The sequence below is a fragment of the Melozone crissalis genome, unplaced genomic scaffold, assembly GCF_028551555.1.
Source record: "Melozone crissalis strain CALT ecotype California unplaced genomic scaffold, PUWL_Pcris_2 ptg000034l_1, whole genome shotgun sequence".
Classification (NCBI taxonomy): domain Eukaryota; kingdom Metazoa; phylum Chordata; class Aves; order Passeriformes; family Passerellidae; genus Melozone; species Melozone crissalis.
Genome location: NW_026535812.1, coordinates 24075173 through 24147261, shown reverse-complemented (window position 1 = coordinate 24147261; position 72089 = coordinate 24075173).

Here is a 72089-nt window from a genome sequence, read left to right as displayed (position 1 = left end):
TAATTTATTCTTTTTTCTGGCCAAGGTGTCCTGTCCTTGCTGATTATCCAGGGAATGGCTGAGCCAGGTGGGATCCTGAATCTGCCACATTTCCAAATTCCCTGTTCTTTCATTGTGGAGTGCTCAGCTCCTGAAGGGGAGAACTTGGAGCAGAAAGCCAGGAATGAAATTTCCATTATTTCCTCTGGGTTTTCATTTGCCTTTCAATGATTCTCTTGATAAAAATGAACTCCCAGCAATAACTGGCATTTTTTGAGTTTTCCATTAGGTTTGACATCCACACTTGCCCATTTTTGCCAGGATATTTCCCTAATTAAAAGTACTCTCCAGAGGCTGGCAGATCCCTACCTGAGCCCTTTAATATATCTAAAAATTCGGAATTTTTGCATGTCGGGGAGGCTGTCTCAGCCTCTGTGTTGTTTATCGTGGAGTGGAAGTGCTTTTATTTCCTCTCCTGGTTTATTTCCTTTCCTGTTTTCCTTGCAGGAACCAGGGAATCCCAGGTGAAAGCAGCTGAAGTGAAGGAGCAGCTCTGACTGATTTGAATTGCTCAGGACAGGGTAGGAGACAGCATCTTCCCAACTGGGGTTATTTACCAGCTCCACTCCAGGATTTCTTTAGAAATATGAACATTTAGCAGGGCCTTGGCAATGACAAACAGGACTGAAGCTCATCCAGGCTTTTGCATCCCAATATTCCCAAACGGTGAGTATTGTTTATATTTCTACATGTTTCTGTCTCCCTGGTGTTCCTCCCCAGAAGAAGGGGCTGATCTGGGGTGTTTCAGAACAATTCTCTGCTGTGTTTTCAGCTGTTCAAGTTTGGTTTTCCTCAGGGGTCTGGCAGGTGTGGGGATGAGCACTGACCTCATTGCAATCTCTGCCTTTACCAAGAGCCAAATTAATGCTGTTGGTTTTTATAACCCTGCCTTTGTCTACATGTTGGTAATTACCCTGATTATCTTGTCTTGTGCTGTTTAATTGTTGGTAGCTGAAAGGCCATTTTATCCTGTCTCAGGCTTTCCTAACTCATCTTCGGTGGCTGCAGAGAAGTTTTGAATTATTTTGGGGCAATCTGGGCAATTTTTTAGTCTGAGTTTCACATTGGAGTAGTTCAGAATTCCTCGGATCTGAAGGAAACTCTGTGGAAGATGGAGAGGAACTGGAGAGACAGGACAAGAGGGAAAGGCTTCAAACGGGCAGAAAGGAAATTTAGGTTAAATATGGAAGAAATTCCTCCCTGTGAGAGTGGGGAGGGGCTGGGATGGAATTCCAGAGCAGCTGTGGCTGCCCCTGAATCCATGGAAGTGCCCAAGGCCAGGCTGGACAAGGATTGGATCAGCCTGGGACAGTGGAAAGTGTCTCTGCCCATGGCAGGGGTGGAATAAAATAATTTTTAAGATCCCTTCCAACCCAAATAATTCTGTGATTCCATCATCCTTTTAACAAGCAAAAAACCCACCCAAAAAAATCCTCAAATCCCTCTAGTCTTTATTGTTGAATGTCCATTTAGAAAGCACTCTGTGATCTGGAAATGCAGGTCTTTAAAAAAGGCCCTAAATCCAAGAATAATTTATAATAAACTTTCTTCTGGCAGAACATTCCTACAATAATTTTCCTTAATCCCATATTGGAAGGGCTTCCTGCCTTTGGGATTTCTCCTTTGGGACAACACTCTTCCTCTTGAAAAAGCTGATTTTGTTGAATTTTATTTTTTTTTTTCCCCGATCAAAACAACTTTTCGATGTTTTCTTGCTGCATTAACAGGCTGAAATTGCTACTAAAAGTATCAGCCAATTAGCAACTCTTTAATCTCCTGCATTGTTTGTCACCACGGTGTGACAAAGTGACAGCCTGCCACGCTAATTAGCTGCCTTCTGCCAGGGGAAAATTGCTCCTGTTTGACAAATAATTCAAGTTAGAGAAGGACGAGGAAGTCTGAAAACAAAGTTATTCATGCAAAGACACGTCAGAGAGCACCCAGGGCTCAGGTAATTGGTGAGGGCAGGGAGGACCTCTCACCTTTCTGTAATAAATCAGAAAATTATTGAATGGAAGGGATGAGGTGATTTTTAACAGCCTGAAATGGGCGCAGGGTTCAGAGTGTTGTTTCAGGAGCTTCACTGGTGCTGGGGAAAGTTGGGTTTCTGGAGGTTGTTGGTGTTTATTCAGCTTGAAAAGCATCTTAGCTGCTCCTGACCTTCCTTGTGAGCCTTTTAAAGGTGGCTTTTCACCTCAGAATTCAGCGTTCCCATGGAAAACCCCAGGCCTGGAAAGAATAAAGATTCAGGAGAATCAGAAAGACAGAAGGGAGCTCCAGAGCTCCCCTCCAAAAATGCTTTTGAAACTTCAGATGAGCCTAAATCAGTTTGTGTCCATGAGAAAACTGCTTTGGATCTGGTCACAGCCTGGATGAGGAGTCCTTGGAGCATTTGTTTGGATCAAATGAGAAGTTCAAGGACCTTAGCAAAAATATTCAACAGGAATCAGAAAGCAAATCATGATTTTTGTTGCTTGTATGGCAATCAAATTGCTTTTGTCATCTTTTTTTTTTTTGAGATAAAACGCAGCCAATTCAATGAAGTTTGGTGTTTCCAGCTTTTTTCAAACCTGAACACCCTAAAAAAATAAAATAAAAAAAATTGGAAATTAATTGAAAGGAAAATAATCCTTAAATATCTGCAAAGCTGATTCAGCTTTCAGATTTTAGGTGCTGGAATTTGAGCTAAAAAAGTGGCAAATAAAACAATTCTGCTTTTGGATACTTGGTAAAAGAGGAGGAGTTGGTTTTTGTGGATTGAGCTCCAGTGGGAGGGCAGGTGAAACGCTGCATTCTCAGCTGAGCACTCCAGGCTGGAAAATTTGGGAAAAGCAGGAAGGCATTCCCAGCAGAGCAACAAAAATGATGGAAGGACCGAAGAGATTGATGGCTTGATGGGTGAAGAATTATCAAGGGAGCTTAAATCTGAATTTCTTGCCCATGTAAATGAAGGATCCCAGACATTCCAGGAGCTCTCCCGAGTCAGTGATGGATTGGGAGGAGTGAAGGAAGAGGATGAGAAGAGTGATGATGTGCTGGGGCAGCAGGAGCAGTGATTCTGGTGAGATCAGCAGGATGGGAGCTGCATCTCCTCTCTGGCAGCTGATGCTCACAAAAAAACCAAGGCAAAGAAATCTCTGTTGGATAATTATGGGTTTATCTGTCTGAGGAGAGGAGTTTACGGCTTTACGTCTGTGGATGGGAAGGTGGAAAGTAATTAGGACAAAAGGAACTTTCAGAAAAGGTTTGCTAATTTGTATGGCTGCAGAATCCTTGGTTAATTCACCACATCTAACTGGGAATTTTTTGGTGCCCAGCTCTGACAGATTTGGGATAGAGCTGCTGAAAATTTGCTGTAAAACATTCCAGTACACAGTGAAACCACAGCCTGGTTGGGATTTGCACCAAAATGGATTTTGGGCGCCAAAATTTCAGTTTCTCTCTCTGAATTGTGACATTTGGATCCTTAGAAGTCAACATCAAAACTCCCAGAGACACCCCTGAGGGCTGTATTCCCTGAAAAATAAAATGGGAATTTGCCCAAGTGGAAAGTGAGCAGAAACCCAAGAAGGAACGTGGGAAATTGATTTTTTTCCAGCTAATAACCTGAGAAACATTTATAAAGTATTATAACCAAGAAATAAGTTAACTTCTGATGAAACAGCATTAAGTTTTACATCTCTTGTGTCTCACTATTCATCGAGACTGATAATAAAATAAAATCTTTTAAAACACCTCTCAGATACTCTGTCTCTATAAAAACTAAGAAAACCATCAAAGGAGCTCCAGGATTTTTCCCTGCCAGCTGTGAGAATCTGACAGAAGGTGTTGGGCACAAGTGTCCTTGAGCTCAGAGACAAAAACCTCTGATGTATTTATGACTTTTTAATTATTTAATGAGTTCTGCTGCAGTCCTCACCCTCTTTCCTGATGAGCCCTGTAGGGTCAAGGCCTCCTGGAGAAATACCTGGGGATGCTGGAATTTCATCCAGTGCCAAACCCACACCGTGTAAATTGGATTAATTACTGGAAGAACCCACAACCATCTCCAGTTTTAGCTGGAGCCACGCTCAAGCTAAATTGTTTTCTTTCCTATTTCCCTTTCCCTGCGGGCAATCTGCGAGTGCATAATGTGAAATATCAGCGGGAACCGCTCCTCAGAGTGATTCAGGATTCTTTTCCAGCTCCTGCTCCCAATTTTCAGTCAATCACAGACCATAATAGGCTATTTGTCACCACGGATATCTGTATACATAAAAGATAAGTAGGTGCTGAATATCTGCTTTTACCAATGTTCCGAGCACTGCCAGTGATATATTATTTTCTTTTATCTCCTCTGTGTATCTCTGTAGCAGGGGAGTGTCGCTGGGTGTATCCCAGTGCAACGGGATGGATTTTAATCAACTGCTGGGAAAATGAGATATTACAGGAGGATGAGAATGGCTGCGTGATAAAAACACCTCTTTAAAAGTAAAATTCTGCAGCGTTCTGGGGTTTGGCACCGGTGTCAAGGGCTGAATAAAAATGACATTAAAAAAATAATCGAGCTTGAGGTATTTTTCTCAGGGTAGAAAAAGCAGGAGCTATTCCAGCCAAAAAGAGGCTTCTTGGGACATCCAAGGTGAAAATAGGAATGAATTCTCTAAAAGTGCTGTAAGTTAAAAAGGTGCAAAATGACTGTGAGAAAAACTTGTGTGCTGATGCTTAAGAAAATGATGTTTTACCAAGAAAAAAAGCTCTTTATATAAAAGCTCTGTTTGAGAGAAATGTTTTTGCTTCCATTCTCCTTAAGGAATCTGCTCTGGAGCTGGAAGACTTCCAGTGATTTCTAGAAAAAACTACCCACAAATCTAAATAATGATGATTTGTTATTAGTATTTGGGGTTCAGAAAAAATGAGTGAATTCAGGAATGGAGCAGTTTCCAAGGTCTCTTTCCCGAATCCATGAAAATCTCTTTCCTTTAGGCTTTTGGAGAAATCCCTGATGAAACGAAGCTGTCGCTACCAAAGGTAAAAAGCAGATTTTCTTCTGTGTTTTTTGAGCATTCATGAAGAGTAATGAATGTACTCCAAGCTTAATTGGTGTTCTGAATTCCCCCCAACACAAAGAGAACTTCCCCAGCTCCAGAGAAAACAAGTGTTTATTCCTTCAGCTGGCTCCCAGCTGGAGCTGAGCTCTGTATTTCCCATTTGGGCGAGGAGAAGAGGTCCCTGTCTGACAAAGGAGCAGGGGAGAGGCTCAGGGAGGGCTCTCCCCCTGGAATTTGGCTCGGGACATTTCTCTGGAATTCTCCAGCAGAGCTGTCAACTCCATTTTCCCTCTGGTGCAGTGAGAAGGACAAAAGCTCTGGGATATAATGCTGGATTTTGTTTACCTTTGTGAGAGGCTCCAGGTGGTTCTGTTTGCTCCTGATAAGTCTGGGGAGTTTGAGCTGGGTGAGCCCAAAATCCTGGCTTTGGATCCACAAGGATGGGCTGCTTCTCCTAAGAATAATGCACATTTTGCACACAGGGATGCCAAAAATGCTGGTTTGGAGGTGGGGATTGCAGCCTCTGCAGCCCAGGTTAAATTCAAGGAAATGACTTTCTGGTTTGGGCCTAGTTTAAAATTCAGCATTTGGTCCACACAACTTGTTAAATTTTGAAGATTTTTCCATACCCAGATGTTTTTAACAATATCCCTGAGCTGTTTTGCTCTTCTTTCCAACTGCCCAATACTTCCAGGTGCCTGCTGGCTGTAGGAGGGAGCTTTTCCTTTTTAATTAAATCACTGAGATGGTAACTGAGGGCTACGAGCTCAGAAAGGATTTGTTTTCCTGGCAGTCGAGATCATGGCGAGCCTGACAAAAGCTTAAGCAGGGTTTTAGGGATGCCAACCTTATTTTTCTCATTCCCAGGAAATGGAGTGAGTTATTTTTGGGAGGTGGATGCTTTCTGTGCTGTGGTTTTGGTGATTTTTCGTCCATGCCATGTGTGTTGAGGACTCAGGTTGTTACTGGAAAACTGATGGACAAATCCATGGGTGGGCTGGGCAGATGTGCTAAACTCAGTTAATGGGGCCTGAGGGTTCATAACTTAGCTCAAGAAAAAAAAAATTATTGATAAAGGGTGGGGAATTAATTGTGAGGGGAAGCTGATGCCTAAAGAGGCTGCCTGGAACAGAGGCTGGGCAGTGGTAAAGGAATAAAGCAGGGATTTATTAAAAGGCCTTTACAGGATACACCTTGGGCAGCACGCAGGCCTCACTGAGGCTCTGCCCAAGATGGACCCAAGATGGACTCCAGGTCACGAATTTTCACACTTTTATAAGTTTTGGTCCCTTTCCATCCCTCTCATTGTTCAGTTCCATCTCCAGGGTGTGCAGTCCCACCCTCCCAGTTTCCCCCCTCCATCCCGTGCTGTTTGCACTGTTTGGGCTGAAGCTGCAGCCTCGGTGTCCTTGGTTCTGGGCTGGACAGGGATTGTTCTGTGTGCCTGAGCTGTGAGGGGAGCTGCTGGCACTTTATATGGAGTTCAGGGTTATAAACTGTGAGAATGCAGTGCAGAATTTGGAAATACAAATCTAAACTTAATGCATCACAGCAATGTGCTGGACACCCCACATTGAAGGCCTCACCCCCAGCAGCAGCTCCTCGCCCTGGTCCCCCCCAGCCAGGCGACACCAGAAAACACCACTTTGAACAAAACCCGAATGATTGCAGCCAGAAAGGTCCTGCCAGGTCCGTGGGAGCCCAAACTCTCCAGCACTGAGGATAGGAAACAGCAGCAGCCCTCATTTCACCCTTGACAGAGTTCATCATTCCAGTGCAGCACTCCCTCAGCAGGACACAGCAGCAGCCAAAAAGAAAATAATTGTTTCTCCTTGTACAGGAAGGCTCTGAGAAAAGGCCCCTGGGACTACTCTGAGCAAGTCCAATTTTCCCAACCCTATCTAGAAAGAGTTTTACCATCTGCTTTTAGCACATCATTTATCCGACATTTAGGCAGAGACACAGGAATAAAAACCTGCTGCCCCCTCCTGGGGAAAGGCGCCTCTTAAAGAGGATTGGTGACCCCACTGCTCCCATTTGGTCTGGAATTATTGCCTGGATATTGGAAATTCTCCATGCAGGAAGCAAAGTAGAGTTGGCAACAAGAGATGAAGTTGTTTTTCCTTCAGTTCTTGTTTTTCCCCTTTATTTAAAAGATTTTTTATTGAAAAAATTTGTTATTTAATGGAGAGTATAAATGACATATGTGAGTAAATTAAATTGAAGCTGGGTTTTGGAAAGAGAGGGAATTTTTTCAGTATAAAGATCACAAATCAAAATTATATTTTAACAGCTTTGTCAGTCCTTTGTTGAGCTTTTCCTTAGCAAAACTGCCTCTAGGTAGAGGAAGGAAAGAAGCAGGGCAGTGAAATTCCAGCACAGTTTGATCCTTGAATTAGGAAGGGTTTGTCCCATCCCTGTCACCTCTGGCACTCGAGGGAAAGGGGATATGGAGAGGGAGAACGTGGTGGTCATGAGAGGTAAAAAATAATTCCAGATGATGAGGTTGCATTTCCAGAATTCCCTGGCCTCTTTCCTCCCCTTCCCATAACCAACACAAGCCTGAGTTCAGCATATTAAAAAGTGTCCACTCAGATAATTACCCTTAATTATTAATTCTTTCCCATGATCAGCGCGGGTGGCAATGGTGCAGAAAAAGCCAAGCTTTGGGTATTTGCAATCTGCTGCAGTTTGGCACCTTCTGTGTTTACCCAAGACTGAAAAAAATGACAAAACAGCTGTTTTTTAAAAATTGTTTATTTTCTTCCAACTTTTCCAGTCACTTCTTTTAATGCACGCTCAGGCTTGAGATGCCCTGGAGTTGCCAGGCTCCAACAACCCACATGGGCTGATGCAGCTGAATTTTACTGAATTTTTATTTTTATTTGAAGGTTTACCAGCCCAACAACTTAGGAACTTTCAGAAAGAAACTGCAGATTAGTTTTAAACAAATGAGTCTTTGCTGCCTGGTGTGGAACAGCTCAGCAGCAGTGAATTTGCATTGAGATTATCATTAAGGTAATTTAAATGTTTGGGAGCAGATCTTTCCCTCAGATACAGGTGGGACCTGGTGCCTTCTCTTTGCCAAAGATCTGATTTTTAATTTTGTTTATTTACATTTATAAATATATTTATAGATAATAATATATATAATATATTAGACATCTAATGTAATATATATAATATACAAGATAGCACATATATAATATATATGATATACAAGATATATATAAAAATATATACTAGAATATATACTATATAGAAAATATGTTTTTATATATTTTTATTTCTATTTTTTATTTTATTTTATTTTATTACTTTTGGGATTTTTATCTTTGGAGCTGCTCCTTGCTTGGCTTTGACACCAGAACCAGCTCAGGGTTGGCTGTTTGGGGCTTTTTTTCCTTTTAAATCCCTGCAGGACCTGGAATGTGCTACAGGAATTGTTGCTCTTAGGTGAAATAGGAATTTAAGGAAAGGTTTAGGAGGCTCCAGGCTTGGGGAGGAATAAACTATGAACTAGAAAGAGCTGAGAATTTTCTCTGCGTGGCTGCAAATTTGAGCCTGTCAGTGCTGAGCAGCCTGGTAATTTCTGTGTGTTATCAAAGATGCTCATCCCAGCTTTTTGAAGTCACTTAAACTGATAAACTCTGCTTCTCACTCAGAGCACAAAACTGCCAACATCAATTTTGGACACCAGGGGAAGGAGGCAGTCGGACTTTCGCTGGGGAAAAAATCTTCTCTGCTGAAGATATCTCACATGCCAGGTTCTGGCTCGAAGCAAAGGCTCAGGCCGCTTGTGACCCTGTGGAAAATGTCCCTTAAAATGCTCCTTGAAGCACCAGTGTTTACCAAGTGACTTTGGGAAGGACTCAGAAGAAGCCCTGGGAGTTTGACCACTGAAGGATTTAGGTCAGAGCCCATCTGGAGCCCAGTGGTTCCTGCATGGATGGAAAAAGTGGCTGCAGTGGGGCTGCTTCTATAAGATCTTCAGAAATATTGCAAATATTTCATATAAAACAAGCTCTAATTGAGAGGGCTTTAAAAAAAAGAATGCTGTGGTTAATAAGCTATTACTTAAAAAATCAAGAGGTTTAAAATTATTCAAAGCAATTTTGCTTGAGAGATTTCCGTGTGAATTGATGTTATAAGATAAATTATATGAAATCTGTGGCAGATAAACTGTGCTAACTTAGGGCACAGAATTTTTTGAATTCTTTAAGTACCATAAAAGCATCAGAAGCCTAAATAAGAATATAATTTTCCTGGATCATTCCTGATATTTGGATAATCTAACTGGGCCTTTCTCTTTCCAAAGGGAGCAGCACACCCAGGGCACTGAGGAATTTCTGCTTTTCATGGCTTTTCCAGGTTGTTTTGCTGTCTGAATAATTAAGTTTGGTGTTGTAAACACAGGTTACTCCTGTGTTTTCTGGCAGCTGGAATCTGCACTGATCCCAGAGTGTCCCAGTGTGGAACAAGGACTGAAATATCCCTGATGGGAAGATGCTCAGCAGAGAAAAACGTCTGTTAACACAATTTTGCACTTCTCTCACAGAGGCAGCAAAATCCTCTACTGAAGGGACCTCCAAATCCATGGCAAAAATAAGGAATTGAAGCTTAGTCTCCACATTTTGGAGGTGTTTATTTTCCCCCAAAGCCATGTTAAGAGCAGGAGAGTGATAACACAATGTTCCAGGCAGAATTGCCACAGAACATTTGGAATGCTAATTACTGCAAAACTTATTTATATCCAGGTTTAACTTCCAAGCTTGGTCCTTAACTCTGGAAAAGTATCTGGGTTTGCTGCTTGGACACATCTGAGTGCAGCAGTTAGAATTTCAGCAGGTTTTTCTGGATTTAATAAATCAGGACTTCCCCAGATGAAGGAATTTTGGCTGGGATCTTATGGAACTCAGGCACCTGAAGCTGCTCCTTAATTCTCTGTATCCCACCAGCTGCAGTGATGGTCAGCTTAATGAAAGGAAAATAAAGAAAATTAATCCATATTTTTTATTAATGAAATTTGTCAATATTAATACTTTCCCCAACAGTTCTAAAAGAGATTTGGCCCAAACAGAACTCCAGAATGTTGTTTCACATTTCTAAATGGCGCCAGATGAGTTTGTCAGTGTCCCAAACCTCAAGAGAGGATCTGTGGGATGTGTGGGATAGCAGGAATCAGGAATATCATTGGGGCCAAATAAATAAATCAAACCAGAGCTGGAATGAGTCTCCACAGGAGCTGGGAGGGGAGGTGCAATGTCAGGGACAAGAAGGAAGCAAACACCATTTTCCAGCTTCAAAGCCACTGGAACTAATGCTGCAGGGACATTAATTACATGGAAAAAAAAATTTAAAAGGCTCAAAATGCACTTGACAGAATCCCTTTAAACTAATATAGAGTTAGAGCCTGCTAATGGCTTCTGGCTCCAAGAAGTTTCCACGATTTTCTCTTTATTTAAGTCTTAAACTCCCCAAATTAAATGCAATTGGAAAATCAGTTATCGTGCTTTGCTTTATGCTCCTGCTAACTCAGCATCGTTCCATGATCTTGTTTTCCAGCCTCCAAGTTCTCCCTCTCTGTCACTGCCACAAAGTTTTGTTAGGGCAGAGCTGGGAGAATGATCCCTGTATTAAAGTGGGGTTTTAATTTCAGAATAATCTCACTTTAAATGGCTGGGGCTGTTTTATCCTCAGCTCTCAATCCATATCAGGATATGAATAAAGAGAGATCCTAATAAACATTTATAGATAGGTGGATAGGTTGGAAAAATCTGTTTATTCTGGAATTTTTATGGAACAAATTATTATGGAATAAATAAAATATTAATTATTCCATAATTACTATCATGGAATAAATAAAATAAACATTTGTTTTATTTTATTTATTCCAGGTGGAATTCCCAAGGATGGGAGACCCTCAGACCACATGGCTGCCAGAGGCAATAAAAAACCAAACCAAGCTAAAGTGAAATTAAATTTTATATTTGTAGCAGCAACATCATGGAATGTGTAGGCCAGCCTCAGAAAACATCAGAGATACAGCCTAAAAAAAGGGCTTTGCACAGCAGCCTCTGGAAAACATGGATTAAAATAAGAGTATCACCATTCCCAATATTCTTTTTTACATCAGGCTGGAGAGTATTTAAGGCTGTTTCTTGTGTATTCACTCTAATGGGGCTACTAAGGAGGATGGAGCAGAATAATTAGAGATAAGGCACTTTTCAATTAGCTGCTACCTGCTGCTGCCCAACAGTGGACATCAATTCCTGGCAGATAATTTCATCCTCGTGTTCCTTGAGAACCTTTGGACATCGAGTGCTTGACCTAAATCTTTAATGACATTATGAAGCCCTAGTTAAATATAAAAATAATGGTTTTGGAGCACAGCTCTTTATTAAAGTTCCTTGGGCTGTGTTTTTCCTGCGTGCAGCTCAGCATGGGAATGGTTTTGTGTCCTGCTTTGGCTACAGAAATTCACTTTTAAACTCAGGCATGCACTGGCTGATGTAACCTGTTGGAAGCTGCTTTGGAGGATGGGATATAACCCAATTTTCTGTGATTTGGACTAAAAACAAGGAGGATAACAGATCCAGAGGGATAAATTCTGCAGGGTGATGGAGGACAGGGCTGGTTTGAAGCAGAATCCTTGGGAAACATCCACCACAGCCTCTCCAAACCCACCTTCCCACCACTGCAAACTAAGGATTCTGACCAGATGGATGGAGGAGCAGGGAAAAATGGAAACTATGGAGAACAGGCCCAAACTTTTCAGTTTGTCCTCCTTTTCTTGAAGTTTTGAGACTCTTTATGCGACATTTTTTGCTGTGTGAGGTAAAGCAGGCCCCAGGCAAGTCTGAGCTGCAAGAGCAGCACTTGCTGACCTTGGCAGGAACACAAAGGTCAAGATTAACTTTTCATCCAGGAGAGACTGAACAAGGACTGCAATGTAGGAGGAATAACAAGGATTTTCTTTGCCATCTCTTGTGAGGATTTCTCCTTTTCATCCATTTTCCCCCTCAGAGAATATGCTGATTTCCCAGGGAACAGGCTCCCTTCACGAGGCTGCTGATCCCTTCTCACCCCTCAGGGAGAAGCAGCTGATGGCTGGAGTTGAAATGTGAATTTTATGGAAAAATAGAAAAGACACAAAAAGCGACAGATAAGGGGAAAATGTGCTGGTAAATGTTTGTGCCACGATGTCCTGAACCTCTGCCTGCATGGCTGAGCTCCAGGCATGGGAATCTCTGCTGGACATTGGCACTTTTGGGCTGTCCCTGCTGGGGTGTGGAATGGCTGGGGCTTCATTAGTCCTGAGAGGATTAGGACTGTGCAGGAACAATTGTAATTCAGTTTTCTCTTATTTTCAAGTAGGAGATTTTGTTATCTGCTGCTTTTCTATTTTATTTACAGTGCAAACAGCATTGCTTATGGCTTTTGATAATAACTGAGCTGATAAACTGATCTGCTTGGTTCAGCAGCCTGGGATTAAGGCCTGCAGGGAGGAAAGCTGGATAATATTCAAGGATTAGCTCCTCCAAGCTCAGGAGCAGTGAATCCCAGCAGGATTCAGCCAGGGAGGGTCCCAGCATTGATGTTTCACAGCTTGGCTGACACAGAGGGACTCTGGACGAGGGATGGAGTGACAGGACAAGGAGAATGGCTTCAAACTGGTACAGGACAGGGCTGGAAGAGAAAAAGGGAGGATTTTTTCCCTGTGAGGGTGGGGAGGGACTGGAGTGGGATTCCCAGAGCAGCTGTGGCTGTCCTTGGATCCCTGGCAGCGCCCAAGGCCAGGCTGGACAGGGCTTGGAGCAGCCTGGGACAGTGGGAGGTGTCCCTGCCATGGCGGGGTGGCACTGGATGGGCTGTGGGGTCCCTCCCAGTCCAACCCCACAATGTTTCCCTGAGCTTGTGGAAGGAGTTATTACCTTTTAATCAGCATTTTCTGCATGCAAACAAACACTTAAACAAAATGGCAGTAGATGCTAAGGCACAGCTTTGTGCCAAAGTGGCTGAATTATTTTTTTACCACATTCTAACCTGCAGGAGGTTGTAGGGTTCAGATTGCTGAGCACAATAAACCACGAACTCACAATAAACTCCAAACCTCACAACAAACCACAAACCCACAACAAACCACAAACTCACAATGAACTCCAAACCTCACAATAAACCACAAACTCACAACAAACCACAAACTCACAATAAACTCCAAACCTCACAACAAACCACAAACTCACAACAAACCACAAACTCACAACAGACTCCAAACCTCACAACAAACCACAAACTCACAATAAACCACAAACTCACAATAAACTCCAAACCTCACAAAACCCCACAAACTCACAATAAACCGCAAACTCACAATAAACCACAAACTCACAATAAACTCCAAACCTCACAACAAACCACAAACTCAAAATAAACCACATCTCACAATAAACCACATCTCACAATAAACCACAAACTCACAATAAACCCCAAACCTCACATGAAGCACAAGGTGAAGGTTTGGTAGCACCGATTTCCCAAGCAGTGAGAATATCTGTGACAGCAAATTACAACCAACTCTTTGGACAAATCTCTTTATTTCCCAGTCAAACATTCTGGAGTTGTGCATTTTCAAGGCTGCTTTGCCAAAGGCCTCCTGGAGCTGCACGTGCTGCTGCTCTGCCTTGCTTTTGTGCCTTCCTGACTTCCATGAAAAGCCAAACCTGTCCTGCTGTCTCTGGCCCCTCGCTGCCAGCACCTGTCAGTGCAGCTCAGGGCAGGGAATGTGGAGCTGCATTTTGGCAGCAAAAGGGGATGGAACAAACCTGGGTGTTTGGGTTTGAAAACCAGGTGCCTGCTAAGGAAGGAAGGAGCCTCTCTTGAAATGCAAAATGTAAATCCCCTCCCTCTGAATTATTATAATTTTGAAATTAAGGGGCTCTTAGGTAAAGATATGGGAATAGGAATAACAGTTCTTTACTAGGAAAATTAAAAATACAGAAGTACAAAAAAGAAAACAAACCACTGCCAGAGTGAGAGCAGTCCCTGCCCCCTGTGTGTCAGGGTGGTGGCACAGCCCCATCCCATGGGGGCTCAGCTGTGGTTCTGCTGGAGCAGTTGCTCAATTTGAGCATCTCCTATCCCCTTGGAATTCATCCTGTTGGGAGAGGGATGATGGCACAGCCAGACCTGCACCCCACTGGAGGACCTGGAAGTGATTTTACAGTAAACCCCAATGTCACTGTCATATTTTCTAGAGAAATCCCTTTGCCAGGATTTCTTCTCCTGGGAAGCTGAGAAGCCTCAGAGAAAAAGAAAAGAATATTATCTCATTGCTTCTCCTGTGTTTTGCTGCTTTGGAATGTGGTTGGAAATTATTTATCCAACATGTGAATTGTTTTGACTTAATGACCAATCACAGCCAGCTGTGTCAGGACTCTGCAGAGTCACGAGTTTTTAATCAGTATCTTGTTAAGCCTTCTGTAAGTGTCCTTTCTCTATTCTGTAGTGTAGTTTTAGTATAATTATAATATAATATAATATAATATAATATAATATAATATAATATAATATAATATAATATACCATATCATTTCATATCATCATATCATATAATATATTATCATATAATAAAATAATAAATTAGCTTTCTAAGAACATGGAGTCAGATTCTCAATTCCTCCTTTGTCCTGGGGACCCCGAAAATACCACACCCCAAGAATTCATTGTGTGAGCAGCTCGTATTTATAAATCTCCAGCTTTATTTATTATGAAATGGCTTTGCTGCTGTTTCAATTTGCCAATAATTCAGTGTTGAGCTGTACAAACACCTCTCCAAGCATTTCCATGGTGAGCAGGAGCTGAGGTTTTGAGGAATTTGAGGGGAAGAATTCCTGAAATGCAGTGTGTGAACACAAGATGGCACTTGGACCCCAAGGACCGACAGCCCGGGACATTCCCGACCCTACAGCAGCATTTTATTTGTATTTATTTTTAAAAAAGCAGGAGAAACCATCCTGAAACAAGGGCCCATCTTGTCTGAGCTGAAGGATTTGATATAAAACTACGGAACTTGTGTGAGCTGGGAACTGAAACTGCTTGGAAGGGGAAATGCAGCTCCAGAATATTTTTTTAAAGGTAAATTTAGAATCTCTCTACTTGAAAATAAACAAGGCAAAACTCTGGGAAGTTAACACAGAAAACTCCAAATATCCAGCAAAGTGTAGGACAAGAAAAGGCAAATATCCACCTCTTCCCATTTAAAGTGGCAGGATTTGAATAATAAAGTAGTAATTTGATCTCAAACAAAATTTTAATTCCCAATAAAAGGAAAGTGAATAGTGGTGCTTTCACATCAGCATTGAGTTATGCCACACTCACCCATTACAATAAAAAGACAGGAAATGATGGGAAATGGAAAAAAAAAGGAAATTCCAGTTCCAAAATTGCTGGGACTGTGCTGGAAGTTTAATTGGGCTCTAACTTCCCAAAAATTATGAAAAGAGTTCTGCATTTTTATTGGGCCTTGTCAGTGATGGAAGGATTTACTGCTGAGTTAGGAGGGAGAAGGAAGCCTGGTAAAGATCCTGAAACTTCTCACCATAGGGGAAAACAGTGATTATCCTTATCCTAATTAATGTCCTGGACAAAAGGGAAAGAAAAGAGGAAAAACTGAGGAGAAAGGGAGAAAAAGAGGAAAAAAGGGGGAAAAATTAAAAAATGAATTCTGTGTACTACAAAAGCTCTTCTTGTCAGGGTAAAAATCCAATGTGAAATTATGATTATATATAATTATATTATGCAATATACTCTATATATGTATACTTATATATAGCTAATGTAATATATTATTATATTATGCAATGTATTCCAATGTATTCTATATATTTAAAACTATTTAAATAATATTATATCTATATAAAAATATATATTCAATCATCAGCACCCCCACAAAAATTCAAATCCCAAGTCTATTAATTCCTTCCCAAAATTGTCACAATCTCAGCACCCATTTTATAATTCCAGAATGGCAAAATTAAAATGAATGAGAAGTAAAAAATAGGAAAAGAATTGGGAATTTTTCCTGAAGGCAGAAAGTTAACCATAAATCCCATTAATTCTGCATTAAATCCTACCTTGATATTTCTTATAAGACCTAAGCATTCATTTACAGTGATAAAATTTTGGGAATTGGGGAAAAGGGGAAGAAAATTTCCTTTTCCTTTTCCTTTTCCTTTTCCTTTTCCTTTTCCTTTTCCTTTTCCTTCTCCTTCTCCTTCTCACTTTTTCCTTCTCCTTTTTTCCATCTCCTTTTCCTTTTCCTTTTCTCTTTCTCTCTTTCCTATTTAAAAAGAATAAAAACTCTCATTTTTTAAATGGGCCCTTGAATTGAAACCAGAACATTTGGCTTTAATAAAAATGATATTTTGAAAGAGAATTACTCAAAACAATAAGATAAAGACTCATAGACTGACTTTTTATAGAATATGGATTTTTAAAAGTCTTAGAATGGCTTAAAGAAAAGAAAGACAAATCCTGGGGAAATCAGGGAGTTATTTTTTAATAGTTTTTCTTGTTTCCTCCATTCCCAGGGGATAACTGAATCCTGTTCTCATCTGCACCTTCCAAGGGAACCCCACCCCAGTTTGGAAGCAGACACTAAAAGCCCCTCTGTTTGTGTGCACGTGGGTAAGAATGATAAATCCTCACTGGGATTTTCCCTGGGAGAGCTGGAGCAGCAGGGATGACCCAGCCCCGTTTGGGGATGATTTCCATAAAGAGAGGGAGCTCTGGCTGCTTGATGAAACACAACATTTGTATGGATTGTTCTCAGCTCCGAGATGTTTCCAGATTATGATCTCATTGCTAGCAATTTTCCTTTTCATTTTTTAAAAAATTCCCTTGGGATTTGTACACACTGCAGCTGCTGACACAGGGAAAGGCAAACCCTGCCATCATTTCCCTCTCCAGCTTTTCATCTTCTCCTCACCAGCTTTATTCTCATTGGAATGTGTCATTGTTATATGGAAACATGGAATAGTTTGGGTTGGAAAATATGGGAATAAATCACACAGACTCCATTTTCTTCAGGGTGGAAAAAAAAACCCCAAACCCATTATTTATTCGCATAACTCCTTTTTATCCAGTTTTACAGCCCTGTGTGTGACTCCCATTGCTCAGGAGCTCTCTTGCCAATCACTTTGTTGGTCAGTAACAAGTTGTTATTCTGTATTCATTGGTCACTCAAATCCTGGTATGTACGTGCTGGAAAGTTGTCTGTGAGAGATAGTTTTCATTTTTCTCAGGGTGTACAAACAGTTTATCCAGGTGCTGGTTGTTTTTCCCCAGGAATGGATTGTTGTGTTAATGAACTGCTCACACCAGGATTGCTTCCACATGGGAATTGCAGAGGGCTGCCTTGGCTTAGCAGAAATGACAGGCCAGCCAGAGCAGGCCTGATTTTATGAAGCCTTTTAAAATAATTTTTCCACCTTACTGCAACACGAGAGGGCCTTAAAAAATTCCAGTTCCATGGGCAGGAGCTTTTCACTATCCCAGCTTGCTCCAAGCCCTTCTAACCTGGCCTCGGACACTTCAATAATAATATTATATTAAATAACAATAATTCCAGCCCAAACTGAGGTCTCAGATTGTTCCCCTTGGGTGTTCCCATGGAGCTGGAGGTGATGGGGATTGGGAAACCTGGGATGCAGGTGGGATATCTGCAGGAATTCCCGGGAACAGGGCAGAGGGGAATGATGGAGAGCCTGGGATTGTGCTGGGTTATTTCTGTCCCTATTCAGAATTCCCTTTGTTTGAGGCAGGCAGAGCTCCTGCTGGAGACAATGGGGATTTCTGGCAGCAGGGAATGCTGAGCAGGGCCCTCCCCGGGCAAACCGCAGCTCTTTTATTCCAGCCCCGAGCTGGGTGCCACCGGTATTATCAGGAATATAAAGAGCTGCTCTTTCAATTACAGCCTCCATTTAAAAACCCCAAATTTAGCTGGAATATCAGCACGTTTCCCTCTCTCTGGCCACAGGTATCCCTGGCAGATTGGGAGTCCCAGGGGTGCTGAGTCCCCATCCCTTCTCCCCAGGCCTGCTGAAGTCATTGCTGGGAGCAGCCTCGTGGAGATTTGCTGCCAAACCTTTCCGGTCTAATCCTCGATGATCCAAGCCTGGTCAAGAGCCCTCTTCACATGAAATATTTGCTGCTCCAGATGGCGAAGCCTGAGCCTGAGCCAACAGCAGGGTAAAAATACATTTATTTCCATGGGCAGCCCTCAGCCAGCCCAGCTCCCTGCGTTTGTCATGGACAAGAGCTTTCCTCCACAATGCTCCAAATTCATGGAGGGAGCACATGGATAAAAATGTCCTGATTTATTCCAGTGTCCCAATCAGGCAGCACAATCCATGCTGGGGGTCAGGGAATGGGCACCAAGCTGGGGCTGGGCTCTCAGTTTGTTTTATTTGTTGCTCTCCAGCCTCAGATGCTCTGGTAATTCAGTATCTTTTACAACTTCCCTTCCTCTCACTGGAAAATTCCAGATTTGGATTTGTTTATCCCCCCTTTTCAAGTCTGATTTAGAAAATGATCATTCCCTTTGTGCTGCTGCTCCTCCCCAGGAAGATGCAGGAGAGTGAGGGTGTGGGGACCAAGGGCAGAGCTCCTCCCCACTGCCACCTTCCCTGACTGCAGAACAGCCGGGAATTTCCTCTGCATGTCACAGACATATTTTATGAAAAATCCTTTCTCTAGGATCTTTTCTCCTGAGAAGCTGGGAACTTTCAGCTTCTCCATGTTTTGCTGCTTTGGAATGGGATTTGGAGAATTGTTTACCCAGCATGTGAAATTGTTTTTACTTGATGACCAATGAGGCTGTGAGCAGTAACAAGATTTCATTACCATTCCTTTCTATTCCTTTCAAGCCTTCTGATGAAATCCTTTCTTCTATTCTTTTAGTATAGTTTTAATATATAATTTTATTTTAATATAATATATATAATAAAATAATAAATCAGCCTTCTGAAACATGGAGTCAACATTTTCATCTCTTCCCTCGTTCTGGGACCCTCAAACACCACCACAATTGTGAGGAACATTCCCACACCCTGCAGACAGCGGGATCTGAGCTGGGATGCACGGAGGGAGCAGCATCCCCACCTCTGGGGAGCCCAAAGGAACAATTAGAGCTGCAAACTGACTTTTAACAGAGTTCACACAGTGATGAGGAAGCATTTTTGCATAATTAGGAGGACACCAGCACATTTTCTTCCTGACACCACATTTTGCATCACTCCAGTTGTTGCGATAAGCAGGAGCTTTTTCTGCTTAGCCAATGCCTTCAGCCTTGTGTGGAATAAACATTTTCTGTGTGAGAGGAGGGAAAATGGATTCTCCTCACAGAGAGAAACTTTGCAGGATTTTTCTTGTGCTTCCTACCTTATCCCTCCTGCTGGAATTATGGATGAGGAGTAAGGAGCTCATACTGGTAACAGGAAAATACAGCCTTGGAATCAGTCCAGGCTTCTCCTAAATTTACCATTCTACACTCAAATCCACAATGAAAATAAAATGAATATTTAACTCCACAGTTGTCGATTGCAGGGATGTCCCTTGAAAATACCAAATTTAGGTGGGAGAGGGATGTTGTGCTAGGATATCTGATGTTACAATTGAAATGGGATCAGGCATGGGAAAGGATTATGGGATCAGGCATGGGAAATGATTATGGAATCATGGAAGAACCACGGAATCATGGAAAAACCATGGAATCATGGAAAGAACCATGGAATCATGGAAAGAACCATGGAATCATGGAAGCCGGAAGGGTTTGGGGTGGGAGGGACCTCAGAGCTCCTCCAATTCCACGGGCAGAGACACCTTCCACTATTCCAGATTGCTCCAAACCTTCCAACCTGGCCTCGGGCACTTCAGGGGTGTTGGAGCCCTTGAGTTTCCCTGAAGCTGGAGGGTGGTGTGGATGGAATTCCTCCTTCAATGGTTCCATTCAGACTCTTGTGGCAGTTTGGGCATATTTTTGCTGACTGTGACATCTTCTTTGGCACACGATGTGCCTGGGAAGCTGCAAAGCTCCCAGTCCCTAATTTTAGGTCATTCTCAGTATCTTGCAGAACTGGAGCTTTTGAATTTGACATTTTTCCCAACCCTCCTGCCCATACAATGATTGAATTTCCCATGGTGTTGCCCTCACAATTCCCCTGTGCTGCTTTGTCAAAACCCCTTTCACTTCCAGAGGTAAAATACCTGATAACCACGGTTATCAAAATATTCTCCAGGTTTGGAGTTTTTTTCCCCTAAAAATGTTATTTCCACTGTCTGTCCCTTTTTAATGAAAAGTAGCAAGCAGCTGTTGGAATGTAATAACATCCCAAACCACTGCTTTCATGCATCAGTGTGTGCAGGCATAGGGAGAGCTTTAATGGAATAAAAAATATTCCTAGGAAATGGACTCTCAGGCTTCAGTTATGAGAGAATGTAAAATTACATCCGCATTTTAACAAGAAAATAAAACTTTTTCTCTACTTATCTTTGTGATGGTTGTTCTTAATGCCATGGGAAGCTGTATTTTATCTTGTTCCAAGAAGTAATTTGGGTCAGGAGCCATCCATGTGCTCAGATAAATCAAAATAATAATAAGATTTAATATTATCTTGGTTTCTACAAGGGCAGGTTCATACTTTCTCTGATATTTCTACATTTTATGGAATTGTTTGGGTTGGAAGGGATCTGAAAGCTCATCCAGGGCCACCCCTGCCATGGCAGGGACACCTCCCACTGTCCCAGGTGCTCCAGCCCCAATGCCCAACTGGCCTTGGGCACTGCCAGGGATCCAGGGGCAGCCCCAGCTGCTCCGGGAATTCCATCCCAGCCCCTCCTCAATTCCTTCCCAAGATCAAATTTGATTCCAGTTTTGAAGATCTCCCATTGGAAAGATTTCTCCCCCTTGAAGCTGCAATAATTTTCTTTGGAAGTGTAACAATTGCAAAGGAGCAACCATAAAAATCAGCTTTTCAAACAATCAGGACAAATTCTCTGATTAAGCTCACCATGCTTATCCCCCCTGCATATTTAAGTAACAATTTTTCTGAGATTGGCTGAAATTCATTATCAGAAATGAGACTATTTCCCTGAAACAGGAAAACCACTCAGATTTCTAAGGAAGTTTGAGCCCCTTTAACTTGCTCTGTGTTTCAGTGGTGGCATCCTGGAATAACGGCAAGATTCCCAGAGAAATGCAGGGAAACTGTGCTGCTCTCTTGCAGTCACCACCCTGTCATGGGAAGCAGCATTTTCCCCCAAATTAGCTGAAATTAATCTGGTGCAATGTCCCCGGCCTGATTTAGCCAATAAACGCGACTCAGTGATCACTCACCATTAATGCAACAGAACTGGGATTTAATGCAGGTGAGAAAGGCTCTGCATTTTCAGCTGCCTGCAATTGTGGCCTAATTAAATTCTTTAATGCAGCCAGAAATTAAAGGGAAGTCTCATTAGTGGCTTTTGGGATGAGGTGGACTTTGAGGTAAAGACAGGAAGAGCTTTGTGCGTTTAGGCCCAGCTCTCAGCTGGTGTTTTGGGGTTAAAAGGTGGCAGAGATGTGAAAAGTGAATTATTTCACTTAGAGAAATACCAGCTTTTGCTTTTGGCCTGGTTCAGGAGGGTAAGTTGTGATAATTTTCCAGCAATTTTACTTTTGGAGTAATTTTCAAGTAATTTTACTTTTGGGGTATTCCATGATAAACTTGGTTAATGTGTATATTTATTATAGTGTGTGTATATTTATTATTTCTCATATGTATATAGTTACATAATTTTATAAAAATTCTTTATAATATTTATATTATAAAGCATAGGTTATGTAAAATTGATGACATATAATTATATAATAAAATTACAAATAGAAGTTATATAAATATAAATAACATCTATAAAATAATATGTATATTATTTAATAAATTATTTTATAAATTAGAAATATTTTTAAAATAATATTTTATATTAATCTGTATGTTTATTGCTTTTCAAAGTGATGTTGTTTTAAGCATCTTGTTTATATTTCAACTATAATTTAAATGTGCCATTTAAAACTGTTGAGGTTCTACAATCCATCCTATCCCATGGAAACACAACATTAATCCTTCTATCCCAAACCTGGTGCCTTATTAACACAGGAATTCTGCTCTGAGGGATAGTGATCTTCGTGGGAAGGCCACAAAATTGGGGTTTAACGCTGGACCTCACTTAAAAAGGAATCTGGAACCTTTTATAAAACATACAAAGCTCACTGATTTTTCCTGAGTGAGGATTTCCTTGCAACCACAAATTGTGATTAATTTCATTTAATCATCTGTAAGGTGCTTTCCTTAATTAAAATACGATTGTAAACAGATTTTGAATGTTCTTTTTCAGTTTGCAGCTCAGTTATTGACCTGAAACAGAGAAACCAATGTGGGAAACCAAGCAGGAAATGTCCCTTTGATTTCCTGGTTGTTGGCAATACTCTGCATAATTCCCATGGAAAATGGGGTGTTTCAGTACTTTTATCATAAAGGAAAACTCCCCAAATTTAAATCATAATCCTGAGGCTCAATTATGATAAAAAATGGGGGCATTGCCCTCCCAATACACAATTTAAGTTTATTCTGGGTTCTGACTCATCTCCTTCATCAGCTGTTTAATATTTTGGTTTTTCAAGTACAATCCTTCCATATTTCCTTCTCACATCTGACCTTTTGCATTTTTATTGTATTTTAATAACACCTGCAGTGTTGCAGTAGAAACTTTAATAAGGGGATGGTGGAAATGATTTTCCTCTCCTCTTTCTCGTTCTGTTTCATTTCCTTAATGCTATGAGGGGAAAGTCTTGGAAGATACTGTAATTAATTATTGAGTTAGTAATGAGCTGTTTCATTTAGGGCTTGAGGAGATGGTGTGGTTGGGGTGGACTCTGCAAGCTCTGGGATTCCTTTTCCACAGTAATTTTAAGGAGTTGTCTGTAATTTCTGGAGAGATTCACTGCAGATCCAAAATAGCCCAAGCATTCAGTGATGCTTTTTCTTTAGCAAGTTGTGGTTCTTTAAAAGATTAATTCCAGAAAAATACAGTGGATATTTTCAGGGAAACGGAAGAGTCTCTCTGGAAGCATTGGGAAAACTTTGGGTTGTTCTGGGTGCTGATTTTAAGTCTCAATTGTCAAATTTTGCTAAAAAGGATAGAAAAGGTGTGGAAATACTGGATTATTTCTGGGCAGAGAGAAAGGAATGGGGGGAGAGCAGCCAAGTCCATCCCTTGGAGAGGGTTAAAAGCTGTTGATCCCATTTTTCCACTCATCCCAGCAAATCTTTGCTCAGGAACAAACTCAGTTATCAACAGTTATGGCCAGTATGGAGAATTGCCTGGATAATCCCAATTAATATCTGAAATAAGCACTGTAGGATTTCACAGGGCACAAATACAAAGAAATTATTCTCCTTATCCCTAAAGAAGAGCCCAGCTCTATATTCCCTCCCAAGACACCTCAGGCCCACTAAAATGAAATTACTATTAATCAGCATTATTTACAATTATTTCCATTAAATCTTTGGCTTTTTGGGGTAATTTTGAAGGGAGAAAAAAGTCAAGTTGGAAACAATTGCAGCAAAACTTTCCCCATGTGTCCCCAGCCAACAAGAGGCTCTCCAGGTAAGGCATAATGAGATATCAGAATCTTTTGGAATTAATAAATACTCCTGGAGCAGCCTTTCAGTAAGGACAGAGATGGCTCTCCAGATATCCAGGAGGGAAGATTGATGGGCTATGCAGATGCTTGTGCCATTAAAAAGACCTTCAGAAAGAAACAAGCAGGATTGCTCAAAGTGTTGTTTTAAATTAATGCCCGACTTTGAAAACAAATTGATGCCCCCCCGAGATAATTGGGAAAGTTAGAAAACAATCAGGGAAGAACAAATTGAGGCTTTGGGATGGACAAAAACCCCAGATAAAGGAAGTCTCTAAATTCTGCTTCCAGAGCATGAAAGACACTTTCCTATCTGAGGGTGCTTTTTTCCCTTCAATTTTCTTAATTTATTTTTTCTCCTTCAGAGGACAAACCTTGCCCTTGGCATGGGTGGGACAGAAAGGAAGGTTCTGGGTGAGGATTGAGGAGGGAGGTGGGGCAGGACCTTTCCCAGGAACTTTGTGTGTTATAAACATGTGGTATGAGGGCAGGACAGTGTTGGGAATGTTGTGGCTTAGGACAAGGGGGAATTGGTTTAAAAGTGACCGGCTGCAACGTGCTTTCCATGAGAAATTGGGATTTGGGGTTTTTCATGGAAATATTTGAAGAATGACTCCAGAGAGGCACCAGGATGATCTGAGGGATGGAGCAGCTCTGCTGGGAGGAAAGGCTGGAGAACTGGGATTGTTCACCTGGAGAGGAGAAGCTTTGGGGTGAGCTCAGGGTGGCCTGGAGGAGCTGCAGGAAAGATGGAGAGAGAGTTTGGAGAGGGGATGGATGGACAGGACACAGAGAATGGCTGCAAACGGACAGAGAGCAAGGTTAGATGGGATTTGGGAAGGAATTCCTGGGCGGGAGGGTGGGGAGGAGCTGGGATGGGATTCCCAGAGCAGCTGTGGCTGCCCCAGTGCCCAAGGCCAGGCTGGACATTGGGGCTGGGAGCACCTGGGACAGTGGGAGGGACATATTGATGCCTTTTGGGGCTACCTAAAAACAAAGGGCAGACAAATTTGAAGGAATAAAAAGCAGTTCTGTTTATTGAAGGCCCTCCAGGTACATCCAGGGCAGACCAAGCCCCCCAGGGCCTACACCCAAACTGCCCCACGGCTCGCGGGTTTCACACTTTTATAACTTTGGGCCATTTGCATTTTGAGGGTTCATCCTCCAATTCCAGCTTCAGGTAATGAAGGCACTGAGCCCCAGTTTGCTGCCCCAACTCACTTTTGTTTCCATCTCTGGGCCCTGAGGCAGTGAGGTGTCCTTGATTGCCAGGCCTGGAGAGGAATTGTTGTGTCTGCCCAAAATGGGACAGCAGCAGCTGGCACTGGGTGTGGAGCTCAGAGTTACACGCTAAAGAACTGCAGGAATACAGAGATGGAAATAGAAAAGCTCAAATCCTAAAGCATCAGGATGGGATGGGATTTTAGGTCCTTCCAACCCATACACTCCTGGGATTGTGGCATTGGGATGTTGTGCCCCACACTCCAGCTGTTCCCAGCTCCTTCCCACCATCCTGGCTGTCAGAGCCCCATTTTCCTTCAAACCAGGCCCAAATCTGATTCCTGTGGCTCTGCCTGAACAGATCAACCACCCCATTGAGCAACTCCTTCAATAATTAGGGCCTCTTATTGTGCACACTGTGGTTTCATGGCTCTCCTCTCAGTATTAAATGTCAGCCTGATGGTATTGTCTTTTCAGGTTTTATAATTAATGATTAATGACTGATAGTCTCCTGTTCATAAAGCTGAATTTTCCCAGTTAACTGTTAAAGATTGTAACTGAGTGCACTGTTGAGATAGACTCTTGCCTCATCTAATATCAAAATGATACAGAAAAAAACCCCAAACCCAACCCCGCTCCACAACCTTGTAATTTTGCAATATTTTGATAAACCTCTCTCTGTCACTGACAGCTGGGGTGTGATTAGCTTAATCCTGATATTTTATGACAATAAAATTCCCATTTAATTTTTGCTGTGTCAATACAAGCTCTCATCACCACCAAAATTTGCTTCTGGGCAAATCCTTTCATGCAATAAACAAACTCACAGGGTGAACTGGTGAGCTGTTTTATCATGACTGCCAATAATCATTATGGAATCAAATATTTATGTGCCAGGGTGGCATTTAAATAAATGCAGCACTCCTAAAATGTCAGTTTATTGCAGCAGGAAGGGAAGGCTTATAAACCTTCCACAGGAATTGGGATTTTTCCATTTCTCGAATTCCCATTTTTGTCACTTTTTTGGGATGAAAAATTTGGGGCCTTCCCAGTATCCCATGGGCTCTGCAGGTGCCCCACCCTTTCCTGCCTCCAAATTTAACTTTTTCCAGGTTTAACATTTTCCAGATTTTATTTCTTTGCAAAAGGAAATGTTTGTCTCAGATCAGGCTGAGATTTGAGAGCATCAGCACTTTTAAAAGTCTGAGGGTTACCTGAGGCAGGGCCCAACGGAAAGGGAATATCTTCATTTATACTCTACAATAACAGCAAATTTCATTTCTGTACTAATTTAAAACTCCCAGAAAAGGATGGAACATGCACTTTAACCTGGCCTTCAGCCCTTGGAGAAGCCTGGTGTGGTTTTTATGGATTTACAATGGGTGAAAACCAATTTTCCAGGCTTAGAATGCCCTTGGAAGGGGGAGCTGGGAGCATGCTGGAGGCATGAAGGCAGCTGAAAATCAGGGTGCTTCAGGGAATATCCTAAAAAACGTGTCAGGGGACTGCTAAGGAGTTGTGCTGAGTAATCCCCACAAAAGCAGCATGAACTACTTGTGTGCTTATTTCTAAATGCGTTTTTTGCCTCCACCCCACCACCTTGGGGGAATAGTTTAATTTCCTATTTAATTTCAGCCATTGCAAGCGCCTGAAGGTTGTTCTGAATTATGGATAGGAGTGAAAGTTATGGGTTTTATTCCATGCTGGATGTGGGTTTCACTGAGTTAAACATGTAAAATTCACAGTTCAGCAGGGCAGGAGCTGGAGCTTGTCTGGCTCTGAGAGGTGGGGAGGGTTTTGTGTCTGCCTTGGTTTGATCCAACTTCTCTGGATAAATCCTTAAGAGCACAAGATATGATCTTCCTTGGGCCTTGTCAAGGCTGGAAACAGCATTTCCTGACCCAAAGTGACAATTTTATTGTGTGCTCTGGATTAATGAGTCCTCTCAGATCGTTTAAATAAACAGATGCTGTCTGCTAGGATGGCTGAGAGCATTTGTTAGTGGTAAATGATTTAAAAGCCATCCTTCATGGAATAGTTCCTTGGAATGGGGGCTGGAAATATTCATGGCACTGAGGGCCAGCAAGAGGAGCAGCTCGAATGGAAGGGGAAAGAAAGGAAATATAATTAGTGTTTAATGGTTTATTAATGCTTTATAAATACCTAAACAAGATTGTTGGGCTTGTATCAACAGTTAGAGGCAGTTAAAGGAGCCAGGAGTGTGGATTTGGATTAATGCTGGGAATTCCTGCCTTGGGAGCGGCTTCCAGTATCCCAGGGGATCACAGGGCTGGGAATGGGGAGCAGCAACTCCTCCAGAGGTGTTTCACAGTGTGCTGTGTCCTGCAGCCTCAGGAGTCCCAAAACTGTGGAATTTCAGGTTGGAAAAGTCCTCTGGTGTGGTGGTGTTTGCAGAGGCCCCAGGACAAGGGAAGAGATGAGAATCTTGACTCCATGTGTCAGAAGGCTGATTTATTCTTTTATGATATATATTGTATTAAAAGAAAATTATATATTAGAGCTATACTAAAAGAATAGAAGAAAGGGTTTCATCAAAGGGCTTGCAAGGAATAGAAAGGAATGATAATAAAATCTTGTGACTGCTTACGGCCTTGACACAGCTGGCTGTCATTGGTCATCAAGTAAAAACAATTCACATGCTGGGTAAACAATTGTCCAAATCACATTCCAAAGCAGCAAAACATGGAGAAGCTGAAACTTCCCAGCTTCTCAGGAGAAGAGATCCTAATGAAAGGATTTTTCGTAAAATATGTCTGTGACACTCTAGGAGTGGATCCAACCTCTGACCCAGCTCTGGCATTTCCCCACTCAATCCTCCCCCAAATGCAGCATCTCCATGGCTTTCCCACCCTCCAGGAATGGGGACTCACCACTTTCCAGGCAGATTTTTCCCATCTGATGCCATGAGAACACAGAACTGTTTCTCAGAAGCTCCTGCAGATGATCAATGTGTCTTCATTAAGGGAAGAACAGCTCAGCCTGCACATTGGGGGTTGGCTTCCTGAAATAGAAATCCAACTTTTCCTGTTGCTGCTCCTTTGGATAATTCCACAGCACTGGAAATTCCTCCCAGGCCGACTAAACAGTCAGAAAAGTAACTTGGAGTTAATTAAACATCTCAGTGATGTCCCACTCCCCTGGAAATGTGCAGTAAAACCAGCCCTGCAACATTTACTCCAGGAGGATAGCATGACTTTGATTTTTCAGATGCTTTGCAGAGCATGAGGTGACCCAGAGAGGCTGAGGCACAGAATAAACCAGCACCAATTAGGGTGTGTGGGCTGCTTAATGAAGTGAAATTTGCAGTTTAGGTGAGGGGGTGCTTGCAGGCCCCAGCAGCAGCAGCGGGGCTGACTCAGAGCCTGAGTCACTGCTGCTGTCTGACCCATCACACAGTGAAATGTCCAGGGCTCAGTCCTTCCAGCCCTTCATCCCAACCCTCTCTGCCTCCTGGGCAAGCTGCCCTAAAATAGTTCATTGCTCCTTGGTCTCCACTGACACAGTGGGCACCATTTCCATAAAATCCAGAAGGTTTGGATTGATAGAGACCTTTACAAGTCATCAAATTCCAGCTCTTCCACCATCCCAGGCTGGTCCAGCCTGGCCTTGGGCACTGCCAGGGGTGCAGGGGCAGCCACAGCTGCTCTGGGCACCCTCACAGGGAACAAATCCTTCCCAATGTTTAATCGAAATCTCTCACCAAATGGCTGCTATTTAATTTTAATTTACTGGTAGGGGTAAGCTTGGTATGTGGTGCTTGACCTGCTGATTGCAGGGTTATTGTTATTATCTTTATTGTTATTATCTTTATCATTATTATATTTAGCATCATTATCTTTATCATTATTATCTTTCTTTATCGTTATTATCTTTAGCATCATTATCATTATTATCCTTAGCATTATTTTTGTCATTATATATTGTATTATTATATTTACCATTATAATTTTTTGTTACTATAGTATAATTGTATCATTATATTATAATTATTATATAATTACCATATTAATATAATTATTATATTAATATATTAACATTATTAATATATTATAGTTATTGTATTATATAATTACTATATATTATTATTTTCTTATATTTATAATTGTTTTCTTATTAAATTGATCATAACTATATTTACCATTATAATTTTTATTATTATATTACAATTAATTTATGATTATATTTATTACTATTTTTATTATATTTATCATTATTAGTTTTATTATTACATTTATCATTACTATATTTTCATTATTATATTTATTCAGCTCTCACTTTTTTGCCTAACAGCCAATGCAATCAGTGTAAATCAAATTAATCAGACATAAAGAGGCCAGAGACAGGAAGGGCTGTGAAGAGGGTGGATGAACCACCCAGGTGTTGTGAGTGGCTCTGGGCTCTGTTTTTTGGAGATGCTTGAACCAAACTCAGGTTCCATGGGATTTTCCAGGGGTAATGTGGTTTTCCTGAGTTTGGTGAGTGCAGTGAAGAGCAGACCCACCCCAATTTCCAACCCTCACTTCAGTCACCTGTGCAGGGTCAGGAGTTGGAGTCCATGATCCGTGTGGGTCCCTTGGAATTCAGGATATTCTGCAATTCCAGAATTCCAGGAGCCCTTTCGTAGCCCTTTCCTGGTTCCTGCTCAGTCTGTTCTCCCTCAGCACGTGCCAGATGAGCCCAAATCCCTCTGGATTCAGCTCCCTGAGCCTGGCACCACCTGAAGCATGCCAGGAGGAGTAATGCAGACAGATTTGGTTGGGATGAATGGTGGGGACCAGCCCAGGACCCCTCTCCCTGTGCCACTCCCCTGGATTTTCACTGCACTCTCCAGCCCAAGCTCCATCCTCCAAGGAAGGTTGACTTCAACATTTTATTGTTGTCATAAATTTTAGCAACCAAGAGCTGAGTGAGTCAGCAGCTGCTGTTGGGGAGGAAAAAAAACCCTCTGAGAGAATCCCCTTTGAACATTGGATCGTGATGTTTAAAAATATATTAGAATTAATTCTGGTCATTTTTCCATATGGAGTAAATCTAAAGCCTAAAGCATGAGGCAATTTTTGAAGTTTTTTTGGGCAAAACTCTTGATCTGATCTGAGGAATGTGTGGGTATTGTTCTGTTGGGTGCAAATCCAGCTGCTTGCACTGAGGAATTCCCCACTGATGGAAGCAGACAGTGGATATATCCCAGGGAATAAGGTCCTACAGCAGAATTTAGGGAATGCTGAGCTGTGCACACACCTTGGTGGGTGATTTAGGCGCTCCTTGATGCTGCTGATGGTCCAGTGGGATGAATCCATGTAATTTGTCTGAAGGAATAAGCAGGAATCTGGTTCAAACCTCCCTGACAAAATGGCCATGGAAGGTAAAACAATCCCATTGATTACCAGGGATGAGGGGAAAATTGATTTTTAAACATCTCCTGTGTGATTTGGAGAGGTTGGCATTGGATAATTCATATTGAACATAAAAATGGGGAGGATAAATAAGAAACCTCTTTAGATCAATTACCCAGGCTCCATTTTTGCCCTGTTTATAAATTCCAGATGACTCCTTAGGACAAACACAGTTTATGGAGCTGTAATAGATGAGTAAGGCTGGATTAAAAACCCCTTCCTGCACCTTCTCTGGGCTGGGAGGCTGAAGGAAATTCAGCTCATTCTGGGTGTATTTCCATTTAAAAAATAGATGTGCCCTGAGGAGAGGCTGCCTGGATGTGTTGCTGTGGTTATCATGGAATGCGTCTGACAGAAATATTCCTGTATTTCTGCCTAATTGCTGGAGCTAACTTTTGATGGGAATCTGAGCCAAAGCTGCCATGAAATATCCATAAAAAATGCCTCAGAGGGCAGAAAACCTAAACAGAGATTTTAGAAATTTGGCTATTTATTTATTTGTTTCCTGTGAGGAATCAATTTCTGAAGTTCTTTCTTTTTTCTAGTTTGGTTTTCCAAAATTGTGAAGGAATGGGAATGAAAGCCGTGCTCCATCCAGCTCTAATATAATTAAGGCTGTAAAATACAACTATTTTTGAAGCAAACTCTTCATTTTTTTGCACAGAGCAGGTTGGTTTTGAGCATGGCAACAACGTGATCCTCTCATCAGCAAAATTGTTGTCAAAACATTCACAGCAGGCAAACCTGGCACTGCTCATTTCCAGCCAGCCCTGAAAGGTCAAGGGCTGAATCTACAGCTAAAAACGAAACAGATAAATAGCAAATATTTAGTGTGTATCTCTCACAGAGAGGGTGACATGAGCTCGTGGTTGGATAAACACAAATCTCTGGGAGTTGTGGTGGTGCTGATGCCTTGTGAAGGCTGAGCTAAAACAGAGACTGGGCAGAGTCCCAGAATAAAGCAGGGATTTATCCAAAGCATCTCCTCCATGGATCCACCTTGGGCAGCACCAGAGCCCAGCCAGGGCTGCACCCAAGATGAACCAAAATGGCCCCAAAATGCACGAGCGCTCCCGGGGTCTGTCCCTGGGATCAGTTCTGCTCCATTTGCACCTTGCAGTTCATTGTCCCATTCCAGCTTTAGCCCAGGCAGTCCCACCCTGCTTGTTTTTCTCTCTCCAGCCCACGGTGTTTGTGCTCTGGGGCTGAGATTGGGATCATTTGTCCTTGGTGCCCAGCTGGAGCAGGAATTGTTTTGTCTCCCTGCTCTGTGCACAGAGCTCACCATCCCCTCATGTGAAGCCCAGACCCACACACTAAAGCAGCACAGAATGTGAAACATAGAAAAGCCAAAACCTGAGCTATCAGTGTCAGATCAGGTTTGCCCATCAAATTGTGTTGTCACATCCCATAATGTGACATGACAGCCCCACTTCATGTGTCACAGCACGGTGACATTCCTGAAAATGTTGTATTTAACCAAAGTTAGGGAATGAGAGGGGCAGTGTGAGATGAGGCTGAAAGGAAACCAAAGAAATGCTGGTAGGCTCAGGTTTTAATAGCAGCGTGCAGAGGTGGAATTTTTAATTTTAAAATTCTTTCTGTGGTTTAAATTGTGTTAGGACTTCCTAACTTAGACTTGAGATCTGTAAGGACAGAGTCTGGGCTGAACACTGAAGGTGGGCAGTGAAAGGAGATGAAGACAGCAACCCTTGGGAAATGGAAGGAAAGTTTGGGAAGATTCTTTGTAAATCTCGAGAGGGTTTGAGGTGGGAGTAAAGAATGGAAACTTCCACAGCCTCAGCTTGAACTTTTTGGGGTTTTCATCCCCTTTTACATCACTCTGAGAGCTTTAATTTCTCCTATACTGAGCCTCCAGTGCATCGCTTGCACTCTGGTATTGAGGGAAATTTCCCAAACGCTCCTGACCATGTACAATTACAATAAATACATGGATGGAGCTGCAAGTTTGATTTTTCTTTGTTTCTTTGGATTTTATAACTCATTAAACTCCAACCCGACGTCCTTCACTTACATCAATTTTACTGCAATCTTTACTGAGCTTGCCTTTATTGATTTCAGTGGAGTTCAGCAGGCATAAAATATGAAACTAAAAGGAGAATCAATTCCACGTTAATTAGCCAGCATGCATGATTTTATGCTGCTTAATGACTCTTGTAATCATCTACAACTGTACCAAAGCGGGCAGCAGTCGGAGCCAGCCAGGGCTGGACAGGAACAAAACCCTCCAGCAGTGAATTCCCACAATTTTTGGACCCTTTAGAGAGTGCTGTTTTTTCCATAAAATCAGATCTGGATTAGAAATGGTGACAGGGAAGGAGAGATTGGAAATGAGATGAGCTCAGACTGGTTTTTTTTTCCTAGTAAAAAATCCTATGGAATTTTTTACCCAGCCCCTTCCTGAGTTCCTCAGTTTGGGAAGGACTTGCAGGATTGGGCCCTTACCTAAAGATCACTGAAGAAAGGGAAAGATTATTTACAGCCCATTTTCGTGATTCCTCTGCTTATTTATTTATTTCTGTTTTACTTTTCAAACCAGTGCATCACTGTGGAAGGTTTTGCACTGCAGGAAGAGCCTCAGGGCTCTCACCCAGGAGCACTGAGGGTTGAAACTGTGGTGTGTAAATACCTGTGGACCTGGTGTCTAAAAATCAGGGACTTTTACATGAAAATCATGGCAGAGGGGAGGCTTCTGCCTTTGTCTCTTGGATGGCATTTCCTCTTATTTGTGCCCTGATGATTATTTCATTTGAGGGCTGGCTTTCATTGTTTTCCTACTTTATCAATCTAAAATTACTCTTTATATCAGTTACTCCTTGCTCCCTTAGTGCTGTAGGACTCACTTAACCCCAGACTTGGCTTCTGGCTTAGTGAATAGAGAAGGAATTGTCTTTCAGGCATTTTCCATGCCCTGGTGTTCGGAGCACACCTGGAATCCACAGCTGAGGATGCTGTGTCACTGTGGCGGTCACACTCCCATCTAAGGGTTCCTGCTCTGGGATCTTTTTGTGAGAAATTATCCAGGGTTATTATTGCCTGCAGGGATGTTTAATTTCTGCCTGCAGAGTAGGTGGGATTCAGTATTAAAAAGAATTTAATTTCCAAGTCTGTAGACTAAAGCAGAAATACAGTGAGTGGCTGGATTTTGTCCTAAAATGGACATTGCTGAGTGCCTGTGAAACCACAATCCTCTTTCTGTTTAATATTTACCTCTCCTTTTATCCCAGGACCACAATGGAAGTGATTGCTTGGATACAGATGACATTATGGTCTGTCTCTGCTGTACTTTTTTCCCCCTTTAACTGTGCATTTACACATGAATGGGCCATTGGTTCTAAATGGTAAGGAGATCACAGTGAATTATATTCACTTTAGTGATACAGTGTCAAACTCAATCTAGGAGAAAATTCCACATCCTTTCAAATGGAGGGAACCATTTTAATCTGGATCGTCAGCAGCTGAACTTTCCCTTTCAGATTTCCACTGGTGGCGCAAGTGGATGGGGCTGGGAGCTTCAGACACAAAAAAATCAGACTTCTCTGAAAGCCAGGGTTAGGCTGAGGACTTAAATAATACAAAAGAATCTGCTTCTCATTATCAAAAATTAAAATAGAAAGGAAACTGATGTGCTTGATTGCAGGAAAAATGGTGAAAGTTGCTGCCCAGAGAATTTATCAGCAGGAAAAATGAAGAAAATTGTTGCTGAAAGTATTTTTCTAGCAGCTCTGTGCTGGTTAAAAGCAGTTGTCTCCTCTCAACACTGCCCTAGCCCTGATTATTTATGTGTGACTGAGCTTCTCGAGGCATCAGGTACAGATAAATATCGTGTTCATGTGGGTGCAGGGCTCCCTCAGCGCTCCTGTTTGTCCTGGAGGCTTTCACATCCCTTCTGCAAGGACCAAATATCTGATTATTCAACACCTGGGTGACCTCATGGAAAGGAACAGGCTCCTTTGTACTTAGGGGAAACTTATTTATGGACTTTCCTGGATCAGAATTTTTAGCTGTGAGGTGGATAAGAAATAAATGCAGGTCCGGTTAAGTTTATTTTGTCACAGCAAAAGCAGTTGGATGATGCTGTCAGGAGTGACCCTTGCTGGCTGCAGCCTGTACCAGTCCTCATTACCCTCCCAGGCAGGAATTTCTTCCCAAAATCCCATCCAGCCCTGCCCTCTGACAGTTTAAGGCCACCCCCCATGTCCTGTCACTTCAAACCCTTGTGAAGTGGAACTGTGATGGAGAAGGGACTTATTGGGAAACTCCAGGTGGAGAAAGGGGAAAAGAGTTGGAAATGGGAGATGGAAGACAGGGAGAACCAGGAGAAAGAGCCCTGTGGCAATCAGAGCTGTAAAACAGGGAAATAAATGATTATTTTTCTGGAAGTTCAATCAGGAAAAGGGATTTACCCCCACTGCACAGTCGTTTGCTGCTCTGCTCAGGTTCAGAGGGGAAGTTTTAATTTTTAAGTTCTTTCTATGGTTTTATTGGGTTAGAACTTCCACTGCAGGAAGAGGTGTTATCCACAGGGGTGGGAGGCAGGATAATAAGCCAGGCTGGGATAAAGATTTGATTTCCATGTCCCCTGTAGCCACATTTAAGCAGAGAGGCTCTTCCAGAGCTCTCACAGGGGGATGAACCACCTTGGGTAGAGGGCAGGATCATCCCCATACCCCTCATCCTGTGAGCTGTGTGTCCTTCCCTACAATTTTGGCACTGAAATGAATGCCCACGTTTGATGGGCTCATATCCAGCTCTCCTCTCTGATTCCTCCTTGACTACACAGCCCTGCCAAATTCCAGAGGAGAAAACCCCACAAATTTAAGTCAGTGTGTGATCAATTCTGTCACTTTAATTCCCATTTTCCCCCAGTGGCTCCAGTGGTTTTGGGGATGTGTCACTCCAGTGGCTCCTCAGAGCAGGGAACACAAACTTTTCCTGTGCCCATGGATTGTCTGGATGTGGTTTGTGGTGTGGGGAGCTGGGCTGTGGTACAGTTCCAAACCTTCCTCCCATTGATTTTGGCTGCTCTGGGTCGAACCGTCTCCATGGAGGAGCTGGTTTCATTTTCATTCCTGTTCTTGAGAATTGATTTAACATCAGACAGCAAAACCCCAACTTTGTTTTAGCTGGATTGCTGATATTCTTAGAAGTAACTGCTGCACTCATTAAAAGTGTCCAAACCCCAAATACTCCCACTTTTAATGCCCTAATTCTGATATTTTTTCAATTTATCCCATTTATCTATTTTCAGAGTAACTTGCATCCCACTGGCTGTGGGGTGAAGGAGAAAATCACTTTTCCATTTTAATAGAATTATTGATCTTTGTGCTGTTGCTATAAATCCATTTATCCACTGCAACAACATATTCATAAAGACTTCTTAATTTTAAGCCTCTTCTTTTTGCCTTCATTTAAATGTCACGACCCGGTGATTTATCAGGGAGGAATTTTAGCAGCAAAATTAGGCTGTGGTACCACCTCAAGAAACAATACATCAAAGACAACCAGCACACTTTGTTTTTTTCATCCCTGCAACTTCATTATCTGTCAAAATCCATTAGGAGTTTGTTTTCTCCTTATAGTTAAGGACTAAACAGTAAGGACTAAGAGATTTTTATCTTTTCCACACTTGAGAATGTCTATTTATCATTATCTTCACAACATTCTGGACAAGACATCTAAAAATGTCTCCTAATATTTGTCTGAGCTCATTGTTGGGAGGCATTAATGACATTTCACTAGTAGGAAAAAATGTCAGTAATTAACTGTGCTATTAGAAGATCATTGCATTTCCTATGCATGAATATATTTTTTTAATATGAAAAAAAGTTATTTTTCAGCAAAATAAATATCAAGTGAACTAAATTCACCAGGAATGTTGGCATTGCCTGACTCAGTGAATAGGATGTGATGATCCTCATGGATAACAGGAAAATAGAGAGGAAATTGGGCAAATAAGAACATTTTGATAACCTCTGAACGTGGTGTTGATAAATGCACACATTTCTGTGAGTCACCAAGGTGATTTCTCCCAAGATTTGCCATTTTTATAAACTTTCAATAGACTCAGTGTTCTCTATAACCATAATTACCTGAATTTCTGCCTGAAATCATGAATCCTCTGTGTGAGGGGATAATTCTACAGCCCAACATTGAATGGTCATGAAAAATTCTGCTTTAGCCTCTGGCTGCTGTTTATTCTGTCCCCTTGTTTTCCTTCACTGTGATATCATCACTGGTGGTATCACTGCAATTTAAGCAAAGGCTTCTCTTTCTGAACCTAGTGGGAAAAATAAGGAAAATAGGATTATAGGATTTTAAAATGGATTTTGAGGCTCTAGTAGCCAATTGTGAATTTAGGAGAAATATTGTTGTGTTGGGTATAGTTCAGCACTGTTAGGGGAGTCCTAATTTATCATAATATGTGTTTAGAGTGATTTAAAACTGCAGGAATCCTAAATGGGGATGGATTTGGGTGTCATGAAATTTTCTACCAGGATTCTAACTCTGAAGGCATCACAGGAAAAGGGATGGTTTAGAGACAGAGCTGTGGGATTGGGCCTTTTCCAGCCCGACAGATTTCTTTCCATGCTTTATTCCAGAAAATGAAGCAAACATTTCTGCTTCTCATTTATTCACTGCAGGAGATTTGATCAGCTTTGTGTTATTCAGTGAATCTTGATTTAGGCTTCTTTGGAAGCCTAGACAGAAGTTTTTGTGTACTTTAAGACAGCACAGGCAGAGATTGAAATACCCTGTGATGGAAAACTCAGCTTAAGAGCTGTTTGATCAAGGATAAGGGGAATGGTCCCTAAGGAGGACACTCTGGTATTGTTGATTATTTGTGTTCCTGAAAGGCAGCAGGAAGAGACAAGTTGAATAGAAATATTTTATTTTTGAATTCTGATCCATGTTCTGGATGTGACCTTTCTCAGCAGATTGGTTAAAAATGAACATAATCCATGGAAAGTGAATCTCTTCTGCTGAACATGGATTTTTTGGCAGTCAATTCTGTGTCTGTGTGGTCGTGACTTTTCCTGCCTCAATTCCCACACCATTCCCAACTAATGAACTAAAACCATTAAACTCATAAAAAAAGGCACAATTATGCAAGAAATCTCAATCAATTATGCATGAGGATAAATATATTAAATGAAAGCTCTTTGGACGAGCTGTGAGCCAGTTAAGGACGTGTTTAGTGCCAGTGTTGGAGATCCACATCCATGACAAACAATGCAATCTGCTACATTGGGAATGGATGGATTTGCATCCCATTATCACTTTCTGTTGAAGAGTCAATCTCATTTTCTGCTGTTTGAGGAACTCCAGGGTGTGATGTGCAAACATGGTGAAATTTAATCAGATAGCATTAGGTTTGTAGAAGTAAACAAAGCTCGGCAATAATCATGGGATATTATGGATTTTTGATTATTGCCATCATTTAAATTTAGTCTGATGCTGTGGAGCTCATTGCTGAAGAGAAATTGAGGATTTATTCCATGAGAGGTTATCTGAGTTTGGGATAAATCCCTGGTCCATCCTAGAGAGGAACTGGTGAGGAAATCAGGACAAACTGGACGTGTTCCTGGTAGGCACAAAGTGCAGGATTCAAATACACCTGGAATTTGTGGCAACTTCCAAAGAACATTGTGGATTGATTCAATCTGACACTCACCCACCTTGCACTGCTCCTCTCCAAAGACTGGCAGGAAATGGGGCTGGGACAGAGCTTTTCTCCTGCCCAAATTTATAATTGAGGTGCAATAACTTTCTTCCATGATTAGAGAATTTGTCCCAGCTCTGTCCAGTGTTTGCTCCTGGGGTAAATGTAGGTGGCCACTGAAGCTGAGGAATAGTGAAGGAAAAAATATACAAACAGATGACTTTTTAATTGTACTATTTAATTACATATTTAGGCACAATGTTAAGAATTTTGGAGTATCTACAAGGGAATTTAAAGGTTATCCCAAGTGCAGTGAAGTGCAGGAGGGGGAGAGAGCTGGAGAGGGACTGGGGACAAGGGATGGAGGGACAGCACACAGGGAATGGCTCCCACTGCCAGAGGGCAGGGATGGATGGGAGATTGGGAATCAGGAATTCCTGGCTGGGATGGGATTCCCAGAGCAGCTGGGGCTGCCCCTGCATCCCTGGCAGTGCCCAAGGCCAGGTTGGACAGGGCTGGGAGCATCTGGGGCAGTGGGAGGTGTCCCTGCCATGGCTGGGGTGGCACTGGATAGGCTTTAAGGTCCTTCCATCCCAAACCATTCCATGAGTCTAGGAAGGGAGAAAAGCCCCTCAATGGCTCAATTCCATATTCTGAAGTGTTTTTACTGTGACATTCCACTGAGCAGAAGAAAGCTGCTTTCAAAGGAATATTTCAGTTTGTCTGCAATGAGGATAAACAGCACCAGAACAGAAATTCATGGATTGATTTTCATTGGGGCAGAGAAAAACCCAAATTCTGAGTTACTGCAAAAACTTTGCAGCTTAAGGCACTGCGAGGGAACTGTTCTTGCTCCAGTTTCACTGGTTTGTGTGTTTTAGCTGAAGTTGTGTGTGGTATTTTTGAGAAAGGAGCAGGGATTGTGCCTCTGTAATGCAAAAGAGAAGTAGGCTGTTCATCATTATCCTCAGAAATAGTTTATTTTAATGCTAGGTTGATTTTTCTGCATGTTATATAAAGTCCCTTTTTTATTTTCAAGAACTACCAATGTGGAAATATTCCATGAAGTGAAGACTGAAATATTTAGATTATTATCCCATTTTTAGAGAACAAAGTAAAATTTGAAGAAAACCCATTAACTGTTGGAAAAAAAAATCATTCATGCCTCTGATTTAAAGCTGTAAATTTGATGTAACCTTTGATTTTTGGTAATTGAAGCATGGAGGGGTTTTGAATGATAAAATATTTGCTATTAAATACAATCTGAGGGTGTTTAACTGCTGATTAGTGATGAAGGTACTACGGTATACACAGGGTTGTTTTCTGAAATTTGGAGCAGGAATTTGGGCAGGAATTTAAATAATTTATCCCAATGATCCCAGGCTGGGAGCCAAAGGAGCCAGGTTTCCCAAGGGATCATTCCAGGGCACAGGGGATGTGGTGCTGCCCAGGAGTTGCATTTCTCCCCATGTGATCTCTTTTCATCAGAAGATGGCAGCAAAATCTTGTTAACTGCAGCTCTGGCTCTCCTCACACATTTCCACTGTCAGGGACTCTGGGATGCTGGGCAGGGTCTGCTGGAGGCAGCTTTGACCCCATTTCCTTCTCCAGCCACCCCAGACAGAGCCTGAAGAGGTAGATCAGATGGGCTGGATCCTCTCTCTCCCTTCATCTCCCAGGGAGGGATTTCACAGGGAGGACTCGCATTTCAGCTGCTAGAAACGTGCTTCCACAGCCACTCCCTTCGTGCTGGATGGGAAAAACAGATCCCAAAAATCTCCTTAGCCTGAAGCCAGGCTCTGTTCCTGTTCTGCAATGGGCAGAAATTCCACAGGGAATTTCACCAGAATGTGATGAAAAATATCTTTATTGTGGGGGTGACTGGCACAGACTGGCCAGAGATGGTGTGGAGTGTCCCTCACTGGAATATTCCAGACCCCTCTGATGCCTTGTTCAGACTGCCCCAGAGCAGAGGCTGGGCAGAGTCCCAGAATAAAGCAGGGATTTATCCAAAGCATCTCCTCCATGGATCCACCTTGGGCAGCACCAGAGCCCAGCCAGGGCTGCACCCAAGATGAACCAAAATGGCCCCAAAATGCACGAGCGCTCCCGGGGTCTCTCCCTGGGATCAGTTCTGCTCCATTTGCACCTTGCAGTTCATTGTCCCATTCCAGCTTTAGCCCAGGCAGTCCCACCCTGCTTGTTTTTCTCTCTCCAGCCCACGGTGTTTGTGCTCCTGGGCTGAGATTTGGATCATTTGTCCTTGGTGCCCAGGTGGAGCAGGAATTGTTTTGTCTCCCTGCTCTGTGCACACAGCTCACCATCCCCTCATGTGAAGCCCAGACCCACACATTAAAGCAGCACAGAATGTGAAAAATATAAAAGCTAAAACTGTGGCACCACTTCTGGGCACAACCCTGTCCCACGTGCTCTGGGATGGCTCTGCTGGAGCAGGGAGGTGACACCAGTGACAGCCTGTGGGCCCTTCCAGCCTGACCCATCCTAGGATTCCAGAATCTCGTCTGGAATCTGGGATATCTGGGAAATTTGGAAGCTCATCTCACCCAACTGGGGAGACTGGTGCAGCTGGGAATGCTCCACTCTGGGGAACCCAGCCGTGGCCAAGGCTCTCTTTGACATCCTGAGGGCAACATCCTGAGGGCGACGTCCTTGGCCATGGGGGAAGGCCCAGCTCCGGTTTGTGTCACTTGGCTGCACCAGTCAAATTCTGAGTTACTGCAAAAACTTTGTGTTTTGGGTGATCTCTCTTTGCTGGCATCACTCAGGGAGGCCTTTTCCTGTGGGAGAGGCTGTGGGGTGGCCAACTGTAGGTGAGGGTGGTCCCTGTCCCTGCCATTGCCCCTGCTGAGCACTGGGCTCCCTGCCAGGGGCTCTGGAGATAAACCTCAGGTTTTTACTTCCACATTGCCTCTCCTTTCCAGCCACCAACCTTTGCTTTGCTCAAACAGTGCTGAATTTTGCACTTTGGTGTGTGTCCCCTCAGTTTTAGGGTGCTGCCAAGGCCCTGCTGTGGAGCTGAGGTTCAGCTGGAGCCTGCACCAAGCGTTTGCTGGTTGCTTTAATCTCTTTAATCTTCCCTTGGCTCCCAGCTGCTTTTTGGGAGCTGAGTGCTCCTGTTGGAGCTCAGGCTTTCCTGGAGGGCTTTGGCAGCCCGCTGATGTCTGTCTTTCTATAGAAAGAACATATCCAGAGGCACCTTTCCTTTCTCTTCCCACAGCAAATGCTGACTGCACGGCTCTTCTGCTGCTGCTGCCACACAGAAGTGACATATGTTTTTAGATGTTTTAATAGGAAGTAATATTTGTGTACAATAATGCCTAGCAGCATCTGAAATATCATCATATGTAATTCATACAGGAGGCATGAGTTGAGCCCTAAATATCTTCTTTTTTTTTTCTCTTTTTAAACTAAAATGGTCTTAGTTTAACTTCAAAATAGGCATTGAATTTCTCCGTGGCATTCTGGGTATTTTCTCGCTAAAGAAGTGTCTGTAATTTCTGATCTGTAATTAGAACCCAATTTAATAATTACATGTCCTGCAAAGAAATGTTTCTTGAGCAGGCCTTTGTTCTTATGCAGCTGCTGGGAGCACAAAGATGGGGATTATAAGAAATAGTTCAGATGAAAATGAACTGGTGAGGGCAAAGTACCTTCAGAAGTGATCAGAGCTGCTGAAGGATGAGTGGAGTTGATCAAATTCACTTTTTATCATATATAGTGTGGAGATGTACATCTCATAAGCATGCATGGCTTAAATCACTCTGGATGCAGAAAGATTAATTTTTGTGAGTGCTAATGACAAATTTTTATATGAAATTTAGCAGATCAAAGGACTGTTTGAATGGCTTGTCTTTCCTCTGGGAAATTCCATCATAAGAAAAAGCTAAACTAAAAATTCCACAAGAGTTTTCCTAGGGTTTCCTTCCACAAAAACCTTTATCAAGCATATTATTAACTTAAGGGTAATTCAGAATCATTTTAGCCTTAAACATGAATAATTTCAGACTGACCTGATGACAGGTTCAAATTTTCTCCTAAACTATGAAGCTTAGCTAAAGGATCATATACTCATTTCATTAACTTCTTCTTCAAGGCAATGTTGTACCTTGGAAATGACTTAATTAGTTGAAATTCATGGCAAAGGTATTTTGGAAAGCTGCCTGGACCAGGAGATGTGTGTAATACAGATCTGTATTTCTAGTTTGTGCTGGATGAATTGATCACATAAAAAGGTTTATTTCTTGGGAGGATCTTCAGGGAATGCTGAGAAGTTTAAAATCTATGGAAATGGCCAATTTCCATAATTGTTGGAGACAATTGCAGAGCTGACTCTGGATCTCCCTACGAGCTCTTCTCCCCTGTTGTGCTGTAGTGTTGATAAAAGGGGATGGATGACTTTGGGCTCAGGTGATTGGGGAAGGGCAAATCGTTTCCATTAAGAAATTCAGCTGGTTTAATTTTTTAGCTTAATTATAGTGTCATTAAGGTTGGAAAAGCTTTCCAAGACCACTGAGGCCAAGCTGTGCCAGATTCCCACCTTATCCCCAGCCCAGAGCTCTGAGTGCACCTCCAGGAATTCCTTGGGCACCTTCACGGATGGGCACTCCAAACCTCCCTGGGCAGCCCTTTCCAAAGCCTGACCACACTTTCCATGGAGAAATTCCTCCTGGTGTCCAACCTGAGCCTCCCCTGGCCAGCTTGAGGCTCTGTCCCCTTGTGCTGCCAGCTGGTCACTGATTTCCTGCACAAAACATTCCTCAGTGTCATTCATCATCTGAGTGGTGACAGAATGTGTGGTCACAGCTGGCCTAGGCAGGTGGCAGAGCTGCAGGCAGATGTTTGCAGCTGCAGAGCACAGCTGGACACAGCCCCACCTGTGCCTGGGTAAGAGAGCAGCTTAACAGAGGATTTCCAGGTATGCAGAGAAGTGTGCTGGAAACTCTCTTGAAGGACTTGTGCTTAAATGTGGTCTGAAATATTAATGTGACCTCCTTTTCAGGCCAGGGGACCTTCTCGAGCACTTCCATATGTTGGAGACCCTGGGGACACCCTGAGGCTCAGGCTGGCTCTGGATGTACATGACAGTGTTGAGATGTTTGACCTCCAGCACCAAGATGAGTCCAGGCTCTGGCACTTTGCTCCTTTGTCATTTCTTCTTCAGCTTTTCCAGAAGGAGATGGGAACAAGGACACTCAGGTTTGGTTTTTTGCCTCTTATCATGGGCTGAGGAGTCAAACCCCACTGATTAGTTTTTTTTAGGTTGCTGCTCTACCTGTTCCTACTCTTCAAAATATTGAATTGAGCCTGCTTGAAATGAAAAGCAGCAGCCCAAGCTGATCAGTCCAAAAGGATATTCCTGTGCCCTCCATCATTAAAGATGGATGTCCTCAGTCTGGATATCCTTGGCATGGGAATGTGTTATTGGGCCTCTTCTTGGACTTCCAGGGACTGTGGGCTCATGGCATGCTGCCAATCCAGGTCTTCCTGCAGAGATTCCTTCCATTTCAGAGACAGACCCACCACCTCCAGCACATTTTTGGGCTTTTCCTGGTGCTTTCCATGGCAAAGGGCTGAGTGAGCCTGGTGTTCTGTCCAGCTGTGTAGGGGATCACCTGCAGAACTTGGGATCTCGGCAAAAAGGGGTGGCTGGTGTGACTTTATGGGGATGTCCATGGTGCCATCTGCAGTTCTGGCTTTGGAGAACTCACTGTGACACTTGAGGTTGCTCTTGGTATGGATTAAACCCCACCCAGCCCTCCCTTGTCCAGATAAGTTGAGTTTGAAGTGCTTTAGATGTAGTTGGTCACCTCCAACTACATCTGTGGTGTGGTTTTTGAGGCAGATTTTGGTTTAGTTGGAGCCACCTTGGGAAAATTCCAGCCTTTTCCCACCCCCAAAACAGAGTTGCAGGTGGGTTGTGGGGACAGGAATTTGTCACATTAGCCACCTGCAACACCAGCACGCGGCGACATTTTCATGGCACTGCAGGAAAATCCTGAGGGATTCGGAGGAGGAATCTCCTCCTCCCTGCTGACAGCCAAATTGCAGAGTGCCGTGGCTAATTGCACGCTCCAAGTGTCTCCAACATTGCAATTCCATGTAAAAAAAATTGCCATCCCTGCCCTGGGAACGTCACAAAGCCATGCTCAGCAGTCAGGGTATTTTATACCTCTCACTGAACAAAAAGAGTGGCTTGTCCCTAAAAAGATGATGAATATGGAGTGCTACAACAGATGTTTTGGCCCTGTGAGAAGATTGATGGATTTGGGCACCGCTGGTTTTTTCTTTCTCCCCCTACAACCAAGTTCTATTCAAAATCCTCCCATTCAGCACCTCCCGAGAATTAATTGAGCTGCTTTCTGTGCCTTGGACTGATTTGCATATTTCAGCCTCCCCTTTCCAAAGCCATTTAAAAACCCAGTCACTCTGGGAATCACAACATCCAAAGGCTGGGAAACCACCAGGTAAACACTCCGGTGTTATTTCCGTGGAAATATTTCATTTTATTGTAATTGAGTGAGAATTAAGATAATTTTTTATGGTGACATATGGCAATTACCACTCAAAACGTTTCTGAGAGACTTCTGAGTTGTTTATACCATTGCTGGAAGTGTTGTAAAAACAATGTGAAATTCCTCAGGAACTGGATTATTTGTTTCTATCCAGGGGATAATTTCCTGCAGCAGAAGTAAACTATTAAATTAATCACGCCATATTTAAAGGGCAGCATTTGCATTGGTCTGACCAATGAATCATAACCAACAATTTCCTTTTTATAGCTGAAAGGAGAGGAGGACACAGAAAATATTAGGAAATGATCCATAAACAGCTCTCTCCTACAAATGACAGCTGTACATTGGAAATTTTCATTTAAGAGAATGAAAAACAAATCCCAGCTTGGTGAAGGCCCTTGGAAAAGTCCTGGCTCTTGTTCCCTTTTGTAAGTAAATTTCCTTTCCTGTTTGCAATTTCCTTTTAGGGATGGAAAGTGGCAGATGTGGTGCCCTAAACTCTGCCTTGGGTCTTAGTGGGGTTTTTTTTGTGGCATTTGGGTTGTTTTTAATGAATTCAGCACGTGTGTCTTTTGGGGAAATCTGGTTATTTTAACATTAGAAAGAATTAATTTGTGGGATTCTTTCCCAAGTAGTCAGGTGAGAATGGCTGTGAACATTAACCACATCAATTTTAGCTGAAGGATTCTCAGCCCAGTGGGCTCAGACCACGAACTCCTTAAATTCTGCCGTAAATTCTGAGGTTGCCATGAATTATTGCAGTTATTTTCGTGAGCTGGTGTTGGCAGCAATGTGAGAAATGTTCTGGTTCTCCCAGTGACTCACTCCTGGCCTCAAGCAAAGCACTTAAAGTGTCCATGGCTCACCTGAAAAAGGGACAGCAGCGCCTCTCTCCGAGGTGGAACTGGTGCCAGCCCTCCTGAATCAATGTCTGAGAGGTGCCTGAAGTTCCCAAAATAAAAATACCTTCAACAATTCAGCATTGCCAGGGAAAAATCACAATCCCTTGCAGCTGATGCAAAAGGAGTTTGAGGTACTGCAGTCACTGTCTGTTAAATGCAGAGAATTCCCAGGTTTCCTAAAAAATTGAAGGAGTAATTGATTATAATTTCTTTTTTTGGAGTTAATGCTGGAATCAAAGGAAGCTGACAGCCTGAATTTGTTATATCAGAGACAGATTCCAGCTCTGAATTCACTCAGTGTCACCTTTGGGAGGCTGGGAGAAATTATGGGCTTTTGCTGACAAATCTTTGCATGCTCCTGGTCATGGAAATGCTGCTATTGGTGAGAGCTGCCCAAACTCCCTCTCCAAAGCCCCTGAGGCTCACTTGTCCCCTCTGAAGGTGGCAGTGGCTCTGGTGAACATCCCAGATGTTCCAAGGGATGCAGCAGGAGGCAGGGAATTCCCTCTGGGATGGAAGGAATGGTGCAGGGATGCTGCTGAGGAGGAGCTTTCTGAGCAGAGCCATCAATCCTCCTGCTCCTGCCGGGTTCCTTTGGCAGAAAATCAGATTGTTTGGGGTCCAGATTAATCAGATCTTGGCTGTCTCCTGGCTGGCTGCTTCTGTAGGGGTGTGGCATTGGAGAAGCTCTTCCCTGTTCTCTCTCCAAAGGTGTCCAAGCCTTTTGTGACTTCCCAAATCAGTGCTGTGCAGTTTTGTACTGGTTCCCAAACAACACTTAGAGTCCAGGTTTCAATATTCTGATTTTTGATTGCTTCTGGTTTTATTTTGGGGTTTTTTTGTGTTTGTTTTGTTCCATGCACCTCCTGGGGAAGGAAAGAGTGATTGTGGCACAACCAGATTGACACCAATGGCACCAAAAACCAGCTCAACTCTCAAATTCCTCCTTCAAAAAAATGATATAAAAAATCAGACTAAGATTTTCTGTGGATAATCTCCAGCACCAGTTAAAGAACTGAATTCTTAAAAGCAGAATATAAGGAGAATTTAAAAATCCTCTTTTTGCTAAGTTAGTGAGATAAGTTGAATTATAGAGTGGTTTGGGTTGGGAGAGACCTTCAAGACCATCTCATTCCAGATCCCTGGACACCTTCCACTATCCCAGGTTTCTCCAAACCTCATCCAACCTGGCTTTGGACACTTCCAGGGGCAGCCACAGCTGCTCTGGGCACCTTGTGCCAGGGTCTCCCCACCCTCACAGGGAGAAATTAGTTCCCAATATCCCATCCATCCCTGCCCTCTGGCAGTGGGAGCCATTGCCCATTCCCAAGAGGGACACCAAGGTCTGTTCCCACCACAGGCACTCTCAGAGGTTCATCCCAATATTCTTACCCACCTGTAGGATTTTTTAAATAATCCTTTGAAAAGGAATATTGCACCTCTCCACAGAAAACCAGGAAAGACCAAGAGATAAGGCCTAAAAAGCCTTATCGGGCTTTTGAACAGCCTTTCCAGAAGTGCTGCTTTCCATTCCAGGAAAGATGGGAGAGCTTTCCCAGACCCAGGGCAGAACAGAGATGCTCTCCCAGGCAGGAGAGCTGAGACTCCCCATTGGAAATTCCTGTGCAGGATTAACCCAGCGCATGAACTCTCCTTGTCTCTTCCAATAAAATATGAAAACCACCCCAGACTGTGTTAAATCCCTGCCTTGGGATGAGAGCAGCCACCTGATTCCAGTAACCCTTGGTCAGGATCATCCATGCCCAGAGAGTGCCTGAGGAGGAAAATTGTATTAATGGTAAAACTAGAATTAAAGAAATTAAAACATAAAGCACTGCATTTTCCCCCCTCCCCTTCTCCCCCAGATTTATATTTTGGAATTTTTTTGCTTTTACCCTCCTTACCTTTCTTTCCAACTTTCTGAAATCCTTTTGGCTTTTTAATTATGCTCCAAATCCTTCCAACAGCATCAGCAAAAAGTGGCCTTTGGTGTTTGCCTCTTGTGGAGCTGGAGAGAAGCCAGATCCTGTCACTTGTGCAAGTAACACTTCTGGCAGAGCTTAAGACAGAATCCTGAAATATTGAATAATTGACATTCTTAGTTGCAAATGGAGATTTTTTGTCAATAGGAGGTGGCTGCTCTGTTTGATCATTGTGGAGTGTCTGAGCAGGGAACAAATCCATGTCTGGGGCTCTGCTGCAGATGGAAGGAGGGATGCACACCTGGAAGGCAGGGATTGTATTCAGCAAAGGGGAAAGGGACAGCAAAATTTGGCTGAAATTGGAAATTAGAGAGTTATTTAAATGTTTTCATAGGTATGAAATTGGTTTAGTGGATAAAAACATTATGGGAAGCAATGGAAGGGGATAGTGAGAGCTGGGAGATGAGCACAGGGAAGGATTGAAAGGAATAAACCAGAACTGGTGGTGGATGAGTATTTGTAACAGAAATTACTTAAATTTGGATTAATTACATTAATTTAGGATAAAATATATCTCAGCCTGCTAAGCAAATACTGTTCATATAAAAATCTGAATGTCATTTGACTGGAAATGCTGATAAATTTGTTTGGTCCAACCGCATTCCTCTACAAAGAACTAATTTGGATTCTCAATCCATATTTCTTGCTGTTTGATTTCATGTATCATAGGAAAAGCTATTTTTATTGTAGATGACTTCCTGGCATTTGGATTCTTTTAGTTCAAAAATATATTTTTTATATTTCAGGTGTTGATCAGGCACACCCTACTCCTGTGCAGAAAAGCAGAATTTAAAAGGAATTTTCAGGTGATTTTTGCCTACTTAGAGAACGCATGGAGCTATTTAACTGGGAGTCAAATAGGCGAGCTGAATAATTAATAAAGTCAGTTTTTCCTGGCCAACTTTCTTAAGGAACTGCCTGCGAAACTTTGCCTTTGAGGGCTGACTTTGTCTTTCAGAGAGAAGTTGTTTATTGAGCCCTTTTCAAGCTGCTGTCGGTACCTTTGACACAAACAGGGCTGGATTGATCCAGCCTGCCCAGGGCTGATCTAAATTCACCTGAAACCCCACTGAATGAACAGAATATCCCCATTGTGACACCAAATTCCCATGGAAAAATATCTGGATTTTGTCAGCCCCTTAAAAAGGCACCACAAGCAGAAAGTGGCTGGGTGTGAGTTGGGGGGACTCAATTGCTGCTGGTTGGAATTACTGGGACAGGTTTTGTGCTAAGCCTGCCCTTCCCAAACACTTCAAATTACTCTTTTTTTTAAAAAATATGGTTCTAAATCTTGCAGGGCAGATTCTCCCTCAGAGCATCCCTCCAATCCTCCCTCCCAACATCCCTAAAATCCCACAGATTGAGGGTGATAGGACACCGAGTATCCTGGAATGGCTCGATGGGATTGAAAAGCAAACATCAGCTTGAATAGCAGCTCTGAGCAATAAATTGATTTCCAAAGGGACAAAATAGATCTTTTTATACAATCTCAGGCTCCTTGTTTGGTATTTAAGCCCATTTTCCAATAATTGGAAAATCAATTTGAGGGGATTCGCTCTCATGTGTGCAGGAGGTTTCACACAGCCCAGCTGGCTTGGGCTCATTCCTGGCCCCCAGATCTTGCCCCAGCTGGGGAGGAAATCCTTCACAATCCTTTCTGATTGCCAAAAACGATGAGTCAAAGTCCTGACAGAGTAGCTCAGGGAAAATAACAGCAATGCAGCTCAAACTGGGAGACAAGGCTGGAAAAGGAACACAGGGATGGCATGGAGTCTCTTACAAGAGCATAAACCAAAAATATTTAGTGCCCCCACACTCCTGGAGGCTTAAAACGCTTTGGCAGGGAAGTAGGAGCAGATTTGATCAAGTCTGAGAGGTGGAAAGTGGCAAAAGACAAACTGTGAAATCACAGGGTGATTTGGGTTGGAAAAGCTCTCCAGGATCATCGAGTCCAAGCTGTGCCCAATCCCCACCTTGTCACCCTGCCCAGTCCAGGCACTCCTTGGACACCTCCAGGGATGGGAACTCCAAACCTCTCTAGGCAGTCCTTGAAGGAGAAAAAAACCCAATTAAACAGCTTAGAAAACAACACAACCCCTCAGAATTGTGGAAGTGAGCAGATGGCATGAATTCCTTGTGTCCTGTCTTTTCTGCAGGGAACCTTTCTCACCTGAGACCTCTTCATGGTGTCCTCACTTTTCTGTCACCTGTCCCTTCCAAATCTGCTGTGGATGAGCAGTGGCCCTTAATTTCAGCTTTTTTCTTATGTACCAAAGGGGAAAGACAAAGAAAAGGCTGGGGAAGCTCCAAAGTGACCTGGAAATACGTACAGAAACATTTCCAGAGGAGAACTCACCTCCCTAATTCCGTGTGTTAATTCCCCACTCTGCTTTCCCTCTTTAACTCGCAAACTGCATTTCCCATCAGTCGTGATTCTCTTTGGGAAAGCTTTGAAATAGGCAGAGCAAAGCCTCTTTTCCCTGTTTGCTCCCAAATCAAGGCAGTTTGAGGAGACAGAAGGGGATTCAATTTAGCCAACTCAGCTCGTGCAGCAGATGTCAAAGCACGGAGCCCGTTTGTCATCAGCCTTCGTTGGGGGAAAGTTTGCTCTCAAAAACCACTGAAGAAAACAACCTTGCTTGTATAACAAGCCTCGCTGGCTGCTGGATTTTCAAGCAGATGCCTCCTTTCCTCAGATCAAATAGTTGAAATATCATCCCTCGCCAGGTAAAGGGAAAAAAAACTTCATTGTCTGCATCTTTTTCAAATCCAGCTGAAAAGCGCTTCGGGTTCCGTGTGGGCTTTTTTTTTCCCTGTGTTTTCAGATCACTGCCTGTGCTGTTCTGGCACTCCCAGGATCAGTGATAACAAGCAGGTCTAGATAAGACATCCAAATTTCTTTTTGCTGGGAGTTACAACTTGGTAGAGCTGCAGTACTCCCAGGATGTTCACTGGTACATATTAATTTATGGAGCATTTTTATTTATTTATTTGTCTTTATGGAAAAATGGAGCGTATTTATTAAAAAAAAAAGTTTCAGGGAGGATTTCTAAAAAATAACCCAGTTTTGTGCCTTTTGCAGTGATTTGCCAGTTTTGGACTGCTGTATTTACACAGTTGATTCATGACCTTTTATGAGGTTGGACTTGATGATTTCTGAGGTCTTTTCCAGCCTAAATAACTGTATGATTTTGAGATCTGTGGGGCTCTTTGCTGAGTAAAGAAACTCCAGCTCTTAAATCCCATCCTTCATTTCCTGTGCTTTAATTACCTGGGACCTGGAGTGATTCAGTGTCACTTAAGAGAGAAAAGGTGCTTCATAAATAAATCATTTTCCTCCCTAGAGTCCCAAAACATTGGTTTCACACCCTATTATCAGCACAGGGTCGTGCTGTCCAACAGACTTTTAAGGCTCCCTGAATTCTGTGTGGTGTTATTATAAAAATAATGAAGTGCAGTTCTTTCAGCTAATATTGTTTGCAGAGGGTCACTCCAGTAAATTATTGGGGAATAATTTCCTTTTAAACTGAGGTGGAACACAACCCAAGGAGATTTCATTTGTCTCACTGAAGCCTGTCTGAAGGTGTTATCTCCACAGGTTTTATTGGAAAAGGGGGAGTCGTGGTTGCACCTGGAGGATGATGGTTGTGCTCTCCAAGCCCTGACTCAGGAATTGGGCTGAGCTCTGGATTTGTGAAGAGTCAGACAGGTAAGGTAAGTGAAGCTAAAGCTAAAGGAGTGTGGACATGAAGGTCCAAGGAAAATCCAGCCCTCAAGGAATGAGTTATTAGCATGGATGGAGGTTGCTTTTGCTGAAAGCCAAACCAGTTCTCTACATTTTCATCCTCAAATAATTATTTTTTTTCTAATATTAAAAAACCAAACCAAATCCTCTGGTGTGACACATAAAATGTAAGGTAATGGAGAGCATAGAGTCAATGAAGATTTATTGGGCTGCTGGTTTGGCTGGGAGCTCCAGATCCCACCTGAGCTCCAACACCTCTGCAGGAACCCATCTGACTCTGGCTCGTGGGAGAAGCATCCCAAGTGTGGAAAAATTTGCATCCAAGAAAATGAATTGCTGGCTGTGGCATTACTGAGCTTCTCCTGAGAGGTTCAACGAGCTCTGGGCTGTGGGAATTGAGTGGAAATCGCTGGGAGATTTTTCTCTGCTGGGGAAACATCCCACAAACACCAAGCTCTTGGAACCCAACAAACGCCAGGAGCTCTTGGAAATCTGCCTCCCTGGGCCTGTCCCACTTGAATGCAGTTGGAAGGTAAAAACAAACTCCAAAATGTCCAAATAATCCAAAAATCTTCTCACTGCAGAGCCCCCAGATTCTTGATATAACAAAATTCACATTGGATGTCAAAGCCCAGGAACTGATTTGTAGCTGCATTAAATCCAGGGCAGTCCTGGAACAGAAATCCAAGGAACAGACACTTTCTGCAGGCTGTAATTGCAGGGATTTTCTCCTTCTGTCCTTTTGGAGGTAAAATGGACAGAAGATATTTTGGAGATAATTTTCCAAATGTTTCAATTAATTTTTCCCTTGTGCAAGTTGATTTTAAACTTCCCCATATTAATTATTACACATGTAAAGGCTTGGCACCTTTCACTACACCAGGCTGCTCCGATAAGTTGCATAATCATATTTTTTAAATGTTTTAACATGTCACATTGTAGTCAACAATTACTGAGTGGCTTTGTTGTGGTCAAGTGCCACGCACAAGCAAAATACATTGTCCTAAAAAAGTAGGCTAAAACCCAAGGCCATTTGTACATGAGAAGGTTCCCTACCAGAGCTGCTAGATCACTATTAATTTATTTGACAGCTTTTAGGCTGAGTTCAGATATTAGAGCTGTCATTGTAAAATACTTCCATTTTTCCTTCAACGCTGCTTTGAGATGCTGCTGCTTTGAAGCTGTGTCAAAGTAGCTCTGAATCAGGAGAAACTTTCCATTTTATTTTTTTTGTAAGTTGAAAGTCTGAAGAGCCTCAATATGCTGTATAAAATTGTTCTGAGGATCGAACCTCCTCCTATGGTACCCTGGAGCATTCAGTCACTTTCAATAAATCTCTTTTAATAATTTCTCACTTGTCCTTATTATTACTAACAGCCAGAGCATCTCAAGGCAATGTCAGAGTAAAGGCTTTGGCTGGATGCAGGAGGAAGGCTAATTTGAAAGTTAACATGAAGGAAAAGTAATCCAAATGTGAACTTTTTGGTGGAAAGTGACTGGGTTTTTTTTGCATGAATTTACAGATGGTGTCGATTCTGTCAAAAAAGTCTCAGTTTCTTTGATTTAAGAAGTTGTGTAACAGGGTAAGGATGTTGAGAATGGAGTTTGGGAGTCTGTTTTTCTCGTTTTTAAAGCTTTACTTTGATTAGTTTTCTTTCATTATCTCTGGAAGAGCTGCGTTCAGCATCTGCTGGGAATATCTGCCATTAAATAATTCCTGAGATATGGATTTGGGCTACTTGACTATCTCCCCATCCTTTGACAAAAATAATCAACCACAACTTTCCCTTAAAAGCATCCTGTGAGTTTGGAGGAGGCTTTTCATCCACTTTATCTTGAGTTAATTGCAACCTCCTTTATTGATCCCCACGATGTGGATGAAGAATTCCAACTGGACAATGCTCCCTTGTCTTCAGCTGGATGTCAGACTGATTTCTGATGGATTTATCCAGGGAGTGATAAGAAACAAATTCCAGGTGATTATCTGAATAAATAAATGTAATTCCCCACGTGGGTGAGCTGGATCAAAGCAGAACCTTGACCAAAAGATCTTTCAGCACCTTTTGTGCTACTCCCAAGGTTTCTCCTTCCAGCAACCTCCTTCCCGTGGTTCTCTGATCCAAACTCCATTCTCTGCCCTAAAACTGATTTTCTCATGAGCTTTTTGTTTAAAAATGTGGCACCTGAAGGGACCCCCCACACCAAAGGCACTGCCTCACCCTTGAGCCAAGGTGAAAAGATTTAATCTCAGGACTTCCCCACTACTGAATGTGGGGTAGTCCTGAGAGTAAATCCATGGGAATTGGGAACTTCTTTCCCTGAAAATGTTCCCAATTCCCATGGAAGCCATATCATCCTGCAGGAGGTGATGCTCCTTGTATCACCTTCCTCGTTTGATAAGGAAGGACAAAATCAGGAGGAAACCATTCATTTCTTTGTGGTTTTGTGCTTTTGTTGTTGTTGTTGTTGTAGGACTGCCAGGAAGAGTTTTCAAACAAGGTTTGGGGAGGGCGAGCGAGGCCAATTCTCTCTTTATGGTTGCTTTTTTCCCCTCATAAACCAACCCTCAGCTTTGCTACCAGTCTATCATGGAGGAGATTTAATCTCTATAAAGCTCTTGACAACTGCAGTGATAATTTCAGCCTCCCAGTTTATGAGATTATAAAAGGCACTTTTCCCTCACCAGTGTGAAGAGCTGGGTTTAGCCAAGCTGCAGTGGATGATTCAGAACATTCATTTTGTGCCTGAGAGAGATCCTGAAGCCTGGCAGTGCCTTGTGACCAAGTTATGTGGTGTGGTTTGCAAAAAAGAGCCAATTTTATGGGAATCATTGAAACACAATGAAAAGGATCTTTTCGGAGTGTAGCTTTCAAAATACACCCATAAAACAGTGCTGGTGGTTACAGGGTGACAGGAGCATGGCAAGACTAATCACTAGGCTGCATTTAATAGAAAATAATGGAGTTTATAGGGTATTGGGACAGAAAACAGAAGGTATTTACCTACCATGAGCCTTTTAATGGAGCACAATGGAATTTAGGGGTCGGCCTCTTCTCCCAGGTGATAGGACAAGGAGAATTGGCCTCAAGGGAAAATTCAGGTTGGAGTTTAGGAAAAGATTTCTTCACTGAATGGGTGATTAAGCATTGGAAGGGCTGTGGTGGAACCACCAGTCCTGGAAGGGTTCAACAACAAGCAGATGTGGCCCTTGGTGATGTGGATTGATTGACAAGCTGGTGTTTGGCCAGGTGTGGACTTGATCTTGGAGATCTTTTCCAACCTTAGTGATTCCAGAGTTCTCAGAACCGGGGAGCTCTGTGGCTGTTTCTTGCAGCCAAAGCAGAGGAGCCCTCACCATGCCCAGGCTGGGCATGAGGGCGCAGGGTGAGCTCCTCACCCTCAGCAGCTGGGCCAGCATTCCCAGCAGACATTCCTGGGAGGACGAGGAGAAAAGCAGTGATTGGGGAGGTCATGGAGCAGAACCTGTGTTTCACTGCTCCTGTCAGTCCTTGTTGCTACTGAGGGAAAAAGAGCTGGGAAAGAGCAGAGCCTGACTCTTGAGCCACCGGTTTGGCTTTTCCTCCTGGGGTTCTGGGTGAAGCTCTTGGATCTCCCAGGGTTTTTTCATTCAAAGTTCTGAGGAGTAAAAGGAGGAATTCCACTTTGAGGCCTCAGGAGGGAGGGCATAAATGCAGAGCCCTTTTTCTGTGCCCACACGTGAAACGCAAGGAAAGAAATTGCGTTTTCTGTTTGGTCAAACTTGGCTGAATCTGGTGGGTGACTCCAAAGGGAAGAGGAGAGTCCTGGAGGGAGACAGGGAATATCAGTGGGACTGGCCGTTCTCAGTTTCTCAGCAATCAGGGTAGGAAGCCATCAGTTCTCCCCTCAGGGTACAGATTTCTTGAGGGGAAGGTGAAGCCTGAGGTTGGGATCCTTTCCTGGATGCTCGGACTCCAGCCCAGGATGAAAACAGACAGGAGAGGCTGGGGAGGCTCCCAGAAGATCCAGAGGTGGAATTGGAGTCCTGTCAGTGCTGCAGATGCTCCAGAAACACGACAATAGGAGCCGATAAATCTTTTAATTAAATATTTCACATATCAGTCGTAATTACTTCCAATTAGCGCTAATGAAGTAAGGATGGTGCAAACAAGCAATATAATCTGGTGATAAGCATTTTTTAATTAATATGAATGGCATGGATGGCACAAATTGACTCAGTTTGGGTTTGATTTTTTTAAAAATACTTTGGTGTTTAAAGAGTCTCTTTTATTTTTTTTTCCAGCTCTTTTTCCCCTCTCTCTCCCTTTCTTTTCCTCCCCTACAGCATTTTTTGCTACTTGGAATTAACATATTTTGAGTACCCCAAGCTCAGTTTTCTCCAAGAATGTTTACTGTCACAAATTTAGATTTTATATATTTTATATAGTGATGAAATTAAATCCTTGCCTCTTGTCCATCATTGCAGTTCCCATTATTAACAGTACCACTGAAAATTGGATCTTTGTGAGGCATTTTCCAAAAAGCAAATGCACCATGCAGGAAGGAGATAAGTTAAAATGCCAAACCCATCAAACCAAATTTGAAATCTTCTCATACTCTCAGATATTGACATTCTTTATCAATATTTAAGATTCTTTTTAGGAATCCCAGGCACAGAATATTTGGTAGCTTACTCTGACAAGGAATCCAATATAAAACTGTCTACAAAACGTGGCTTTGCCAGGATGAATAAAGCCTTCAAAATGATCATGAATCACACACACAAGAAGACTTGTGAGGATGGTTTTCCCTGTTTTCTCTGGCTTAGGGTCTCTGAGACCCAGTTCAGGCCCACATATTCTATTTTACTTTCTCTTCCAACTCCTGATCTGTGTCAATCCAACTCTTCTATAAAAATTTGTAGGGAAAAAAATATTAAAATGAAATCCATGATTTTTACAGGCCCATTTTTCCCTGAAAATTTACACAGGAATTTGATGCAGGGAACTCATTCACCTTTAGCAGATCAATGCAGTAGCTGGGAATTTTTTGGGAACAAATAACCTCATCTAGGATTGGCCTATAAAGTTTTAGGGGTGGGAGCACAAATAGAAACCCTGCTAATCACAGTCCTCTCCCTGCCTTTGGTAGCTTATTTTACACTTGGAGGGTCAATCTTTTCCTTTGATTTAATTTAATCAAAGGGATTAAATGTGGGATTTTAATGACTCCTGGAGATCCAGGAAGAGCTGCCAGTGATGGTGCCTTCATTCCCTTGCTTATCAGTACAAAGGAGAGTGTGAACTGCTGCATTAAAGACAAACATTGATTAAAAAAAATGTGATTTTTTTGGTGCAGCCTCATTTAGGCTTTTAAAAACCATCAGAGAGGATAATTCCATCATGCTCAGGATCCAGATCCTTAATTCCCTTTGCTCCCCCTGGAAACTGTGGCCACCAAGAACATTTCAACTTCAGCCCTTGGACACGAGACTGTAACTCTTTCCATTCCTAAAATTTCATATTTTTAACACATATTAGGAGAGAGTGCTTGAAGAGAGGAAAAATAAATGAAAGCATAAAAATGAATAACAATTATTTTCCCTGCCCGTTTGAGGGGAGCAGTGAGCAGTCATTGCCCTCATAAATCACCAAGTGTCCAATTTTGGGAGCAACAATTCAAGGAACTTCAGCCAGCAGAATGAACTAGGAGAGAGCAGCAGTTTTATTAAACATTTCCAAGACAGATTGTGTGGTTAACTGGCAAATTGGGGAGTCTATAAATAAAATATGGAAGGAGCAGCCAACTACGAGCTCCTTGTTTTACACACAGCTTGTCCCCATCAGTAAATCTGTTTTAAAAGCTGCTGCGTGCTTGATAAGAATTGTATTTTCTCTTTGAAATGATATCATGTCATCCCAGCACCCAATCTCCTTGTGCTGGCGGCGTTATTGGGTGATTTGTTATAATAAATGTATTTGCTGCTCACTTTATGCTTGTAAGGACACATTTTCCTCTTGGAAAATGGAGGTAATTAGACCTGAAATTCTCTCTCTGAGTGACAACTTCTCCACTGCTCAGGAAGTGCTGAGGTACCACTAAGGATGAATTTCATCTTGTCATAAAAAATTGCTTCAAGTATTTTATTTTGCAGGAGGCCCTGCAAATCCCATCTACCTAAATGAAACTGGGCCGGAGAAGAGGTGGAAAGTTACCTGGAATTTGTGAATCTTTCTTTTAATACTATGAAACTTTTTGTTGGTTTTCCCTCATGGGTTTGATTAAGTTTTGCTGAGAGACTTAAGGAGGGAATTCAGCCCTTCTTTTTTTTTCTGGAAGGGTTCAACAGCATCCTTGTCTCTCTTGATTAAAGCCAAATTTTACATGCTATTAAAGCTGAGTTTGTTTGCTGCTGCTGTTTAATACAGGCAAGAAAAAAGCTGCAAAACCAGGCCAAAAGAAAAAAAAAAGAATTAGCAACAAAAATCACATTTAGGCAGAAGAGGAGATCTTAGACAACCTGCCCAATTAAAATTACATTTAAAGAAGTCATTTGAAGCTGAGAGAATGAAGACTTAGAGTTACAAAACAACCCAGCTCCTTGAGAAGAACACAAAGCTGTAAAATTAAGGATCAATTCAAACTGGGATTTCCAAAGCCTTCCCTCCTCACTGAGCTGCTGGAGCCTATTTCAGGAGTCCTGCAGATTTTCCTCACCCAGTGGATAACCCAGGCCTGAACCTGGAAACAATGCCCAGCAGAAATTGCATTTATTGCTGTTAATTCCGTGCCATTGAGGTGGTTCCATGATCCAAGGTCAGCTGAGCAGGGCCAGGAACTGCATTTCCATTTGTGCTTTATGCCATAGCTCAGCCCTGTCAGTGAGGGATGGAGATCAGGAACTTCTGGGAATTAAAGGATTTTAATGAACACCTTTAATGTTGCTTAAAAAGTGCTGGTTAATTGGGAGTATCCTTAATAATAATAGTTGTAATTTGGGTGTCCTTATCACACCCAAATGGGAGGTTTTTGGAATGTGATCCCAGGATAAAGGGTGGATTCCCAACATTTTTAGGTAGGAAAACTTAAATCTGACAGGCTCAACTCAGGTCAGATTCCAGGTGGAGAAAGAAAAGCCTCAATAGAGAGAGAATTTTGAAGCCTTAAAGAAGAGAAATTAAAAGCCTTAAAGAGGAGAAATTTGAAGGATTAGAGAAGAGAGAAATTAAACGCCTTTAAAAAGAGAGAAATTTGAAGGATTAGAGAAGAGGGAAATTAAAAGCCTTTAAAAAGAGACGAGTTCAGGCTGTTTAATAGATGTCCCTTGAACTTTGGAAGCCCGTGCTTGCAGAGGGCCCCGTTCCCTGTCTGTGCAGTCGATGGGATGCTCCCAAATGAGCCTGGCCCAGGTGCAGCCCCATCTGAGCTGGGTTTTGGAGCTCCTGGGTTTTTGGAGGCTGCTCCCTGCTCCTGGCACAGCAGCTGGATCACCCAGCACAGCATTTAACTGCAGCTGGAGCTTGGATTTGCCTTTCACCCACGAGCCAGGAGCTCCCATCCAAACCTCATGGATGAGAGCCCGTGGGCAGAGCTGGAGTCTCCCTGGCCCTGCTCCACTGCAGCAGGATCAGGGCTGGAGCCAGGGCAGCTGCTGCCCTGGCTGACTTTGGGGCAGCACTGAATTTATCCCTCTCCCCACCCATTATTCCCAAAACCTCTGTGTGAACAGGCAGCTCCGTGCTGGGGCTGCCAATGCTGTGCAGGAACATGAAAACAGATTTGGAAATAGGGAATCTGCTCCCAGGGCTAGAAAGAAGTTGCCAAGTGTGAACTCTCTTTTCCTGTGGGGCTTGAAATTCCATGGAGTCAGTGGTTTGATGGGATCATTGAGTCACAGAATGGAAGGGCCTTAAAGCTCATCCAATTCCACCCCTGCCATGGCAGGGACACCTCCCACTGTCCCAGGGTGCTCCAATCCCAATCCAGCCTGGCCTTGGGCACTGCCACGGATCCAGGGGCAGCCCTGGGAATTCCATTCCAGTCCCGCCCCACCCTCACAGGGAAGAATTTCTTCCTAATATTTAATTTAAATCTACCCTGCTTCATCTTAAAGCCCTTCCCCCTCATCCTACAACTGTGTGCCCTTGTAAAAAGTCCTTTTCCAGTGGAAAGAAACAGGAGAAAGCAGATGAAAGTGTCAAACAGAAATATATTTCAATTTGATTACATTCCCCTTACACTGGGAATGTATTTATATGTGCACTGTTAGAGGAAGGGCACTGCAACTCCAGAGTGATTTTACTTTTGTAAAAAAATCTCCATTTACTCCAATAGGAGGGAAATCCTGCATTGCTGCAGCTCTGTGGAGCCGAGTCAATGTTATCTGGGAATTTCTGCAGGAGTTTATTCCTGTAGAATTTGAATGGCAGAGTTTGTGTAGCTTTGCCAGCCACCCTTCAGAACTGCAGAATTCTGTTTTGTAAAATAAAAATACAACTTCAACTGCTCACCATATTTCTCCCAGAGAATACAAAAATTTCTCACAGAAATTTCTCCCAGCTCTCCTACAACCCAACCTATCCCAAAGTCTCTCAGACTTGCAGAAAACAGGATGGATTTGGATCCAGAGGACCCGAGGTGTTGGTTCCATCCCTTTCTTCTGACAGGCAATGGGATTTGCCCTGCATGGCTGATCCAATTCCATCATCCCATGGGGAGATGCTCCGCCCAGGGGAGGAGCCAAGCATTCCTACCTGGGTACAATCTGAGCTTTGGGACAGCACAGCAGCCTCTGCCCCCTGCATTGCCAGAGGAGCAGCTTTGTGCTGCCCTGCATTCCCAGAGGAGCAGCTTTGTGCTGCCCTGCATTGCCAGAGGAGCAGCTTTGTGCTGCCCTGCATTGCCAGAGGAGCCCAGGCCCATCTGCAGCAGCCCTGGAGCTGCAGAGGAAAACTCCCCCCTTGTGCAGGATCCCTGCTGCAGCAGAGCCACAGCTGGCACTGCAGGAGGGCTGAGCCCCAATGGGATGGGGATGGGGCTGGGACACCACCCTGACACACAGGGGGCAACTCCTGCTCTCATTCTGGCAGTGGTTTTTTGTACTACTGTATTTTTATTTAAATTTTATTTTTTCCCTAATAACGCATGGTTATTCCTATTCCCATACCTTTGCCTAAGAGCCCCTTCATTTCAAAATTAAAATGATTCAGAGGGAGGGGGTTTACATTCTCCATATCAAGGGAGGCTCCTGCCTCCCTTAGCAGACACCTGGCTTTTCAAACCGAGACAGGCACCACAAGATTTTTGTGCGGACCCAGCCTGCAAAATGGATCTGTGAGGTCACTCTGTGATGATTTTTGCCACCTCCAAAATGAGGAAACAAACATTTTCATTTTTTGCCACTTCAGTTCTGAGTTTTGCCCCAACCCCTGAAATCTCCTGGGGTCAAACCAGGTAACCGGGAACTGGGGTGTCAAAAGTGCAGCGCGAAATTTCAAATAACTTTTAATTAATCTAATTAAAATTAATTGCTTCTGCCTCTTTGGAGGGTCTGGACCAGGATAAGCATTTCCATCTTCCACATGCAGCCCTTCATCTCTTCTCGTGTGCTTTGAAGTGAGTTTTTCCAGCTCTGCCATCAGCTGAGAGGTCTATATTAAGTAAGTGGAGAAGCTCTGCTTGTCTCTCACATCCCAGGATGTTTGGCTGAATTTTAGCATCACAGCTTTAGTAGAAAATGATTCATTAACGAGGAGAAGCAATAAAAAAGGCAAAATGTGTGAAAGCTCTCAGGTATTTTTACTTTCCTCTTTAATGACTGTTCTAGTATGACCATTGACTCTCTATTTTTTCCTCTATTAACAGTTTTGTTTTTAATTTGAGGTCAAATGGAGTGAAAACCTAATATGTTTAATTTTGTATCTTTATTTGTGTTTGAGTGTAAGTAAAACTGTGACTTATTTAAAAATAGGGCTGTTCCAAAGGACTGTCAGCTACTCCAGTTCCCATTAAACTTTTTGGAAAGGCTCAATCCAGTGTCCATCAAAAATCAGTTTGCCATGAGTTCCCTTGGAGCTGAGCAGTTCCACAAGCAGGAGATGATTCCTGACACACCTGGGCAGTTGTTAAAGGCACAATCCTGCCCTTGAAGGGGAATTATTAATAATATTATTATCAGCCAGCTGCCTCAGAGTGCCTCTCACAGGATGGAATTATGGAAATAACAATAATCCACCATCTACATGCCTTAATTGTCTTCCCTTCACCTTTTAATTATTGAAAGGTTTGATGACAAGATATTCCATTACTTTTACTAAAGTTAAAATTGTTGGGATGAGACACAATAATTGAAAATATTCATGTTGGTCGCATTGCACTTATTTAATTGTTTTGTTTCTTTATTTGGGTTATTACAAAAGGGATTAAAAAAATATCAGTTTTTAAAGGCATCTTCTTTTGCCAGCCAACATTTCACCCTCAGTGGTCCCGCAGTGAATGAATTATTGGGGACTTATGAACATATTAATCATCTCCATGGAAACAGTTTGCAATTTCACAGCACAGGAGTTTGACTTCCCTGCGTGACAATGAAAAAAAGGAAGGATCTGAAAAAGAAGAAGCTGAGGAGAGATGAAAACCCCTCCAAATTCAGACCCAAATTTAGCAATAGCCACTGCTGCTCTGGGAGGAATCAGCATTTCCAGTGCCCCCAAGACCTTTGGAATTTGCAGCCAATTCAGGTCATGGATCCTTCAAAAGACTCAACATGCCCTGCATGTAGGGCTTTGTGATGGGAATTAATTCAATTTTTCCCCCTGCAATGGTTATTTAAGGAATCAGCTCTCTGGGATGTGCTTGGCAATGGTTTGAAGCTGGAGACCTCAGTAAATGAGAGAGGTTTTGCACTGAGGGAAAGGTGTTGGGTGTGAGGCTGAGCACAAGTGTGGATCAATAACACAAATATCAGGGGTTTGGGGCAAGAGAGGGAAAGGAAATAATGAAATTTTAAAGCCATTCTGTAATACAGCAAAACTCAGAGACAGAGGAAAACCAGGAGCACAAACAGACAATTTTTTAAACCGTGATCTACTGGAATATTGGAACATTGCTGGAACACTGGTGGTTCCTCCACCAGGGCCATGTCCCTCCTGTGGGGACCCAGAACAGGACACAGCCCCTGCTCACCCTCCTGGGATCCCATGGAATTCCCTGTCACTCCACTTAGATCCATGTTTTTATCCCAAAACTCTCCCTGCAGAGGGCCAGGAGGGCTGGGTCCCAAAATCTGCAGGAATTCCCTCATTACCCCTCCCACCTGTGGGATCTGTGCTGCAGACCAGGAGCAGCTGCGGCCCCTTGGGGAGGAGGGGCTGTGGGAAGGAAATTTAGCAGGGAATGAAGGGAGGGAGGGGAGAAAGGTGAAGCAGAGTTGTTTATTGGGGTGTGGAATCCCTGTAATCCATGGATTAATGGAGAATTGGAGTCTCCTGCTGGCCTGTTCCTGGGAGTGGGACAATTGCTGCTTTCAAGGTAAGCTTGGATTGGCTTTTGTGAGGTTTTTTAATTTGTTTATTTTTTGTTGTTTTTGTGGTCTTGTTTGGTTGGGTTTTTTTAGGTTTTTTGTTTGGTTGGTTTTTGGGGGGTTTTGTTTGTTTGTTTTTGCTTGGGTTGTTTGGTGTTTTTTTCCTGGAAAAACGTTTCTCTGAGCACTAGATTGAGAGCTTGAGGATGTATTTCCCCCACTCTGGGATGTTTCTGTCTGGTGGCTGCTGCAGGAGGGATGTCCTGACTGGGGCTGCTAAATTCAGTGATTCCAGTGGCTCTCAGCATTCCCAGGGCCTGTGCCAGGAGATGCTGGAGCCTCCTGGGTCTCTGTGTGAGCTCTCAGACAGGAGCTGGGGCTGCTTTCTCCTCTGCTGTAGGAAGGAGGTTTCCCTTTTGTGCTTCCCACCAAATTTTGCTTTTCCTGGATTGGAGGGAGCTGTAGGAAGGGGCTGGAGGTGGAGCAGTGGCCTGGTGAGCAAAGGTGTTACCTGCAAGTGCAGTGTTCTTCTCTCTCAGCTTTGTGATGAGGCAATGAAAGGAAAATGAGGGGGAAAAACCACGACTAGGATATGGAAAAAGCCCCATGTGGACACAGGAAGGTGCAGAACAATCTCTTGCTGGATTTTTTTTCATGGAAAAATGCCTATAACAGCAAAACCACTGCTTTTATTTTTCTTCTGCACTTACTCCCCAGCTGGGAGCTCCCAGGCACTGCAGATGCAGTGAAAATTAGAAGAATCAACTCCTTCCCAACACAATTTCCTTCCTTTAGGTCCCCGAAATTGGGAAATGGGGCTCCTCAAGTCCTGGTGGAGCAGCCTTGTGGAGGCTTCAAAGCAGAAGTTCAGCTTGGGATTTCTCCTGGCTGAACATCACAGCATCCAACTTCTCCCTCTGAAGTTTGGGGAAACGTTTGCTCTCCCTGGTTTAAGTGGGGCTGGAGCATTTGGGGGCATCACAAAAATCATCTCTGCCCTAGGAGAATCCCTAATAAATGGAGGTTCCTCTGAAGAGATGGGGCAGACATGAAGTGTTTGCTCAAAGGGGGACTGAACCCCCTTGGCCAGTCAGCTACTGGAGGATCAGCCTCTTGTCCCCACAAATGAAGAATTTGCTAATTATAAACAGTGTAGGAGCAGGGAAAAAATAGTGTAGTGTTACTTGGTGTTTTGAATTTTTGAGGACTTATTTAAGGTTCTTGGCTCAATGTTTCAAAAGCCACTGGCAATTTGTGGCATCTTGCTGCCATTGATCTTTGGGAACCTATTTTTTGGGAGTAACCTGCTAAAATCTCTTGCCCTATGAACCCATTTCAGTAGATACCATCTTTATATATTTCCAATACCGTCTTTAATATATTTCCTCAAGCTGTCCAGTGACTGGATGTGTTGTGATGCTTTTCTCTGTGAGTGGTAACGGAGAAATATTTATCTGGAAGTCCTTCTGACTTCACCTTTTGTTTATGCAGATGTTTTACCTCAGTTTAGGCTGGGGGAAATAATCTGTAATGCACTTTACTTGCCAGCTTTGTGTAGCACTTTGCAGATTTCTTTGGAGATTTCTGTGCTGTGTTTTCAGTGTTTTATTTGGAGATTTCTGTGCCATGTTTCCAGTGTTTTAGCACGAGGAAATTCCACATGAAGTTGGGAGGACTTGGCCTATATCAGCCAGAGCAGCTGCTGTGATGGAGGCAGGCAGAGAGATGAGAGAGGAATTTTGCTGAGGTGAATGGTTAATATGCTTTTGTGATAATAAGGGGCTTATTTATGCTGCATTAATATTTTGTACCACCGCTGTCTGCTTTAATGTTTAATCTCCCTGCTGAAAGCGCTGAGAACCCTTTTTAGCACAGAGCTTTTTGCTGTGCTGGGAGGGACAGGGCAGCTTTTCCTGAGCCTGGAGAGCTCGGGGAGAGCTTTGGGGTGGGATTTGGCGCTCCTGGGCATTGCTGGGATCATCCCAGCTCCTCAGCACCAGGAGCAGCTCTGGGATGGTGCATTCTCACACCGGATCACAAATTAATCACGGGCTTGGGATGGGTTTTGCTGCCCTGCAAGGGGGTCTATTGGAATAAATCACACACACTCCATTTTCTTCATGGTGGAAAAGCCCCTTCTTTATTCACATAACTCCTTTTTATCCAGTTTTACAGAGCTGTGTGTGACTCCAACTGTGACCGTGTTCACAGGGGTCCCAGGATGAAGGAAGAGATGAGGATCTGACTCCATGTTTCAGAAGGCTGATTTATTATTTTATGATATATATTACATTAAAACTATACAAAAAAATAGAAGAAAAGGTTTCCTCAGAAGGCTGGCTAAGAATAGAATAGGAAAGAACGATAACCAAGGTTTGTGGCTCTGCTCTCTGTCCAAGCCAGCTGACTGTGATTGGCCATTAATTACAAACAACCCCATGAGACCAATCCCAGATGCACCTGTTGCATTCCACAGCAGCAGATAACCATTGTTTATATTTTGTTCCTGAGGCCTCCCAGCTTCTCAGGAGGAAAACTCCTAAGGAAAGGATTTTCCATAAAAGATATCTGTGACACCAACTGGTCAGGAGCTTTCTTGCTGATTACTTTATGGTTAATAACAAGTTGTTACCCTGTATTAATTGGTCACTCAAACCCCTGTGTGTATGTGCCTGATTGTGCTTCCAGGGCAGCTTTTCCTCTGTATTTCCCTATTTTGACAGGACTGGGTAAAAACTCCTGTGTTGAACTACATTTAGTGAATTTACAATCGATACGAACTCACCTTTTTTAAGAGACTTTTCCTTTTTCCTTGCTGTAACTGTATTAAACTCTGCACATTTACCTGCACTGAACCTCAGTGCCTGCTTCCCTTGCCAAAGGGACTTTGCATTCCTTGACAGGGCTCAAATATTTGTTCTTTAGGAATTGGGTGGACTTCATTTGGACTTGCCATTTAGTTTGTAATACCAAGAGAACTCGATTTTCAGGACTAATCAGGCAGTTGTGTATTTAGTTCTACCTTGGTGCTGCAGCTGTTGGGAGCTGATGATGCCCTGAGGCACAGATGGGATCTTTCCTCTAAGGGAAATAGGAAAAAAAATCAACCCAATTCTTCTTTCAGGGGTCTTTAATCTGTAAAAAAATCCAAAAAACAAACAAACATTTTTTGTGTTTATAAGCACAGATTTCTGTTAGAAACTGGGAATAAGGGAAAAGTTATCACAGAACAGAGTGGAATTGGAAAAGCTTGTCAAGAGGGTTGAAGGGGGAAGACTTTCCAAGTTTTCCAAGCAGGATTTAAGGTGGCATCTGAAAAAGTTCTCATAATTTTATTAATAAACAGTTTGCACCTGACATTAAAAAAAAATTGCGAGTTTGGGATTAAAAAGAAGTGAGGTAAGAGAGCAAGAACCCAGGAATAAAAATGTGTTTGAGGAGCAAGAACCCAGGAATAACCTTGTGTTTAGGGGTGCTTTTACAGCAAATCCCAGAAAGGTTTAGGTTGGGAGGGCCCACAGTGATGCCCTGGTGCCTCCTCCTTAATCAGGCAGGATTGTGGAATTGAGGGCCGTGGGATATCCCCAGGGAGGGAGATTCCATGGGTTGGAGCCTTAAATGAGCTGACAAAACCCCAAAGCAGAGCAAACCCAGCTGTGCTGGAGGGATTTAAATCCCAAACCAGAGCAAACCCAGCTGTGCTGGAGGGATTTAAATCCCAAACCAGAGCAAACCCAGCTGTGCTGGAGGGATGTAAAACCCCAAACCAGAGCACACCCAGCTGTGCTGGAGGGATTTAAATCCCAAACCAGAGCAAACCCAGCTGTGCTGGAGGGATTTAAATCCCAAACCAGAGCAAACCCAGCTGTGCTGGAGGAATAGGATGTAAACCCCAAACCAGAGCAAACCCAGCTGTGCTGGAGGGATTTAAAACCCCAAACCAGAGCAAGCCCAGCTGTGCTGGAGGGATTTAAAACCCCAAACCAGAGCAAACCCAGCTGTGCTGCAGGTGTGGGCTGTGTCTTTAGTGTCCCCTGCAGATCTGGGAGCTCACACTGTCCCACCTGTCTGCTCAGACCATAAATTTGATTCCCCCAGGAACCACGAAGCTCCTCCAGGGGAGGATGATGAGAACCTTCAGCCTCCTTGTGATTGTAGCCGTGTGCTCAGAGCCCTTTGTCAGGAGGGAGCAGCCTCTGGGTGTCTGCTCAGGGGGAGAGGGCTGAAGCGGTTGGGTATTTTTAGCTCTTTTCCATGCCTGTGGTTTTTATATGCTAATCTGTTTGTTTCTTTCCAGCCTTTGGAATATTCATTCCACAACATCTAAAATTTGACACCTGCTGTAGCTCGTATTATCACTTTCACCCTCAGAAACCCAGAAATTATTAAGGTGGAGTAATTGCTATCCTATTATATAATAACTACTTTAATCCAGCAATCATAACGTGATTTGAAATGAACCCTTTTGTGCCATTGATTTTGGAATAATTACTGTTATATTGTACTTCTGCAAGAGTTATTCTCAGTTAACCACTTGAAAATAATACGCTCTACTTATTGAAAAAAATAAATCTGATTATCCCCCAAAGCTCGATGTTCTTTCTACATCTGTGCCTCAATTGTCTGCTGGTGACCTGAGATGCTCAAGCAGGCTCCTTTCTGTAACTACTCCAGGAAATATCCATGGGCCAAAAACCTCCTTCCAAGCCTTTTTTTGTGGGGTTCTTCCCTCTGAACCAGGGATGTGGTCACTGTTCAACCCTGCTGGGCCTGACAGTTGTTTAATGAGGAAAACATGATAAAGACTCAAGGAAAATGCAAGTTTTTTTTCCTCTTCCTGCCTCCAAAATCAGATTTTCATTTGTCTCTCTCTGTATACATGAAAAATTCGAATAAAACAATCAAATTTTGTGAAATGAGGTTTTTGTCCCTTTGAAGCAAGGAGGTGCTGTCCATATTTAAAGATAAGAAGAAAAATATCCTGTGGCTGTTGGTTATCCATGGCAGCATTCCCATTTTCAATGTTTAGTCCTTCTGAACTTCTAAATTCTTGCTGGGAGAGGAAAATAGTGGAAAAATTGTACATATTCAGCCTTTTCTGATTTCATGGAAGCTCTGGTGTGGCCTCTTCCCTCCTGTGTTGCAGAATGGAGAGGAGGGAAGATGTTTGATTTATTTCCTTTGTTTCTTTCCTTGCTGGGAGAGCAGAGATGAGTTTGGCTCCTTTAGTTATTCAACAACCTTTGCTGAAGAGATCAGAGGTGTGACATTCTGTCTGAAAGTTAATGAAACATTGATAAATTAAAAAAATTAGAGTGGAAACAATGTCAAAACTAATATTTTCCTGAAACATGCATTTATCTGGGGCTAATACCAGGATGAGTGAACAGCTTTGTGTCATGGAAGAGCCAGAATGAAATCCCAGCTGTTCTTTGAGTCACCTTTGTGGTGGCTGCAGAAAAGATTTGTTAAAAGGAGATCTCAGTTTCCCAGATTTGATTCTACATGGACAAGATTGTCACATCTTTTCAAGGCTGCTCTTTTCAGTGAGCCCCAGAACATGGGTCAGCAAACTTGAGAGCACATGAGCAGGCTGATAAAGCAGAAGTGAAAGACTCACTAATGTGTCAAGTATTGATGTTGCTGCAAGCTCTCCCTTGTCTCCTGCTCCCTGAGTAAATAATTCACCAAACTCCTGCTAGTCCTCGTGGTGATACTGAAGGAATTTTTCATTGATTTATAAATTTCATCTGGGAGGAGTTTTTGGTGATTTCAGAGATGTGGTGGTCAGGTGTGTGTTCCTTGGCTCTCAGGTGTGTGCTCCTTGGCTCTGCCCAGTTTTGCACAAGTGGTTTCCCTCACTTTTTCAAGGTGTGCAGATCTGCTGTTGGCCCCTCCTGAAAGGTCAGGAAATGCCAGTGACTGAGCAAAATGCAGCATATTTTAAAGTACAGCTCCAATTGTTAACAAAAAGGGAGGCGAATCATGATTGAAAGCGCAAGGGAAATGCTGATGGACTCTCACTTGTGCTTTTCCTCCTGTGTGTAAGAGAAAAAAGGATTTTATTCTTATCCAAGCCCAGAATTCTTGTACAGACCAACACCTTCCCCCTTATTGCTGCAGCACTGGGGTGATGTTTTTAGTCCAGTTCAATCCCTCCCTGAATTTGGGATCCGTGGAGCGTTGACATTCCCACCCAGCCCACGGGAAGCCCACAGTGGCTGCTCCTCCTGTGTGTGTGGTGGCTCTGTCTGTCTGCAATGTGGTCAGTGGCACGGAGGGAGCTCCAGAAGCCTTCCCATGTCTGTCCTGTTTATCCCTGCGTGGCCCAGGTCGCTGCCAGAGGCAGGCAGGGTATTTATAGCTGGAATATTTGCTGTCCCCGTCGCCTTCCCCAGGCCATGTCTGATTCCTTCGGCTTCAGCGGCCTCCATGAGACTCCTCCTGGTTCTTGTGCTCCAGGCACAGCTCCCTGACTCAGTGCCAGCCTTCCCTTGGTGCTTGCAGTGGATTTTCCTTTAAAATATGCATTGCCCTTTGGATTTTGTGTGGGATCAGCACCTCCTGTGTCTGGCGCCCTGAGGAAGTTCAAGGAATGGCTCCTCCTCCTGGATCATCATTCCCTCGCTTCTGTCCCAAAGCCATTGAATTAACCATGGAATTATTTATTTATTATCAACTTCCCTGAGGAAATTCAAGCAATGGCTCCTCCTCTTGGATCTTCATTCCCTTGCTTCTGTCCCAAAGCCATTGAATTAGCCATGGAATTATTTATTTATTATCAACTTCCCTGAGGAAGTTCAAGGAATGGCTCCTCCTGTTGGATCATCATTCCCTTCTGTCCCAAAGCCCTTCCATTGAATTAGCCATGGAATTATTTATAGCAGCCCTTTTTGAGCCAGGCCAGCCTCCAGCGCTCAGGAATTATTGCAGAGTTGGTGGGAATTCTGGAATTGGGATATCTGTCCTGTAGTGCTTCCCTGGAGCCCAACCCTGGCATGGAGATAATCCCTTACTGACCCTTCCTGCTGGATTTTCAGCTTTTCCAAAGGAAAGAGCTGCAAATTCCCTCATGGGAATTTCTTGGCTTTCAGGGGTTTTTTTCCCCCTAAAAAAATACTTAATTCCCATTATAAGGGAAAGTGTCTGGGTCAAAGGGGTTCATTGTTGTTCAGAATTTAATTTAATATCATGTTGGTTCAGTCTTCCCATGAAGATGATGAATTTGAGTTTTGATGCACTCTGGAAGCCAAGGATTACATCCTGTTTTCCTTTTGTCCCTGTGATATTCCCCACTAATTTACTTGGCTTTAATCACCATTTTAGTCCTTTCCTTGGGTGTTATTTCACTTGTTAGGAAAAGAAGGAAACCAGCTTCCCATTATTCTGTTGATTCCTGAAAATTGTGGGAAATAGGCAGTAAATAGGCTTTAGGACAAGGAATTTTTTTCCATGGATAAATAGGAAGAGGTTGATGTGTTTGGGTTTTTACTCTTCCTTTTTTGCTTTACTTTCTTTTTGATTTTATCCTGATGCTTTCTTTCTCTTTACCTGCCAGAACTTTGGAATTTCTTGTGTTAGTGCCAACATATTTAGGTTCAAGTTTAAAAATAATTAAGTGTTAATTTTGTAATGGAGTCAAAGACCCAATGAAGCCCAACCTTGATGAAAGAAGCTGTTGGTGACCGGGGAGGATCAGGGCCCTCAGGGCAGTGGGAATTGATGATTTTTGGCCAAGACAGGTTCTACCAGGCCATCTCCACCTTTGAAATGCACGGATTTCCTCATCCCAAATCCTGGAATTACATTCATCAGCCTCCTGTACCATGCGCAAATCTTTTTCTCCAGCAGTGCCCAGAAGCATCTCTGGAATAATCGCATTCAAAATTCATTGCTTTGTAATTTTAACTTCAACCCTGAAATGCTGAGACAGCTCAATGTGTCTGGAGCCACTCTCTGAATCCCAATCATTCCAACATCTGCCCCATGACTTGGTCAGCATTTATCCCTCCAATGTTTTTGCAAGCAAAAGTTGTCTCTAACACTATTCTAGGCAAGGTTTACAAGGTTTCATGATTAAAAATGCATTTTTATGCTGTTTCCAAAACACCACTTTCATTTTATTGCTAAAGTGGTATAAATTCCACGGTGAGCACTCCATGAAATGCTATTTATAGAAGAAATAAATGGAGCTGCAGCCCTGTGCTGGGGTTTGCTGGCTCAAGATGAGCTATATTTTATACCTGGCAATTATGCACAGAAAAGCAAGAAGGGAGAAAAATGCTGTTGGAAATGATTGTGGGGTTTGTGTGGCCCTGTGGAACATCCAACAGTGGCTGGTGAGACCTGCCAGGATGATCTGAACTAAAAAAATCAGGGTGGCAGTAACAAATTGTCCTCTTCTGCTGCCTCTGTAATTCAGTGATCCATTATTGCTGGAATGGGGATTCCAGAGGAGGCAGCAGCTGCAGCCTTTGCTGGGAATGGGGGCTTGGAGATGTTCCTGCAATGATTTAGGGGCTGGACTCGTGGTCAAGTAGAGGAGCCACAGTTTCCACCTTGATCCTGAGCGTGTGGAAGCACCTGAGGAGAGGAAGCAGCCTCAGGTTGCACCAGATGAGGTTGGCTTGAAGGAAAAATTCCTTTTGTCTATTGGAATAAATCACACAGGACTCTATTTTCTTCATATTGGAGAAAATGCCCATTCTTTACTCACATAACTCCTTTTTATCCAGTTTTACAGAGCTGTGTGTGACTCCCATTGCTCAGGAGCTCTCTTGCCAATCCCTTTATTGGTCAGTAACAAGTTGTTATTCTGTGTTTATTGGTCACTCCAATCCCGGTGTGTACCTGCTGGAAAGTTGTCTGTGAGAGATAGTTTTCATTTTTCTAAGGGTGTACAAACAGTTTATCCAGGTGCTGGTTGTTTTTCCCCAGGAATGGATTGTTGTGTTAATGAACTGCTCACACAGGATTGCTTCCACATGGGAATTGCAGAGGGCCACCTTGACAAGGCCAGACAGTGATTCCAGGCTTGATTTTCTGATTTTTTTAAAATAATTTTTATTATAATTTTTTTATAATTTTAAATCAATTTTCTACCTTACACCAACACTTGTCCATCCCTGGCACAGCTGCAGTGGTGGAATCCCCATCCCTGGAGGGATGGAAAAGCCACCAGGATGTGGCACTTGGGGACAGGGGTCGGTGTTTGGGCTTGGTGATTGTGGAGGGCTTTTCCCACTCAAATGAATCCATGATCACCTCAGCAAAGCAGAATTTTGCTCCAAGGAACACTTA